General features: G+C 50.1%; 5 protein-coding genes across 5 annotated transcripts in view; 3 read left to right on the top strand and 2 right to left on the bottom strand.

The window, feature by feature from the left end:
• LOC100284633 (uncharacterized) overlaps positions 1-1,007 on the top strand; it is a 3,954-nt gene extending 2,947 nt beyond the window's left edge. The window contains exon 4 of the mRNA NM_001157528.2: positions 578-1,007. Within this exon, the coding sequence (NP_001151000.1) occupies positions 578-667 (90 nt within the window). The 3' untranslated portion in view covers positions 668-1,007. The remainder of the gene's footprint in view (positions 1-577) is intronic.
• A 435-nt stretch (positions 1,008-1,442) lies between these two features.
• Positions 1,443-2,713, bottom strand: LOC103643437 (uncharacterized). Its single transcript, XM_008666619.4, has 2 exons — positions 2,029-2,713; positions 1,443-1,898 (listed from the first exon to the last, which is right to left on the bottom strand). The coding sequence occupies exons 1-2, from the start codon at positions 2,273-2,275 to the stop codon at positions 1,708-1,710; spliced, it is 438 nt and encodes a 145-aa protein (XP_008664841.1). The 5' UTR covers positions 2,276-2,713; the 3' UTR covers positions 1,443-1,707.
• Positions 2,714-34,514: 31,801 nt separating this feature from the next.
• On the top strand, positions 34,515-37,515 carry LOC100217282 (uncharacterized). The gene is made up of 2 exons (NM_001143633.2): positions 34,515-35,825; positions 36,894-37,515. Exons 1-2 carry the CDS (start codon positions 34,584-34,586, stop codon positions 37,272-37,274), a joined length of 1,623 nt encoding a protein of 540 aa, NP_001137105.2. The 5' UTR covers positions 34,515-34,583; the 3' UTR covers positions 37,275-37,515.
• On the bottom strand, positions 37,438-40,386 carry LOC100281834 (uncharacterized). The gene is made up of 7 exons (NM_001154754.3): positions 40,136-40,386; positions 40,003-40,033; positions 39,896-39,914; positions 39,598-39,698; positions 39,115-39,213; positions 38,237-38,412; positions 37,438-37,826 (listed from the first exon to the last, which is right to left on the bottom strand). Exons 1-7 carry the CDS (start codon positions 40,289-40,291, stop codon positions 37,740-37,742), a joined length of 669 nt encoding a protein of 222 aa, NP_001148226.1. The 5' UTR covers positions 40,292-40,386; the 3' UTR covers positions 37,438-37,739.
• A 3,371-nt stretch (positions 40,387-43,757) lies between these two features.
• On the top strand, positions 43,758-45,407 carry LOC103643438 (uncharacterized). The gene is made up of 2 exons (XM_008666620.4): positions 43,758-44,536; positions 44,651-45,407. Exons 1-2 carry the CDS (start codon positions 44,219-44,221, stop codon positions 45,143-45,145), a joined length of 813 nt encoding a protein of 270 aa, XP_008664842.1. The 5' UTR covers positions 43,758-44,218; the 3' UTR covers positions 45,146-45,407.
• The last annotated feature ends 25,416 nt before the right edge of the window (positions 45,408-70,823 follow it).

The raw sequence follows: 70,823 nt of genomic DNA on the forward strand, positions 1-70,823 counted from the left end.
TGCATGGTATTACTATCTTCCCGTAGCCACATTAGGTAATTCCATCCTGTGCATTCTTGTTAAGAACCTAGTTTATGGCAGAGGTATCTGTGTCTTACAATCTTACTAAGACCGTGTCTAGCAGATTACCCATTGCATGTAGACCGCACTGTTCGCAGAGTCTGAAATAGGAGATGAGATGGAAGAAGGATTTGTAAGCTGCTGGAGATAGTCTAAGAGGACTTTTGAACAAGGAAATAAACAAAGGAAACTAAAACGGGATTGTTTTTACTTTTTTTTCTTTCCTGAAACAGTAGCGACATAAATTATTATATGACGATTGAGCTTACAAACTTACATTTTTTTTCTATATTAGATTCACATTTACTGAACCTATCCCCTGTCCTTGAGACAGAATGATACCACACATAACTCCTCGGGTGCCTCGATATATTTTGGGTTAACGAAGCAGTGCTTATGGGTGATACTGACAAGTTGCGTATTTGTTATTTTCAATGCAATTAAATCCTGAACGTGCAGTAGTAGAATGATCTGTCTAAGAAGATGAACGTTGTACGCTTCATGTGTGTGTGTGTAGGTGGCTACGAAAAAGAAAGCCATAGCAGACGATATGGGTTTGCTACTACAAGCCAAGCTGAGGCAAGCGTCACCGGGCCCAAGTTCATGAGAGCTGGATGCACACCTCGTCTCTTCTACCTATGTTGTATCAAACATCATTTAGTAATTTTGAAGTTGGAGTCACGCAGCAGCGTAGATTGTATTCTTTGGCATCTTCTGTCGCACAGCACACTCTTTGAATGGTTTAATTTTGTTCCTACTGCTAGCAGCCCGTGGAACTTTCATGAGCTTGTATGGGTGGGACCAATCATCGTTCCATACTTCCATTGTAGGTCTGGCCGATGGGGGTGGTACCATTGTACCAAGCATTGCTCTATTATAGTAGGTGCAGGCTGTTGCATTTCGTGTGAAATTAGCACGGGTTGTTTCAGGTGATTTTTGGATGGTGACGCTCTATGAGTACTACAACGTTCGGCGGTATTGTTGTCAGATGCACGAGAGCTCTTGCCTGTATGGTTCCCTGATAGCAAGCGAATTTGCAAAGCTATAACAGTGGTCGTCTGCTCCTCACCGAGGAACACAGCGCGCGGCAAGGATGGGGAGCACCAGGCGCTCGCTGGAGTGTATTATTATATACCGCGCCTCACCACCAAGCTGGATAGAGCCCGCTACCTGGGAGACTTGTAACTCTCTCCTTCCTTGGTCATACAAGTAGAGGGACATGAAGGAGATGACTCTTTGAGGTTCAGACGAAGGTAGAAGATCCAACACTAAAAGGACTCATCCAATGGTAAGTGCAGACAAAGAGATGAACTAGACACCAGCAATCTAGAACCCTCGCTAAGAACCAAACGAGAATGGAGGGCTAAGAGAGGTCTGATTAGTAGGTATCTAAGCTTATGTCCTTCTCATTTTTGTGTTGATGATGGTGAATCTATCATACTCAAAAAGGATATAAAGTATTACATATCTTGTGGCCCGAAAATATATAAACTGACCATATGCTGGTAACCAAGTTGTACCTAGTACTATCAGGTAAAAAAAGGGCCCTCGATCGATAAAAGGTGTTTCCTTTGGTCCTCATGCCGTCGCCAGAAACGTTCCTTCTTCCTGCTCTCGTCTCTCCACCCTTGCATTGCATTCCCCCCATCAGTGGATCCAGGCGGCAAGCAAACTCTGTTTGACGGCGCGGATCCTCTCTAGGCATCGCTGGGCGCGCTCGATGGCCATGAGTGCCCTGTCCTTCGTCCCTCCCGGCGGCGTGCTCGCCCGCCGTCTCCGCTTCCCCTCCTCCCGCTCCCGCACGCTGCCGCGCGGCTTTCTCTTCCGGGTCGACGACTCTGCAAAAGTTCCTCGCAAGGTGAGTGCTGAGTGGGCGGCCGGGTAGTGGCTGATGGCTGCATCATGCATTGGCTTGGCACCCGGGACGGGGACAGAAGTTGACATGGCATAGAAACGTGGAGGACGAACCTTGGGTGCACACGGGCACCGTGCGCGAAGGAGCAGCGGAATGGAACGAGGCGGCCGGAGTGGTATCAGCGGCGTCGGCGCGGGGTGAGACGAGCGGGAACGCGGCCTCGTCCAAGGCGGGGTCGGCGACGAAGCGCTCGAGCTCGGCCTTGAGCGGGCCGAAGCGGCCCGGGTGCGCCGCCTCCAGCTTCGCCAGCTCCTCCCCCGCCACCTCCGCCATCCACGCCCAGCGGCTCGCCGACGCCATTCTCCCTCGCCGAGCGCGGCCACCGGTGCGCACTGCACGCACGGCACGGCGAGGCGCAGAGGCAGCGGCAGGCAACGGGTATCCACGGGCACGGATCGACGCCACGCGCGGTGCAGGAGGAAAATCGAATGCGTGGGACGGATGTTCGATCGATGCTGTATCGATTGACGCGGGCGGCGGCGACCGGCGAGCGGTGTTTGATTTGATTTGACAGGAGCCTACCTGACTCGACCTGTCGACCAGTCGACCGACCCTACCGAGGCCGCGCTGCGCGCTCCGGCCTGCGGCTGGGCAGTGAGCAGAGCGCACGGGGGCACGGGGACGGGGCGAGTGGAAGTTGGAACGCTCGCGGGTCTTGTCGGGCGCCGCGCCCGCTCACACGGGGACCGGGATGCAGAGCGCGGTGCGCACCACTGCACCACCCCTCTTCGGGCCTTGGTTCCCGCGGCTTTTCCAGTCCTGGTCTGCGTCTTCTTTCGGGGCTTGGGCGTGGTGCGTACCTGGTGGCTTCTGCGACGGCTCCAGAGAACTCAAGGAACGAGTGTAGGGGTAGGCAGCAAACGTTAAGGGTAGGTCGTGCCATTTAGTACTGTTTGTATCCTACCCGTCGGGTTGGTCTGTGTCTTCTTTAAGCCTCCGTCTTATCTCTATTTATATGGATTGGAGGGGATTGAGTGAGTTTAAATTTATAGTAAGTCAAAATATCTACTAAAATTTTCTAATCTCATCCGATCCATGTGACGTAGGAATAACCGAACAAACCCTTATTTAATTCGGGTCGGTTTTTTGGGTCTGGATTGGATCAGCGTACCTGGTGGCTTCTGCGCCGGCTCCAGAGAACTCATGGAACGAGTAGGGGTAGGCAGCAAACGTCGGGTCGTATCTGATTTGGGTCAAGTTAAGGTTAGGTTGTAGGCTATGTAGCACCGTATCAGAAATCCGTGTTTAATGTCGGGCTAGGTTGGGTTAGTTTTTTCATGTTAGGTCGAGTTTTGGCTTTGGGTCGGTTTTTAATAGGTTGGGTCCGATTTTTTCCAGCTTGGCTCGGGTTTTTGGTAAAAAAAATGGGCCGTGTTAATTACTGCGGGTCAAAAATTATGACCCATACCCATCTGTTGTATTAGTCGGCTCGGGTTGAGCCAGATTTTTTTTCTGTAAGGTCAGATCAGATTGTTTGGGTAGAATGTTCGATCAAGAGTTAGGGTGGGGCCACATGAGAATGGTGGATTGCAATGGAATAGGTTTAGGTTGGGGCTAGGTGGAGTATCCGTGCACCCGCATCCGTAACCCAAACTAAGAAACTCGATCCGGACTCGGTACTCACCAAGGCAGACATGTCAGCCCCGACCCCGAAACCTGCGGGTAGCGGTGAAAACGGAAACTATAATTTTCGAATAATGGGAATCGTTTTCGAAGTTTTACCGAAATTCAGGTCTAAACGGAAACGGAAACTGTTACCGAAAATACGAAAACAGAATCGGTAGAAAAATTAGAATAAAAAATGGTTTAGGCCTCTTCCGACCGTTTTCAGAAATTACCGTTTTTATTCGGTATTTTACCGTCGGTAATAAATTCGGTATTTTTTTTAGAAAAAAATATTAAATCTGAACTGATCTTTATAAATTTATAATAAATTTATCTTAGCTTAGAAAAATATGAAACTAATTTTAATATTTTTCTAAAATCAAGAGCTATCTAATGGTATATAGTTTAGAATCGTTTGAAACCTTTATAAATCTTATTTATGTTTTCTTACCTATTATTGCTCTTCATAATTTGCACGAGAACTTAAGAAGGACCAAGAGGACACTAGCTATATTGACTATTGTCGGTGACCATAATTAGGGGTACCCTCAAGGCTCCTAATTCTCAGCTGGTAACCCCCATCAGCATAAAGCTGCAAAGGCCTGATGAGTGCGATTAAGTCAGAAATCAGTCCATTCGAGGGACTCGATCACGCCTCGCCCGAGCCTAGCCTCGGACAAGGGCAGCCGACCCCGGAGGATCTCCGTCTCGCCCGAGGCCCCCCTACAGCGGCGAACATATTTCCGGCTCGCCCGAGGCCCTGTCTTCGCCAAGAAGCAACCCTGACCAAATCGCCGCACCGACCAACCAAATCGCAGGAGCATTTAATGCAAAGGTGGCCTGACACCTTTATCCTGACGCGCGCCCCCCAGCCGACAGAGCCGAAGTGACCGCCGTCACTTCGCCGCTCCACTGACCGGCCTGACAGAAAGACAGCGCCGCCTGCGCCGCTCCGACTGCGGTGCCACTTGACAGAGTGAGGCTGACAGGCAGTCAGGCCCGGCCGCAGGCACCATAGGAAGCTCCGCTTCGCCCGACCGAGGGCTCGGACTCGGGCTAAGCCCCAGAAGACGGCGAACTCCGCTCCGCCCGACCCAAGGCTCGGACTCGGGCTAAGCCCCGGAAGACGGCGAACTCCGCTCCGCCCGACCCAAGGCTCGGACTCGGGCTAAGCCCCGGAAGACGGCGAACTCCGCTCCGCCCGACCTAGGGCTCGGACTCGGGCTAAGCCCCGGAAGACGACGAACTCCACTCCGCCCGACCCAGGGCTCGGACTCGGGCTAAGCCCCGGAAGCCGGCGAACTCCGCTCCGCCCGACCCAGGGCTCGGACTCAGGCTCAGCCCCAGAAGACGACGAACTCCGCTTCGCCCGACCCCAGGGCTCGGACTCGGGCTCAGCCCCAGAAGACGACGAACTCCGCTTCGCCCGACCCCAGGGCTCGGACTCGGGCTCAGCCCCAGAAGACGACGAACTCCGCTTCGCCCGACCCCAGGGCTCGGACTCGGGCTCAGCCCCAGAAGACGATGAACTCCGCTTCGCCCGACCCCAGGGCTCGGACTCCGCCCTGGCCTCAGCCCACGGTCTCCGCCTCGCTCGAACCAGGGGCTCGGACTCGACCTCGGCCACGGAAGACAGACTCGACCTCGGCTTCGGAGGAGCTTCCACATCGCCCAACCTAGGGCGCAGACCAGCCACGTCAACAGGAGGCGCCATCATCACCCTACCCCGAGCTGACTCGGGCCACGGGGAACAAGACCGGCGTCCCATCTGGCTCGCTCCGCCAGATAGGCAATGATGGCGCCCCGCATACTCTATGACGACGACGGCTCTCAGCCCCCTTACGGAAGCAAGAGGACGTCAGCAAGGACTCAACAGCTCCGACAGCTGTCCCTCCGCTAGGCTCCAGCACTCCTCCGACGGCCACGACATCACACCAACTGGGTGCCAAAACCTCTCCGGCTGCCACGACGGCATGTACTTAGGGCGCTAGCTCTCCTCCGCTAGACACGTAGCACTCTGCTATACCCCCCATTGTACACCTGGATCCTCTCCTTACGCCTATAAAAGGAAGGACCAGGGCCCTCTTAGAGAGGGTTGGCCGCGCAGGGACGAGGACGAGACAGGCGCTCGCGTGAGGCCGCTCGCTCCCTCTCCCGCGTGGACGCTTGTAACCCCCTACTGCAAGCGCACCCGACTTGGGCGCGGGACGAACACGAAGGCCGCGGGATTTCCACCTCTCTCACGCCCATCTCCGGCCACCTCACTTCCCCCCTTCGCGCTCGGCCTCGCGTCGACCCATCTGGGCTGGGGCACGCGGCGACATTCACTCGTCGGCTTAGGGACCCCCCGGTCTCGAAACGCCGACAGTTGGCGCGCCAGGTAGGGGCCTGCTGCGTGTTGACGAACAGCTTCCCGTCAAGCTCCAGATGGGCAGTCTCCAGCAACCTCTCCAACCCGTGACGGTGCTCCGTTTCGGGAGTCTTGAGTTCATGTCTCTCGACGGCAGCTACGACATGATACTCCTTCCACCGCCGTGCGACAGCGACAATGGCGGTCGACAGCCCGCCCGCCGGTGGCGGAATCGACGACATCTTCCCCGCGTGGTGGAAGAACAACATTCGAGCTCGCCCCGTCCCCTCCCCCGCCAACGGAGGAGAAGGCGGGGCAACCAAGGCCAAGCAGGAGGCAGCGCCTCGTCGGTTGTCGAGCGAGTCGACAGCGCCAGCACCTCAACGGGGGGTGCGCTGGGCATCGACCTCGCGCTTGAGACGAAGACAAGCGCTATCTCCCCGCGACACGCCAATCCCAAGCAAACGGACGACGCCAGCACGCTCACGGAAGGCTTGCTGGGTGTCACCCTCGTACCTAAGACGACGGTGCAGTCAGTCCCCGACGTGACTTCATCACCGCCCGTCGACCAAGAGGTACCGACTGATTCCCATCCCACGTCTTTCGGATTCAGCCTCGACCCGCCTAGCGGCTTCGCTTTGGCGGGCGCTCTCGTAGAGGCGAGTCCAAACCCTCTCGGGTTTCGTATGCGATCACCTTGGGACCGGCTGACGGACGTCTCGACCTACGGGCCCTCTGGGTCTGAGGAAGACGACGAGCCCAGCTTCTGTTGGGATTTCTCTGGACTTGGCAACCCCAGTGCCATGCGGGACTTCATGACCGCATGCGACTACTGCCTTTCCGACTGTTCTGACGGTAGCCGTAGCCTCGGCGACGAGGACTGCGGCCCAAGTCGCGAATGCTTCCACGTCGATCTAGGGGGTCCCTCCGAAGGCAACCATCTCGGCATGCCGGAGGACGGTGATCTCCCTAGGCCGGTGTCTCGCGTTGACATCCCACGGGAGCTAGCTGTGGTCCCCGTTCAGGCGGGGGGCCATGACCCACAGCTCGAGCAAATCTGCGGGGTGCAGGCCAGGCTCGACAAGGGAGCAGGAGCGCTTGAGCCGATCCGTCGGGACGTCGGGCAGGCATGGGCGGGCCAACCTCCGGCCGGAGAAATACGTCATCTACCCCAGGGCTTCCAGCACCGCATCGCCGACGATGTCAGGGTCAGGCCGCCGCCCGCATCCAGTGGGGTTGGCCAGAACCTGGCAGCAGCAGCAATGCTCCTCCGCGTGATGCCGGAGCCATCAACCACCGAGGGGCGGCGAATCCAGGGAGAGCTCAAGAATCTCCTGGAAGGCGCCGCGGTCCGACGGACCGAGAGCTCCGCCTCCCGAAGGCAGGGTACCCCTCGAAACCTCATGCCGCGACTTCCCGATTCATGCGGGAAGCCTCGGTCCACACCGGGCGCACGCGCAACACAGCGCCTGCGGCCCCGGGTCGCCTCGGCAACGAGCACCATCACCGCGACCGTCGGGCCCACCTCGACGAGAGGGTGCACCGAGGCTACCACCCCAGGCGTGGGGGACGCTACGACAGCGGGGAGGATCGGAGTCCCTCGCCCGAGCCACCCGGTCCGCAGGCCTTCACCCGGGCCATACGACGGGCGCCGTTCCCGACCCGGTTCCGACCCCCGACTACTATCACAAAGTACTCGGGGGAGACGAGACTGGAACTGTGGCTCGCGGACTACCGTCTGGCCTGCCAGCTGGGTGGAACGGACGATGACAACCTCATCATCCGTAACCTCCCCCTGTTTCTCTCCGACACCGCCCGCGCCTGGTTAGAGCACCTGCCTCCGGGGCAGATCTCCAACTGGGACGACCTAGTCTAGGCTTTCGCTGGCAATTTCTAGGGCACGTACGTGCGCCTTGGAAATTCCTGGGACCTCCGAAGCTGCCGACAGCAGCCGGGAGAGTCTCTCCGGGACTACATCCGGCGATTCTCGAAGCAGCGCACCGAGCTGCCCAACATCACCGACTCGGATGTCATCGGCGCGTTCCTCGCTGGCACCACCTGTCGCGACCTGGTGAGCAAGCTGGGTCGCAAGACCCCCACAAGGGCGAGCGAGCTGATGGACATCGCCACCAAGTTCGCCTCCGGCCAGGAGGCGGTCGAGGCTATCTTCCGAAAGGACAAGCAGCCCCAGGGCCGCCCATCGGAAGATGCCCTCGAGGCGTCAACTCAGCGCGGCGCCAAGAAGAAGGGCAAGAAGAAGTCGCAAGCGAAACGCGACGCCGCCGACGCGGACCTTGTCGCCGCCGCCGAGTACAAGAACCCTCGAAAACCCCCCGGAGGAGCCAACCTCTTCGACAAGATGCTCAAGGAGTCGTGCCCCTATCACCAGGGGCCCATCAAGCACACCCTTGAGGAGTGCGTCATGCTTCGGCGCCACTTCCACAGGGCCGGGCCACCCGCGGAGGGTGGCAGGGCCCGCGACGACGACAACAAGGAAGATCACCAGGCAGGAGAGTTCCCCGAGGTCCGCTACTGCTTCATGATCTACGGTGGGCAAGCGGCAAACGACTCGGCTCGGCACCGCCAGCAAGAGCGCCGGGAGGTCTGTTTGGTGAAGGTGGCGGCGCCAGTCTACCTAGACTGGTCCGACAAGCCCATCACCTTCGACCAAGCCGACCACCCCGACCATGTGCCGAGCCCGGGGAAATACCCGCTCGTCGTCGACCCCATCATCGGCGACGTCAGGCTCACCAAGGTCCTCATGGACGGAGGCAGCAGCCTCAACATCATCTACGCCGAGACCCTCGGGCTCCTGCGTGTCGATCTGTCCTCGGTCCGGGCAGGCGCTGCGCCTTTCCATGGGATCATCCCCGGGAAGCGCATACAGCCCCTCGGACAACTCGACCTTCCCGTCTGCTTCGGAACACCCTCCAACTTCCGAAGGGAGACCCTGACGTTCGAGGTGGTCGGGTTCCGAGGAACCTACCACGCGGTACTGGGGAGGCCATGCTACGTGAAGTTCATGGCCGTCTCCAACTACACCTACCTGAAGCTCAAGATGCCGGGCCCCAACGGGGTCATCACCGTCGGCCCCACGTACAAACACACATTCGAATGCGACGTGGAGTGCGTGGAGTACGCCGAGGCCCTCGCCGAGTCCGAGGCCCTCATCGCTGACCTGGAGAGCCTCTCTAAGGAGGTGCCAGACATGAAGCGTCATGCTGGCAACTTTGAGCCAGCGGAGACGGTTAAGGCCGTCCCCCTCGACCCCAGCAGCGACGCCTCCAAGCAGATCCGGATCGGCTCCGGGCTCGATCCCAAATAGGAAGCAGTGCTCGTCGACTTTCTCCGCGCGAACTCCGACGTCTTCGCGTGGAGTCCCTTGGACATGCCCGACATACCGAGGGATGTCGCCGAGCACTCGCTGGACATCCGAGCCAGAGCCCGACCCGTCAAGCAGCCTCTGCGCCGATTCGACGAGGAGAAGCGCAGAGCCATAGGCGAGGAGATCCACAAGCTAATGGCGGCAGGGTTCATCAAAGAGGTATTCCATCTCGAATGGCTTGCCAACCCTATGCTTGTGAGAAAGAAAGGGGGGAAATGGCGGATGTGTGTAGACTACACTGGTCTAAACAAGGCATGTCCGAAGGTTCCCTACCCTTTGCCTCGCATCGATCAAATCGTGGATTCCACTGCTGGGTGCGAAACCCTGTCTTTCCTCGATGCCTACTCAGGGTATCACCAAATCAGGATGAAAGAGTCCGACCAGCTCGCAACTCCTTTCATCACACCCTTTGGCATGTACTGCTATGTCACCATGCCGTTCGGCTTGAGGAATGCGGGCGCGACGTACCAGCGGTGCATGAACCATGTGTTCGGCGAACACATTGGCCGCACGGTCGAGGCCTACGTCGATGACATCGTAGTCAAGACGAGGAAAGCCTCCGACCTCCTTTCCGACCTTGAAGTGACATTCCGATGTCTCAAGGCAAAGGGCGTCAAGCTCAATCCCAAAAAGTGTGTCTTCGGGGTGCCCCGAGGCATGCTCTTGGGGTTCATCGTCTCCGAGCGGGGCATCGAAGCCAACCCGGAGAAGATTGCAGCCATCACCAGCATGGGGCCCATCAAGGACTTGAAAGGCGTACAGAGGGTCATGGGATGTCTCGCGGCTCTGAGCCGCTTCATCTCACGCCTCGGCGAAAGAGGTTTACCTCTGTACCGCCTCTTGAGGAAGGCCGAGTGCTTCAGTTGGACCCCTGAGGCCGAGGAAGCCCTCGGGAACCTGAAGGCGCTCCTCACGAAGGCGCCTATCTTGGTGCCCCCGACTGCCGGAGAAGCCCTCTTGGTCTACGTCACCGCGACCACTCAGGTGGTTAGCGTCGCGATTGTGGTCGAGAGGCAAGAAGAGGGGCATACATTGCCCGTTCAGAGGCCAGTCTACTTCGTTAGCGAGGTACTGTCCGAAACCAAGATCCACTACCCACAAGTTCAGAAGCTGCTATACGCGGTGATCCTAACGCGGCGGAAGCTGCGACACTACTTCGAGTCTCATCCGGTAACTGTGGTGTCATCCTTCCCCCCTGGGGGAGATCATCCAGTGCCGGGAGGCCTCGGGTAGGATTGCAAAGTGGGCGGTGGAAATCATGGGCGAGACAATCTCGTTCGCTCCTCGGAAGGCCATCAAGTCCCAGGTCTTGGCGGACTTCGTAGCTAAATGGGTCGACACTCAGCTCCCAACAGCTCCGATCCAGCCGGAGCTCTGGACCATGTTCTTCGATGGGTCGCTGATGAAGACAGGAGCCGGCGCAGGCCTACTCTTCATCTCGCCCCTCGGGAAGCACCTACGCTATGTGCTACGCCTCCATTTCCCGGCGTCCAACAATGTGGCCGAGTACGAGGCTCTGGTCAACGGGTTACAGATCGCCATCGAGCTAGGGGTCCGACGCCTCGACGCTCGTGGTGACTCGCAGCTCGTCATCGACCAAGTCATGAAGAACTCCCACTGCCGTGACCCGAAGATGGAGGCCTACTGCGATGAGGTTCGGCGCCTGTAAGACAAGTTCTATGGGCTCGAGCTCAACCACATCGCCCGGCGCTACAACGAGACCGCAGATGAGCTGGCTAAAATAGCCTCGGGGCAAACAACGGTTCCCCCGGACGTCTTCTCCCGAGACCTGCATCAACCCTCCGTCAAGATCGACGACACGCCCGAGCCTGAGGCACCCTCGGCCCAGCCCGAGGTACCCTCGGCACAGTCCGAGGCACCCTTGGTTCGGCCCGAGGTACCCTCGGCCCCTGAGGGCGAGACGCTGCGCGTCGGGGGGGAGCAAAGCGGGGTCACGCCTGATCAAAACTGGCAGACCCCGTACCTGCAATATCTCCACCAAGGAGAGCTACCCTCCGACCGAGCCGAAGCTCGGCGGGTGGCGCGGCGCGCCAAGTCGTTCGTCTTGCTGGGAGATGAGAAGGAGCTCTACCATCGCAGCCCCTCTGGCATCCTCCAGCGATGCATCTTCGTCGCCGAAGGTCAGGAACTCCTGCGAGAGATACACTCGGGGGCTTGCGGCCATCACGCGGTGCCTCGAGCCCTTGTCGGGAATGCTTTCCGACAAGGCTTCTACTGGCCGACGGCGGTGGCCGACGCCACTAAAATTGTCCGCACCTGCGAAGGGTGTCAGTTCTACGCAAGGCAGACCCACCTGCCCGCTCAGGCTCTACAGACGATACCCATCACCTGGCCTTTTGCTGTATGGGGTCTGGACCTCGTCGGCCCCTTGCAGAAGGCACCCGGGGGCTACACGCACCTGTTGGTCGCCATCGACAAATTCTCCAAGCGGGTCGAGGTCCGACCCCTAAACAGCATCAGGTCCGAGCAGGCGGTGGCGTTCTTCACCAACATCATCCATCGTTTCGGGGTCCCGAACTCCATCATCACCGACAACGACACCCAGTTCACCGGCAGAAAGTTCCTGGACTTCTGCGAGGATCACCACATCCGGGTGGACTGGGCCGCCGTGGCTCATCCCATGACGAATGGGCAAGTAGAGCGTGCCAACGGCATGATTCTACAAGGGCTCAAGCCTCGGATCTACAACGACCTCAACAAGTTCGGCAAGCGATGGATGAAGGAACTCCCCTCGGTGGTTTGGAGCCTGAGGACAACACCGAGCCGAGCCACGGGCTTCACGCCGTTCTTTTTAGTCTACGGGGCCGAGGCCGTCCTGCCCACAGACCTGGAATACGCCTCCCCGAGGACAAGGGCCTATGCCGACCAAAGCAACCAAGCTAGTCGAGAAGACTCGCTGGACCAGCTGGAAGAGGCTCGGGACAGGGCCTTACTGCACTCGGCGCGGTACCAGCAGTCCATGCGACGCTACCACGCCCGAGGGGTCCGGTCCCGAGACCTCCAGGTGGGCGACCTGGTGCTTCGGCTGCGACAAGACGCCCGAGGGCGGCACAAGCTCACGCCCCCTGGGAGGGGCCTGTTGGGGACTTGTTCTCAAATGCTATGAATCAAGAACAAGGCAACACAAAATGTTAAATATCAAAGACCCTTCGTCCTTTAAATCATTATTTCCCTTCGGACGTAACGAATTTAGGACGAAGGTCATGAAGGGCATACCCTCATGATCATAAAAAATGGAGAATATTCAAACAAAATATAGAAAGTGACACAATTATTATAAACATTAATATTAATTTATTTCTGTTTTCATTAATTGTTTGGACAAGAATAAATTACAAATGTACCTTCGGCTTGGAGGAAGAGAGTACAAGCGTGATGCAAAAGTGAATGCCAAGTCAACGTGAACAGTACAGGGATACTGTTCACCTATTTATAGGCACGGGTCGCAGCCCATGCAAAATTACAATAATGCCCTTTGTATTTATCAATAACCCTATAGTAATTCTTCGAGGTCTAGTTTGGCTTTTCATCTTTAAGTCGGTTTCCCCTTCCTGCCGTGATGCCGAAGCTCTCCTGCATATAGCTTCATGATCATCTTATCCTTCGTCATGATCACCGTCCCAGTCAAGCTTCATCTTGACCATGCTTCTGTATACCCGCGACCTGATTCCTGATTCCGAAGATACCTGCTCGTATACTTAGAAAACATTGTTAAATCACGTTTTTTGAGGACCTTCGGAAGCCGAAGGCCCCCAACAGTAGCCCCTCGCAATATTAATTTGCTGGAATGATAAATTTATATTGCGACATGGACGAAGGCTTTGAGCCGAAGGTCCGAAAAAACACCTTCCCTTTGCTAGAATAGCAACAGTCTTTGACAAGCGGGACCCTCCAGTTTTCGACATAATGGGCGTATAAATAGGGGCTCACGACAATTTATTTGGCACGCTCTCTTGCCATCTGTTTTGCCTGCTCAAATAGTTTTTTGCCCACAAATATTTGGTTGCTTCCCTAGTTTTAAGCTTCGGAAGCGAGAAGCAGGAATTCCGAAGGGATGTCTGAGGAGAAGAAGGTTGTTGCCGAGATGAAGCTGAGCCTTTCTGAAGAGATGCATCTGGGCTTTCTTGAGTCAATAGCAAATACGAATACGGAGAAGATTACAAGGGAGATTTTAGAAGGTTTATCTGAAGATACTGGTGATAGTGACAGTTATGATGCAGACAGTGGGGGTGAAGATTTCGAAGATCGACCATGGCGACCAAGCCATTCAGTCTTTGGAAAATCAACTATTGGGCAAAGTCACCTTGAAAACATGAGGGGGAGATATTTTCGAGATATGTCCATTGTGAGAGCAGATGCCGGAGAAAGAACTGTGCCGACTCCCGAAGATGATGAAGTCGTTATCTTCCGAAGCTTTTTAAAAGCTGGGCTACGATTCCCTATAAGCAAATTTGTGGTAGAAGTTCTAAAAATATATCAGGTTTACCTTCATCAACTTACTCCTGAAGCAATAATAAGGATGGGAATCTTCGTCTGGGCTGTGAAGAGTCAGGGCTTAGAGCCAAATGCGAAAAGCTTTTGCAATATACATGAATTGTTATACGAAACGAAGCCCTGGGGTAAAGAACAATATTGAAAGGGAATTAGGCTTACACCTAGCTCCTAAATAGTTTTGGTGGTTGAATCGCCCAACTCAAATAAATTGGACTAACTAGTTTGCTCTAGATTACATGTTCTACAGGTGCCAAAGGTTCATCTACAACTATACTAATTCGACTGTCCGGAATACCGTAGATTATTCCGGACAGGAGAAGCTTTTTGGAAAAACAGGCCAAGCGCGGACCGTCCGGGCTCTTGCGGCGGACCGTCCGCGACATCGGGATACCCCTCGGACAGAACCAATGCAAAAACACAAGTTTCCACTACAGACTGTCCGGAGGAAAAGCGAAGACCGTCCGAGCCCTCGCGCGGACCGTCCGGCCTCAGGCGCGGACCGTCCGGTCGGTAAGGAACCGAAAAACCCGAAGGTGACGGGTTCGGAGAAATGAATTTCAGCGGCCTCGCGGACCGTCCGGGCCAGGCGGGCGGACCGTCCGCGACTAGCTCTGTCTGACATCTGACGTCGCATTAAATGCAATATAGCCGTTGATATAGCCGTTACTGCTGACCGTTGCATCTTCAGCCGTTGATCTACAGGGGCGGACCGTCCGCACCAGGAAGGCGGACCGTCCGCGCTCAGCAGAAAGGCCCAACGGCTAGGAAGTGGTTGGTGGCTATAAATACAACCCCAACCACCTCCATTCACTTCATCCAAGCATTCCAACCTTCAACATTCAATACAAGAGCTAGCAATCCATTCCAAGACACATTCAAAGCCTCCATCTCTCCAAGTTTCACTATTGAGATAAGAGATCATTAGTGATTAGTGGCTTGAGAGAAAGTGATCCGTGTGTCATTTGTCGCTCTTGTTGCTTGGCTTTTTAATCGTGCTTTCTTGATTCTTTCATTGCGATCAAGCTCACTTGTAATTGAGACAAGAGACACCAATCTTGTGGTGATCCTTGTAGGAACTTTGTGTTCCAAGTGATTGAGAAAAGAAAGCTCACTCGATCCGTGGATCGTTTGAGAGAGGGAAGGGTTGAAAGAGACCCGGCCTTTGTGGCCTCCTCAACGGGGAGTAGGTTTGCGAGAACCGAACCTTGGTAAAACAAATCCGCGTGTCTCACTTACTTATTCGCTTGCGATTTGTTTTGCACCCTCTCTCGCGGACTCGTTTATACTTCTAACGCTAACCCGGCTTGTAGTTGTGATTATTTTGTAAATTTCAGTTTCGCCCTATTCACCCCCCCCCCTCTAGGCGACTATCAATTGGTATCAGAGCCTGGTGCTTCATTAGAGCCTAACCGCTCGAAGTGATGTCGGGAGATCACGCCAAGAAGGAGATGGAGACCGGCGACGACAAGCCCACTACAAGCCAAGGGAGCACTTCATCTTCATCGGAAGAGTCCCGCACCAAGAGAAGAGAGAAGAAGAAGAAATCCTCCAAGCGGAAGGAGAAAAGATCTTCCTCTTCTCACCATAAGGAGAAGAAGGAAAAATCTTCTCACAAGCCGCATCGGAGTGGGGACAAGCACAAAAGGATGAGGAAGGTGGTCTTCTACGAGACCGACACTTCAACGACCTCCACCTCCGGCTCCGACGCGGCGTCCGTCACTTCTAAACGCCAAGAGCGTAAGAAGTATAGTAAGATCCCCCTACGCTACCCTCGCGTTCCTAAACATACACCTTTCCTTTCCGTCCCATTAGGCAAACCACCAACTTTTAATGGTGAAGATTATGCTATGTGGAGTAATTTGATGCAATGTCATCTAATCTCTCTCCACAAAAGTTTATGGGATATTGTTGAGTATGGTGTACAGGTACCATCCGTAGGGGATGAGGACTACGACACGGACGAAGTGGCCCAAATCGAGCACTTCAACTCTCAAGCCAAAACCATTCTCCTTGCCTCTTTAAGCAAGGAGGAATACAACAAAGTACAAGGGTTGAAGAACGCCAAGGAGATTTGGGACCTACTCAAGACGGCGCATGAGGGTGATGAACTCACCAAGATCACCAAGCGGGAAACGATCGAGGGGGAGCTCGGTCGCTTCCGTCTTCGCCAAGGGGAGGAGCCACAAGACATGTACAACCGGCTCAAGACCTTGGTGAACCAAGTGCGCAACCTAGGGAGCACAAAATGGGATGACCACGAAGTGGTTAAGGTTATTCTGAGAGCCCTTATTTTCCTTAACCCTACTCAAGTACAATTAATTCGTGGCAATCCTAGATATACACAAATGACCCCCGAGGAAGTCATCGGGAATTTTGTTAGTTTTGAATGCATGATTAAGGGCTCCAAGAAGATCAACGAGCTTGATGAGCCTTCCACATCCGAGGCGCAACCCGTGGCCTTCAAGGCAACGGAGGAGAAGAAGGAGGAGTCTACACCAAGCAGACAACCAATTGACGCCTCCAAGCTCGACAACGAGGAGATGGCCCTAATCATCAAAAGCTTCCGGCAAATCCTCAAGCAACGGAAGGGGAAGGACTACAAATCCCGTTCCAAGAAGGTTTGCTACAAGTGTGGTAAGCCCGGTCACTTTATTGCTAAATGTCCATTATCAAGTGATAGTGACAGGGACAACGACAAGAAGGGCAAGAGGAAGGAAAGGAAGAAGTACTATAAGAAGAAGGGCGGCGATGCCCATGTTTGTCGGGAGTGGGACTCCGACGAAAGCTCAAGCGACTCCTCCGACGACGAGGACGCCGCCAACATCGCCGTCACCAAAGGCCTCCTCTTCCCCAACGTCGGCCACAAGTGCCTCATGGCCAAGGACGGCAAAAAGAAGGTAAAATCAAAGTCCTCCACTAAATATGAAACATCTAGTGATGAGGATGATAAAAATGAAGAGGATAACTTGCGTATTCTTTTTGCCAACCTTAACATGGAACAAAAAGAAAAATTAAATGAGCTAATTAGTGCTATCCACGAAAAGGATGATCTCTTGGACTCCCAAGAAGACTTCCTAATCAAGGAAAACAAGAAACATGTTAAGGTTAAAAATGCTTACGCTCTACAAGTTGAAAAATGTGAAAAACTGTCTAGTGAGCTAAGCACTTGCCGTGAGATAATTGACAACCTTAGAAATGAAAACGCTACTTTAAATGCTAAGGTTGATTCACATGTTTGTAATGTTTCAATTACCAATCTTAGAGATGATAACGTTGACTTGCTTGCTAAGATTGATGAATTGAATGCATCTCTTGCTAGCCTTAGATTAGAGAATGAAAATTTAATTGCTAAGGTTAAAGATTTTAATGTTTGCAATGCTACTATTTCCGACCTTAGAACTAAGAATGAAATGTTGCATGCTAAGGTTGTAGAACTTAAATCTTGCAAACCCTCTACATCTAATGTTGAGCATGTTTCTATTTGCACTAGATGTAGAGATATTAATGTTGATGCTATCCATGATCACCTTGACTTAATTAAAAAACAAAATGATCACATAGCTCAACTAAATGCTAAGATTAGAGAGCATGACTTAGAAGATGAAAAATTTAAATTGGCTAGAAGCATGCTTTATAATGGGAGACGCCCTGGCATCAAGGATGGCATTGGCTTCCAAAGGGGAGACAATGTCAAAATTAATGCCCCTCCTAAGAACTTGTCTAACTTTGTTAAAGGCAAGGCTCCCATGCCTCAGGATAACGAGGGTTACATTTTGTACCCTGCCGGTTATCCCGAGAGCAAAATTAGGAGAATTCACTCTAGGAAGTCTCACTCTGGCCCTAACCATGCTTTTATGTATAAGGGTGAGACATCTAGCTCTAGGCAACCAACCCGTGCCAAGTTGCCTACAAAGAAAACTCCTAATGCATCAAATGATCATGCCATTTCATTTAAAACTTTTGATGCATCTTATGTGCTTACTAGCAAATCCGGCAAAGTAGTTGCCAAATTTGTTGGGGGCAAACACAAGGGCTCCAAGACTTGTGTTTGGGTACCCAAAATTCTTGTATCTAATGCCAAAGGACCCAAAACAGTTTGGGTACCTAAAGTCAAGAACTAAATTTGTTTTGTAGGTTTATGCATCCGGGGGCTCAAGTTGGATACTCGATAGCGGGTGCACAAACCACATGACCGGGGAGAAAAGGATGTTCTCCTCATATGAGAAAAACAAAGATCCCCAACGAGCTATCACATTCGGGGATGGAAATCAAGGTTTGGTCAAAGGTTTGGGTAAAATTGCTATATCTCCTGACCATTCTATTTCCAATGTTTTTCTTGTAGATTCATTAGATTACAACTTGCTTTCTGTTTCCCAATTATGTCAAATGGGCTACAACTGTCTTTTTACTGATATAGGTGTCACTGTCTTTAGAAGAAGTGATGATTCAGTAGCATTTAAGGGTGTGTTAGAGGGTCAGCTATACTTAGTAGATTTTGAAAGAGCTGAACTCGACACATGCTTAATTGCTAAGACTAACTTGGGTTGGCTCTGGCACCGTCGACTAGCCCATGTTGGAATGAAGAATCTTCACAAACTACTGAAGGGAGAACACATTTTGGGACTAACCGATGTTCATTTTGAGAAAGACAGGATTTGTAGCGCTTGCCAAGCTGGAAAGCAAGTTGGTGTCCATCATCCACACAAGAACATCATGACGACCGACAGGCCGCTTGAGCTACTCCACATGGATCTATTCGGCCCGATTGCTTACATAAGCATCGGCGGGAGTAAGTATTGTCTTGTTATTGTGGATGATTATTCTCGCTTCACTTGGGTGTTCTTTTTACAGGAAAAATCTCAAACCCAAGAAACCTTAAAGGGATTCTTGAGACGAGCTCAAAATGAGTTCGGCTTAAGGATCAAGAAAATAAGAAGCGACAACGGGACGGAGTTCAAGAACTCTCAAATTGAAGGCTTCCTTGAGGAGGAGGGCATCAAGCATGAGTTCTCCTCTCCCTACACGCCACAACAAAATGGTGTAGTGGAGAGGAAGAATCGAACTCTATTGGACATGGCAAGAACCATGCTTGATGAGTACAAGACACCGGACCGGTTTTGGGCCGAAGCGGTCAACACCGCCTGCTACGCCATCAACCGGTTATATCTTCACCGAATCCTCAAGAAGACATCATATGAACTCCTAACCGGTAAAAAGCCCAACATTTCATATTTTAGAGTTTTTGGTAGCAAATGCTTCATTCTTATTAAAAGAGGTAGAAAATCTAAATTTGCTCCTAAAACTGTAGAAGGCTTTTTACTTGGTTATGACTCAAACACAAGGGCATATAGGGTCTTTAACAAGTCCACTGGACTAGTTGAAGTCTCTTGTGACGTTGTGTTTGATGAAACTAACGGCTCTCAAGTAGAGCAAGTTGATCTTGATGAGATAGGTGAAGAACAGGCTCCATGTATCGCGCTAAGGAACATGTCCATCGGGGATGTGTGTCCTAAGGAATCCGAAGAGCCTCCAAGTACACAAGATCAATCATCCTCCTCCATGCAAGCATCTCCACCAACTCAAAATGAGGATGAGGCTCAAAATGATGAAGAGCAAAATCAAGAAGACGAGCCACCTCAAGATGATAGCAATGATCAAGGGGGAGATACAAATGATCAAGAAAAGGAGGATGAGGAAGAACCAAGACCGCCACACCCAAGAGTCCACCAAGCAATCCAACGAGATCACCCCGTTGACACCATCCTCGGCGACATTCATAAGGGGGTAACTACTCGATCTCGGGTTGCTCATTTTTGTGAACATTACTCTTTTGTTTCCTCTATTGAGCCACACAGGGTAGAGGAAGCTCTCCAAGATTCGGATTGGGTGGTGGCAATGCAAGAGGAGCTCAACAATTTCACAAGGAACGAGGTATGGCATTTAGTTCCACGTCCTAACCAAAATGTTGTAGGAACCAAATGGGTCTTCCGCAACAAGCAAGATGAGCATGGTATGGTGACAAGGAACAAAGCTCGACTCGTGGCCAAAGGGTATTCACAAGTCGAAGGTTTGGATTTTGGTGAAACCTATGCACCCGTAGCTAGGCTTGAGTCAATTCGCATATTATTGGCCTATGCTACTTACCATGGCTTTAAGCTCTATCAAATGGACGTGAAAAGTGCCTTCCTCAACGGACCAATCAAGGAAGAGGTCTATGTTGAGCAACCTCCCGGCTTTGAAGACAGTGAGTACCCTAACCATGTCTATAGGCTCTCTAAGGCGCTTTATGGGCTCAAGCAAGCCCCAAGAGCATGGTATGAATGCCTAAGAGATTTCCTTATTGCAAATGGCTTCAAAGTCGGCAAGGCCGATCCTACTTTATTCACTAAAACTCTTGAAAAAGACTTGTTTGTATGCCAAATTTATGTTGATGATATTATATTTGGATCTACTAATGAGTCTACATGTGAAGAGTTTAGTAGGATCATGACACAGAAATTCGAGATGTCGATGATGGGGGAGTTGAAGTATTTTCTAGGATTCCAAGTCAAGCAACTCCAAGAGGGCACCTTCATTAGCCAAACGAAGTACACTCAAGACATTCTTGCTAAGTTTGGGATGAAGGATGCCAAACCCATCAAGACACCCATGGGAACTAATGGGCATCTCGACCTCGACACGGGAGGTAAGTCCGTGGATCAAAAGGTATACCGGTCGATGATTGGTTCATTGCTTTATTTATGTGCATCTCGACCGGACATTATGCTTTCCGTTTGCATGTGTGCAAGATTCCAATCCGACCCTAAGGAATCACACCTTACGGCCGTAAAACGAATCTTGAGATATTTGGCTTATACACCTAAGTTTGGGCTTTGGTACCCTCGGGGATCCACATTTGATTTACTTGGTTATTCGGATGCCGATTGGGCGGGGTGCAAAATCAATAGGAAGAGCACATCGGGGACTTGCCAGTTCTTGGGAAGATCCTTGGTGTCTTGGGCTTCAAAGAAGCAAAATTCGGTCGCTCTTTCCACCGCCGAAGCCGAGTACATTGCCGCAGGACATTGTTGCGCGCAATTGCTTTGGATGAGGCAAACCCTGCGGGACTACGGTTACAAATTAACCAAAGTCCCTTTGCTATGTGATAATGAGAGTGCAATTAAGATGGCCGACAATCCCGTCGAGCATAGCCGCACTAAGCACATAGCCATTCGGTATCATTTTCTTAGGGATCACCAACAAAAGGGGGATATCGAGATTTCTTACATTAATACTAAAGATCAATTAGCCGATATCTTTACCAAGCCTCTTGATGAACAAACTTTTACCAAACTTAGGCATGAGCTCAATATTCTTGATTCTAGAAATTTCTTTTGCTAAGCTTGCACACATAGCTCATTTGAATACCTTTGATCATATCTCTTTTATATGCTATGACTAATGTGTTTTCAAGTTTATTTCAAACCAAGTCATAGGTATATTGAAAGGGAATTGGAGTCTTCGGCGAAGACAAAGGCTTCCACTCCGTAACTCATACTTCGCCATCACTCCGAGCAACTCTCTCGTCTTTGGGGGAGAAATGAGCATCAAGGAAAAGAACTTCATCCTAGGGGGAGAGAGTAAAAGCTCAAACGCAAAAGGACTTCGTCTTTGGTATAATCTTAACTCACTTATTTATGACCAAAGGGGAAGAACTTACTTCTAGGACTCTAATGATTCCGTTTTTGGCGATTCATGCCAAAAAGGGGGAGAAATGAGCCCAAAGCAAAAGGACCGCACCACCACCACCAAATTCAAAAACTTAGTGCTTTCCAAAAGTCTTTATCATTTGGTATCCTATTGTGTTCAAAAGGGGGAGAAAGTAGTATTTCAAAAATGGTATATCAAAACCCTCTTGAACACTAAGAGGTGGATCTCTTTTAGGGGGAGTTTTGTTTAGTCAAAGGAAAAGCATTTGAAACAGGGGGAGGAAATTTCAAATCTTAAAAATGCTTTTGCAAACTCTTATTTATTTACCTTTGACTATTTGCAAAAGATCTATGAAAAGGATTTACAAAAGGTTTTGCAAAAACAAAACAAGTGGTGCAAACGTGGTCCAAAATGTTATATAAGAAAGAAACAATTCATGCATATTTTGCAAGTATTTATATTGGCTCAATTCCAAGCAACCTTCGCACTTATATTATGCAAACTAGTTCAATTATGCACTTCCATATTTGCTTTGGTTTGTGTTGGCATCAATCACCAAAAAGGGGGAGATTGAAAGGGAATTAGGCTTACACCTAGCTCCTAAATAGTTTTGGTGGTTGAATCGCCCAACTCAAATAAATTGGACTAACTAGTTTGCTCTAGATTACATGTTCTACAGGTGCCAAAGGTTCATCTACAACTATACTAATTCGACTGTCCGGAATACCGTAGATTATTCCGGACAGGAGAAGCTTTTTGGAAAAACAGGCCAAGCGCGGACCGTCCGGGCTCTTGCGGCGGACCGTCCGCGACATCGGGATACCCCTCGGACAGAACCAATGCAAAAACACAAGTTTCCACTACAGACTGTCCGGAGGAAAAGCGAAGACCGTCCGAGCCCTCGCGCGGACCGTCCGGCCTCAGGCGCGGACCGTCCGGTCGGTAAGGAACCGAAAAACCCGAAGGTGACGGGTTCGGAGAAATGAATTTTAGCGGCCTCGCGGACCGTCCGGGCCAGGCGGGCGGACCGTCCGCGACTGGCTCTGTCTGACATCTGACGTCGCATTAAATGCAATATAGCCGTTGATATAGCCGTTACTGCTGACCGTTGCATCTTCAGCCGTTGATCTACAGGGGCGGACCGTCCGCACCAGGAAGGCGGACCGTCCGCGCTCAGCAGAAAGGCCCAACGGCTAGGAAGTGGTTGGTGGCTATAAATACAACCCCAACCACCTCCATTCACTTCATCCAAGCATTCCAACCTTCAACATTCAATACAAGAGCTAGCAATCCATTCCAAGACACATTCAAAGCCTCCATCTCTCCAAGTTTCACTATTGAGATAAGAGATCATTAGTGATTAGTGGCTTGAGAGAAAGTGATCCGTGTGTCATTTGTCGCTCTTGTTGCTTGGCTTTTTAATCGTGCTTTCTTGATTCTTTCATTGCGATCAAGCTCACTTGTAATTGAGACAAGAGACACCAATCTTGTGGTGATCCTTGTAGGAACTTTGTGTTCCAAGTGATTGAGAAAAGAAAGCTCACTCGATCCGTGGATCGTTTGAGAGAGGGAAGGGTTGAAAGAGACCCGGCCTTTGTGGCCTCCTCAACGGGGAGTAGGTTTGCGAGAACCGAACCTTGGTAAAACAAATCCGCGTGTCTCACTTACTTATTCGCTTGCGATTTGTTTTGCACCCTCTCTCGCGGACTCGTTTATACTTCTAACGCTAACCCGGCTTGTAGTTGTGATTATTTTGTAAATTTCAGTTTCGCCCTATTCACCCCCCCCCCCTCTAGGCGACTATCAAATATCATAACAACTTTGGTTGCTACAACTTCGGTGCTCGCTCTGGATCAAGTTGTCCTGTGCCCACTTTTCGGAAGAGATGGCCTGGAGAATGGATGAAAGAATGGTTCTATGTAAAAAATGATTTGAAGGTTCGAGAAGATATTAAGGATATCATCATGTGCCCCATCTGGCAACGCTTCGGACTCCGGAAACCGAAGGTAGAAATGGATGAAGTAGCCGAAGAATGCCAACGAGCCTTCGGCGTAGTCTGCTCTTTTATTGGGACAAGGGATTTAATACAAGAACACATTGCCTTCAGAGTGTGGCCTCTTGCAGATAATTGGGAAATGCCGAAAGAAATTGTTAAAGAAACTGACGAAGGCGGGCTAGTCAGGCTAAAGTATTCATTCAAGTACGGAGACAAGTTCGTTGAACCAGATGATGATTGGTTAAAGAGTATTGAGACTGTAAGTGATGAATTGCTTGGTGTATATTCGAAGGCCGAAGACACTGCATTGTCAGCAGCCTTCGGAGGCCGAAAAAAGAAAAGACTCAACCGAGTGTTTGACGCAGTCGGATTTGTCTACCCCGACTATCGCTATCCAATACGGGGGCAAAAAAGAAAAGGCACAACTTCTGCGAAAGAAACAGTTGCAGCTGTTTCTAGCGAGCCAACGCCGAAGAGAAAAAGGATAAAAGTTCTCACACACCGGCCACGCTATATTGAACCAGCCACGGTGCCTGAGTTCACCGGAGAGACCTCTTCGGCCACCGAGGCTAAAGAGTTAACCCTGCTGCCAGAAATCACAGAAATGGCCGAAGTGCCAGCGACAGAAAAGATGGAAGAACCAAAGACGGAAGAAGCGAAAGCATCAGCTGAGGGAGTGAAAATATCGGAAATTTTAAGTCCTTCAGAAGAAGTTGAAACAGTAAAAATTAAAAAGGGGCCAACAATAACCCCAAAAAGAAAAAGAATGGTTAATGTGTTAGATGTTTTGGAAACAATTAAACTTCCAAGCACAACCCCAAAGAAGACTGCTGAAACTTCTGAGGCGCTTGTTGAAGTATCCGTTGCTAAAGCTCCGAAGCAACAGACTGAAGTTGAAACCGGGCCTTCAGAACCAACCAAGGTAATACCTTTGGAAACAGAAGAAGCAAAAATTGCAAAGGCAACCGAAGAAATGAAAATGTCAAAACCAACTTTGGCCGAAGAAATTGATACCGCTGCCCCCGAAGCATCTTCCAAAATATACGATTATATCGTGCGTCATGCTTCGGGGAAAAAGTTATCGGAAGAAGAAGTTTTTGAAGCTAATCACTATGCCAAAGAATTGAAATATCTGAAGGGGGCACTAGTGTTCAATGGGACGAACGAAGAAGATTTCCTATACTGCCTCCCAGACAATAAAGAATTATCCGTCTGCCGGGAGATGGCTAGAAGTATGGGGTTTCCGAAGCTCGAAGCTGGATTATGTGCTATGACGAAGGAGGATCTCGCAGATAGTCTTGCGTACAATAGCCTGAAGGTATGGGAATTGGGTGTTTGAAAATTTTATAATTCGTGAGTCATTCTTTTATTCTTATACCAACTTTTTTACATATAGGGTTTAATTCTAAGCAACGCATTGAGAGCACAAAAGAATGCCGAAGACGAGAGCTATGAAATTGCGTTCAACAACCTACGATCAGAAGTTATCAAACTAAGAAACGAAGCTCTGGAAAAGGATAAAATTCTGCTCACATTGGTAGACAAGGTAAAAAAGGACGAAGCTACCTCAAAGGCCCAGGCCGAAGCCCAAAAACGTGAAATTAAAGATCTTCAGAAACAGCTAGCTAGAGCTAAAGAAGAACGTATACTTGAAGAAACAAAACGAGAGCTTAGTGATCAATTGGCCAATCATTTAGAGATAAGTGTTAAGGAGCTTCGCGCATCCCAGAGAAAATGCTATGTTAAATCCATAGAGTGCGTCAAGAAAATATAATCCAGCTTCGCCAGCGTTGGCGCATTCTCTAGCGAAGAGAATTTTTCAAGAGGCAATCCTGTAGGTCCAATGGAATGGATCAGTCACGAAGCAGAGGCCTTCGAGGAAATCCTGAATAGCCGCAGTGACATCTGCGCTTTTTCGGGTGCTAGAGGGATTGCTGCTGTTTTGGAGAAGAAAGGTTGCGAGCATGTAAGATCCTTGGCGCAGTCCGAAGCTACCTTGTCTTCTGAAGACATTAAAGATCCCTCGCCCGAAGCAAGCATGATCGACGGGAAATTCTTCACTGATATCTAGGACAACGGCGGCCGAGAAATGGCGCAAGAAATTATTCAAAAGAGTGAAAAAGGCATCCACGATGCCAGAAAGGTAGCAGAAGCTGCGGAGAAAAGTACAGAGCCTGAAGGGCAAATAGGTATTAATTAGTGTTTTTATTATGCTGTAATTTTTAATTCCAGACTTTGTTCGCGGCTTGTAATAGTAACATAGTCGTACCTTGTCTTCCCTTAGAACCTGTTGAGGCATCTCCGGGCCCCCACCCGAAGGGGGACGATGAAATTAGAAAAATGGCCAAAGCCATTATGGACAAGGTTGTCGACCGGCTATTGAATGAAGCTGCAGAAATAGTGCTTAAGGAGGATTGAATGTTACTATAAAAACATTTAGAACGTAACATGTGTAATATATTGTAACTTTGAATGTAATATATAATCTATAGTTTAATTCTTTACGATGCATGAAATTTTGCATACATACCATTTTTTGAGCCTTCGGTGAAAAAAACACCTTCCCTTCTTTTCATGCTTCGTGAAGAAAATCCTTTCTATATCACAAGAATTTGCTTACTTCTCTGATGAAAAATGTCCAAGCTTCGTGAAATATTCTCCGAAGCTATAAAAAAGTTCTGTGTGGCATCTCCAATGAGGGTACACTTCATCTCGGTTTGTCTTGTGCCTTAGCACGATTTTCTCTTTTCCAAAATATTCTCCGAAGATCAACACTGTATCCCCTTCTTGTTCCACATGCTATATGCTGTATGATGCTTATGTTATGCAGAATGATGTGATGATGTTATGTTATGCAAAATGATATTTGTGCCGCAGATACATATCCCTGTAATAGAGCACACACACTTTTTATCTCAGCGCTGACTTTTCGCTGTAAGCCTCCCTTAGGAGCTTCTTCGCCTTTTACTTTCAGCGGAATCAGCGTTTATTTTTCGCTGTAAGCCTCCCTTAAGAGCTTCTTCGCCTTTTACTTTCGGCGGAATCAACGCTTATTTTTCGCTGTAGTTTTAGAAAACTTACTCTGCGTTCCCTTAGGAGCGACTTTTTACTGTTTCGAGGAATTTGTACTATGCCCGTTAGGACAAATGTTTGATAATACAAAGGTTCTTCATGCCACCATAAATTTGTATGCTTCGGCAAATCAAGCCTATGGGAAAGACATATTTTTATTATGGTAATAGACGAAAATGTTACAAGAAATCGAAAAACGATAAAAGACACTGCATAATTGTTCCTTACTAACAGAAAGGTAATACTGAATGTAAGAATGCGAAAGAACTGCTGTTGAAGTAGGATATTCATCAATAAATGTGCTTCGACTCTGGCACAGTGCTGTTGACTGTGCGAGCTTCGGACTCCTCTCTGAAATCCCTCTGAAGGTGAGTGTGCTGACTCCCTTCTGGCTGTTGTCCTCGCTGCGTCGGCGGCGGTGGTGGAGGATGCTGCCAAGATGCTTGGGGTTGGCTTGCCGAAGCGACAGAAGCTGCGGGGTGGTTGCCTACATATTTTGGAATATAAGGCGAATGATACGAAGCAGTATGCATGACCTGCTTCGGCTAACTTTATTGCGCAGCTGCTTCTGCTATCTACTTCTGTTTCTGGATGGTAACATGACACATCCTGGTGGTATGGCCCTTATCTTCACCACAGAATAGGCAATAAATTTTTCTTGGCTGATCTCCAAACCTTCCCCCGAAGCCCCTAGCGCCTCTGCCTCTTGGCGCTGGCGGCCGGAAAGAACTTTGCTGCTGGCCCGAAGCTTGTGAAGAGTATTGTGGCCTTTGCTGCTGACTCCCTCGATCATCAGTTTGAGCAGAGTTATGAATTGACCTAACGTGCCTCGGGTGAAATCTTCCTCCGAAACCCCTGGTCAATTCAGAGAACCTGAATGCTTCCTCCCTTCTTTGGCGGAAGTCATTGTCAGCTCGAATGTATTCGTCCATCTTTTGGAGCAGCTTCTCCAAAGTTTGTGGTGGCTTCCTGGCAAAGTACTGCGCTGAAGGTCCCGGCCGAAGCCCCTTAATCATGGCCTCAATGACAATTTCATTGGGCACTGTTGGCGCTTGTGCCCTCAGACGTAGAAACCTTCGGACGTACGCCTGGAGGTATTCTTCATGGTCCTGGGTACACTGAAATAAAGCTTGAGCAGTGACTGGTTTCGTCTGAAACCCTTGGAAGCTAGTTATCAGCATATCCTTCAACTTCTGCCAAGAAGTGATTGTCCCTGGCCGAAGAGAAGAGTACCAGGTCTGAGCAACGCTCTTGACGGCCATGACAAAAGATTTTGCCATGACTGCCGTATTGCCACCATACGAAGATATGGTTGCTTCATAACTCATCAGGAATTGCTTCGAGTCTGTATGACCGTCATACATGGGGAGCTGGGGTGGCTTGTAAGACTGGGGCCATGATGTAGCCTGCAGTTCTGTTGAGAGAGGAGAAGCATCATCAAAAGCAAAGTTTCCATGATGGAAATCTTCATACCAGTCATCCTCATTGTGGAAACCTTCCTGATGAAGCTCTCTGCGTGGAGGCCTTCGGCTCTGATCATCTTGAACAAGATGACGAACCTCTTCAGAAGCTTCGTCTATCTGTCTTTGAAGATCAGCTAGACGAGCCATCTTCTCCTTCTTGCGCTACATCTGTTGCTGAAGGATCTCCAGGTTTTGGATCTCCTGATCCAGGTCATCCTCCGGAGGTGTTGGACTAACAGCCTTCCTCTTCTGGTTTCGGGCCTCTCTAAGAGAAAGGACGTCCTGATTGGGATCCAGCGGCTGTAAAGTACCAGCCCCTGTCGCTGAAGCTTTTTTCGGCGGCATGACGAAGGTTATGCTTGCCGAAAGTGTTCAAGGCTCAAAAAATGGAAGTGAGTTCACCGGAGGTGGGCGCCAATGTTGGGGACTTGTTCTCAAATGCTATGAATCAAGAACAAGGCAACACAAAATGTTAAATATCAAAGACCCTTCGTCCTTTAAATCATTATTTCCCTTCGGACGTAACGAATTTAGGACGAAGGTCGTGAAGGGCATACCCTCATGATCATAAAAATGGAGAATATTCAAACAAAATATAGAAAGTGACACAATTATTATAAACATTAATATTAATTTATTTCTGTTTTCATTACTTGTTTGGACAAGAATAAATTACAAATGTACCTTCGGCTTGGAGGAAGAGAGTACAAGTGTGATGCAAAAGTGAATGCCAAGTCAGCGTGAACAGTACAGGGATACTGTTCACCTATTTATAGGCACGGGTCGCAGCCCATGCAAAATTACAATAATGCCCTTTGTATTTATCAATAACCCTATAGTAATTCTTCGAGGTCTAGTTTGGCTTTTCATCTTTAAGTCGGTTTCCCCTTCCTGCCGTGATGCCGAAGCTCTCCTGCATATAGCTTCGTGATCATCTTATCCTTCGTCATGATCACCGTCCGAGTCAAGCTTCGTCTTGACCATGCTTCTGTATACCCGCGACCTGATTCCTGATTCCGAAGATACCTGCTCGTATACTTAGAAAACATTGTTAAATCACGTTTTTTGAGGACCTTCGGAAGCCGAAGGCCCCCAACAGGGCCGTTCGTCATCGCCAAAGTTCTGAAGCCCGGAACGTACAAGCTGGCCAACAGTCAAGGCAAGGTCTACAGCAACGCTTGGAACATCCAACAGCTACGTCGCTTCTACCCTTAAGATGTTTTCAAGTTGTTCATATACCTCGCTCCCACGCAAAGTTTAGTCATCAAGGAAGGGTCAGCCTTGCCTCGGCAAAGCCCGACCCTCCCTCGGGGGCTAAAAGGGGGGGAACCCCCTCTGCGTCGATTTTTTTCCTCGAAAAAAGATCCTTTCTGCCAGGATGTCTTTCGTGCTTTTTGACTACTTCGAAAGTGGATCCTGAAAACGACGGAGTACACGTAAGCAGCCAAGGCTGACCGAGCCGAGGGACTCCTACGCCTCCGGGATACGGATACCTCACTCATCACCTTCTGCGATAAGTAACTCACGTTCAGATAAGTGATTCCGCGGACCGAACAAGTCTTCACGCTCGGAAGCTCTTCTGCCGGAGCGATTCTTCGAGCCTTCTCGACTGCGTCGGTGACAGAACCCCATGGACGGGTAAGAGTGCGCGTAAGCGGCAAGGCCGACCGAGCCGAGGGACTCCTACGCCTCCGGGATACGGATACCTCACTCGTCACCTTCCGTGAGAAGCAACTCTCACTCGCACAAACAATTCTGTTACTGACAAAAAAGTCCGGGTACTCGAAACAAGAGGAAAAGAGACGCAGCTTTACAACACGGCGAGGGTGTGTTTTGGCCTCGGCGGCCGCAGGAAACACACGCTACAAGACAATCCGATCCTGCAGGCTCGGACCTTGACGCTTGAAGGGAGCAGTAGCACCCTCGGCGTCGACAACACCTTTGGCGAGATCCGACCTAGCCTCGGACGGCGACGCGGTCCGAAGATCTCCACTCTGAAGGCGGGTAGGGCAAGCCTAGGATGACAACCGGTTTGAAATCCCACGGTTGAGAATTTACAAATCCGTACACATCGGTTTAATAATAAAAAATGCATCGGTACTCATTACCCCGTGACGGGTATAATTTTCTACCCGTACCCGCTATGCACGGGTGCTACAAACCCATAGGTATACCATAGACACATAATTACACATATATATTTCATCTATATATATATACATATATTTGTACATATATAAATATATATTTCTAAACATGTATAATATATCTAAACCCCCATTGTATATAATATATACACGCGTGTCGGTATGAGAATACCAAACCCGCATCCGTGCCCACAGATACAAACTCATACCTAAACCCGCACCCTATAGAGTTTTTACCTACGGGCACGAGGGTAAAATGTGCCCGTTGACATCCCTATTATGGTCAAGACAGTAGGACACCGATGCGCGAGCAGGTGAGAAGAGACCAACGGGCACTCAGCTAAGCAACCAACCAGCCTTCCTCCCCCGGTCGTCCTCCCTCACTCTTAGTTCCCGACTGACGTGCCATCGGTTGGATGGCGTGCCCCATCCATTGCGAGCGACCGCGAGAGACGATTCAGATTGATCGGTCAGTGTAATGTAGGCAAGCGATATCTGATCAGTGAAATGAAGGTGAAAGCCAAGTCTAGCCTACAGTGTTCTCCCACAACGATTAAATCGTCGCCGGTAATAAGAACGACCAAGCACTGAGACACGCTGACACACTAAGTCATCGACATTTGAAGGACCGGTGAGACGACCAGAGTGGGGTGAGTGGGAGACATAAAAATTTCTCCACTCGAGAGCATTGTGGCTTGATCAAATCTTCAACCCAAAAACACTATGGACTCCAAAAGCACCAACACACTGTGCAAATCAATCCAGTGTTGATTGACTACACCAAGATGCTAGAGAGAAACCAACTCAACTGAATGCAGAAAACCAGAAGCAAAAACACAAAACAACTCAAGCGGCAACGCCGCTCTGATGGCCGGCAGTGTCGGACCGCTGCAGTGTCGCACCTAGGGGTGACAATGGGCTCTAAATTTTACATTATAAAGTTCAAGGATCGGATTAGGATCAGTCTCTATTTCTATTCATTTGGATCGTGATCCATTACCACCCCTAGTCGTAGCTTAAAACCTGCACAGAATCCTCTCAAATTTCACAGGCAGTATGCATAGAAGGAAAGAAGGTGTTTTGTGAAGTTTGATCCTGAGCAAATCACAGAAACAAAAATTGATTCAAAATCTTCATTTGATTGAGGTTTTGTTGTAGTTTTCTCAAATGAACTCGAAACGAAGTGAACTTGGATCACAACCAAAAACTGCTCGAACCTAAAGCTTGAAGTGGTCTAGAGAGTGATCTTCAACCTAAGGTAATCTCCAACACAAACCACTACCCAAGAAATTGATGATTCTCGCCATCCAACGAGAGAAGAGAAGCGAAGAAATGGGAGACAAAATCAAATAAAAAACTACAACAACCAAAAAACCGAGCACATGATTTGACTATCGTTGAACACCCTTCCTCTCAAAATCATGGGTTCACAGATGTGAAGCTACAAACTGTCTACGGATCTCCAAGCTAAGGTCTACAAAAACTAGAGAGTGGAAAACTAGGGTTTTGTAATCAAGTGCTTAATGAGATAGCAAAAAAGATGCCGCACACAACAACCCTCCCACCTATTTATTAGAGGTTATCTCACAAGTCTATCTTAGAGATATATAAAGCTCATCCACTTAATTGGGAGCAAAATGGACCAACTCCTACAATATGTATCTGACGGTCATGTGCTCCACACGAAGTTGCTTCGCCTCGACGCACCCTTCGTGACTCCATGTGCCACCTTCGATTCCCGTAGGAACCGCATCACCGAATTTGCAACCAAACTCGGTGAAACCCGCCATCCATAGCGTTGGGTGGTTTTGAGGCTCAACCACTAAACCGCCATGAGTAGCGTACATATGCGTTTCCCACGTCCTGGACACATGTCCCGCTAGTACTCGACCATGTCAGCGACACGATCCGCTCTGCCACATCCTTGCGCTGGTGCGTGTCCCAGGTGTCAGCCACCACGGCTAGTCACCCGACTTCTCCGGTCCCTTAGTCAAGTCACAACGCTCGTCCTTTGTCGCTTCCGGTCCATCGGTATGAATCCACATGACCTTTACCTTCGTCGTCGAGTATTGTCCCTGTGCTCCACACTTGCACACCACAAGCCGGTATATATGGTTGCACAACACAAGCTCTCGTACTCTGGTTAGTTCAACACTCACACCAAAGCACTATCCATGTTGACAATTACTTATCATCAATCTGAAATATAAGGGACAAGTTAAACTTAAACTTGTGTTCGCAACATCCATCACAGTAGCATGCAGATTAAATAAAATCATATCTCCGAATCAGCAGTCAAGAACACTGCTACGTCATTAAGACGATGGGTGTTGGGCTACGGATTATTTTAAAAACCTGCCCGTGGTTCAGTGGTTGTAACTCTTATTTTAAAGTGAGGACGACCAAACTTTAGGAAAAGCTGGTTAGTTCAATAACCATATAAAAAATATCATCTCGTCATAGTCATGCAATTACCATGCACAAATGATCACTTTTCCGCTTGGCCAAATGCATCAATTTTACAGCTATAGAGTATAGACACTGCACGCTCGTATGTATTCGAATGCATCAATTTTACTGCTATAGACGCTTGCCCGGATCCAACACGCACCCACCCACCATGCTGTTTGGCTGCCTCCATCTCCATACTGACTTCATGTAAATAGTGTTTTGAGACCTGATTTTAATTAGTTTTCTTGTTATATCTCTTGATTAATGCATCCAATTTAAGAAATCGATTTCACTTTTGTGTTCCTGATAATTGTATGAACAAAACTAGATCTCACTTGCTTTTTATTTATTTTTTCGACTTCTTTCTCACCTAGCCAACCAATAAAAATTTGTATTGGCTTGGCACAACAGAGAAACGAAACCCATCAAATATGCCCAATTCATTGAATAATGTTCCAACTCATTTTGACTCAAAATCTCATACTACAGACTCAGATGGGCCACATGAACCAATTAGACCCATAACCTATTTATATGCTAGAGTTCTGCACTTGCATTAGGCTTTACATGTAGACGTCGCATAAAACTTGTTCATCCTTAATGCAAACATACACATATCTTATATGTTGTCCATCACAAAGTTCTTTTAGAAAGTTTAACAAATTCAGAGGAAATTTATGTTAACCCGTTTGATCTAGTATAAAAATACATGTGTTTTGAGCGGGAGTTACACTAATAGGAGAGAGTGCCTACGGAGCAGACACTCAATCGACATATATTAGAACAACTCTAAGAGACTCTCTATATTTTTAAATTGATATAAATATAGATTTTTTTTGAAAAATACTCTCCAACAACTTATTTAAATGTTTATTCAATTATAGTCATCTTCTATTCTGATTTTCTTGCTAGCCAAGGTAGAAAATGTGAATGACTCTCCATAGTGCAGACAAAAAAATGGGACTGTCAGTTATCGGGTCTGTCAATTGTAGGATAGGATAACGCATGCACAGTCACATATTAATTGGTGACACTCGGTTGGGAGGAAAAGACCTTATATTAATATAAGAGATTAAAACATAGTTCCGGTCGAGAAAATCGCCGAATTCTAGACCCCATTCCATCACTAGCGGGCCGTTACCGCACTCTGCAATGGCCCAGTCGGAGAGTGGAGTGTAGGACGTAACTTAGGAGTGGACGGGGCACAACGAGAGGATTATTTTAAGCAAGCCCAAAAATTCACTTCCAGAGGATAGAACCTGGATGGGGTGCTACTCGGAAACCTTAACCATTACGCTAGGATGACACTCAAACATCATCTAATGGACTTGTTTGATATAACTTTTTTTTCTAAAAATTCTGGATTCGTAGATAAACTAGCTATTACGAGAATCTAAATATCGCATGACTTATATATAGATGAAGATGAAAGAGTTTATAGGGTTTATAATATAGAAAGCGACAAAAATTCCTCACATCACGATGACTCGACAGATTCCGTGCTCATATTGATTTAAACGATTTTTATAGAAGCGACTCTCACAACAAACAGACTGAGAAGAGAAGCACTGATAGAATCGGATTCTGACGAACAGAATCCAATTTTTAAGCTGAAACAACACCCACATTAAGTTTTCCGTCCCGTGGTTATAGCGTGGACGATGCGTGCGTGACGAAATGAGTTTACGGACGTTACAGTAGCTAGCTAGTTTCCTTCTCAAGACTTTCGGCTCACCAAATCAAAACGGCCCCGTGTGTATGTTGTTGCCATCAAGCTAACAACCGCAACGGCATCGCAGACGCACGCCTATATATAACCCTCTCCAAAAACTCACACACACAGCGCGCGCGCACGACACGAACTAAGGCCAAGCCGCCGCGCCGCCGCCACCTTTCTTTGCCCAGCCTACGCCAACACCATCCGTGAGCGCCACCATGGACACCGCCGTCTCGCAAAACGCCACGGTTGCCGCGGCGGCCGGTGCCGGAAGCGGCGGCGGGCTGGCGGGCCTGCTCCCGGAGGTGCAGACGCTGGAGGTGCTGGTGGCCGTGTCCATCTTCGTGGCCATCCACTCGCTACGGCAGCGGCGCACGCAGGGCTTGCCGACGTGGCCAGTGGTGGGCATGCTCCCGTCGCTGCTCCTCGGCATCCGCGGCGACATGTACGAGTGGATCACGGGCGTGCTGAAGGCGCGCGGCGGCACGTTCACGTTCCGGGGGCCGTGGTTCACCAACCTCCAGTGCGTGGTGACGGCCGACCCGCGCAACCTGGAGCACCTCCTCAAGACCCGGTTCGGCAGCTTCCCCAAGGGCCCCTACTTCCGCGACACGGTGCGGGACCTCCTGGGCGACGGCATCTTCGGCGCCGACGACGAGGCGTGGAGGCGGCAGCGCAGGGCGGCCAGCCTCGAGTTCCACTCGGCCGAGTTCCGCGCGCTCACGGCCAGCTCGCTCGTGGAGCTGGTGCACGGCCGCCTGCTGCCCGTGCTGGCCGGCGCGGAGGCCGCCGGCGCCGCCGTCGACCTCCAGGACGTGCTCCTCCGCCTCACCTTCGACAACGTGTGCATGATCGCGTTCGGCGTGGACCCGGGCTGCCTCCGCCCGGGCCTCCCCGAGATCCCGTTCGCCCGCGCGTTCGAGGACGCCACCGAGGCCACCACCCTCCGCTTCGTCACGCCCACCGCGGCGTGGCGCGCCATGCGCGCGCTCGGCGTCGGGCACGAGCGCGTGCTCCGGCGCTCCCTGGCCGCCGTCGACGAGTTCGCGTACGACGTGATCCGCAGGCGCAGGGAGGAGCTCGGCGGCGACGACGCCGGGGCCGGGCGCAGGTCGTCGGACCTGCTGACCGTGTTCACCAGGATGCGCGACGAGGACGGGCGGCCGTACACGGACAAGTTCCTCCGCGACATCTGCGTCAACTTCATCCTGGCCGGGCGCGACACCTCGTCCGTGGCGCTCGCGTGGTTCTTCTGGCTGCTCCGCAGGAACCCCGGCGCGGAGGCCAGGATCCTGGAGGAGATCGAGGGGATCCTCGCGGCGCGGAAGGAGGCCGGGGAGGTGGTCGTGGAGGAGGAGGTCGTGTTCAGGCCCGAGGAGGTGAAGCGGATGGAGTACCTCCACGCCGCGCTCTCCGAGGCGCTCCGCCTCTACCCGTCCGTCCCCGTCGACCACAAGGAGGTATGTACGTACGTACGTCGTCTGAAACCATGCATGCCGCCGTACCGTACACACTGAAACAATGCATATATAGTATAGCCGCCTCTATAAAAGCATTCTGTTTATAGATTGAAAAAAAAAACAAGTGCGAGTATTGGCGTGGTTGTTGTCGTTCGTCCTTGTATACAGTGCCAAGTCCCAAGTGTGTGAGCAGATGGCTGTGTCTGCGTGTGGGGGTACGGCTTGAAAGTTGCAATCTGCATGAACTGCAAAAGTAGAGGCTGCCGGCACCAATTTTCATCTCTAGTTCAGCTGCTGCACCCATCTTTCTTGAAGGTGATTTGGAGGGAAAATAACTGAAGACTCGTAAAGGTGATTTACTGATTGCCAACAAGAAATCAAAGAATAGCCACTCCCACTGCCTTGTAAGTAGTACTAGGTTGCTGATTGGTGCACCATAGATTACCTCAACATCACGCAGTTGGTCTAACTGCAACAAATTAGTGTAGTACTTTTTGTTGAAAGAATCAGGAGGGGGGTTTTCAAACTTCCTCCGTCCCAAAATTACGAGTCATTCTAGTTTTTTAGTCAAATCACTTTAAGTATAACTAATATTTTTTATAGCATTTATAATACCAGATAAATACCGTTATATTTTTCTTTAATTACGTTCTCATAGTAACTTATATCTGACGTCATAAATCTTTATAACTATCTCTATAACTTTAGTCAGATTTGAGATGCTTTGAGTCTCAATAAGGCTAGAACGACTTATAATTTGGAACAGAAGGGGTGCTGTTTAGCAATAAGATAGTGGCTAAGGAAATAATTTTGTCATATAATTATTCTCGGTCCATCTGTTTTAATACGCACGGATAAGTCCTTGCACAGATGGGACCTTGAGACCACATCTGTTTTAACAACAATCACTGAAATTCGTCCTGGCCATGATCTTGTCTTGAGCACCGATAACTAAATCAAGAAGCTTAATTATGCACTGTGCAGATAGGACTTTCAATTTGAGACAATAGTAGATCATTATTGGTAACAGTAACTGATTCCAGCCAGTACTGACGCAACGCACGGCAGGTCGTGGAGGACGAGGTGTTTCCGGACGGGACGGTGCTGAAGAAGGGCACCAAGGTGGTCTACGCCATGTACTCCATGGGGCGGATGGAGAGCATCTGGGGCGACGACTGCCGGGAGTACAGGCCGGAGCGGTGGCTCCGGGACGGCCGCTTCATGAGCGAGTCCGCCTACAAGTTCACCGCCTTCAACGGCGGCCCGCGCCTGTGCCTCGGCAAGGACTTCGCCTACTACCAGATGAAGTTCGCCGCCGCCTCCATCCTCCGCCGCTACCGCGTCGACGTCGTCGAGGGCCACCCCGTCGCGCCCAAGATGGCGCTCACCATGTACATGAAGTACGGCCTCAAGGTCACGCTGACCAAGAGAGACAAGACCAAGCTCTGAACTGTTGGTGCCGAGCTGAGCTTGCCAATAAGACTCTGAGACTGAAGAGAGATATACAGTATGAAAGAAGCAGGGCTCTTCATTTGTTTCATTTACATCTAGTATAGAACTTCTATATATATGTATAGATACATATGTATATGTGTTGGCAAAACGCTTGACCTTCAGGTGATGTAACCGGTAATATTGTAGCAGTATTATTTCAATACAACAGCAGCAAGATGCCATGGCATCTGTTTGGAAAAAAAAATCCAGCTTCATCCACGGAATTGGTAGTGGGTTGATAGCTTATCACAGGACCGTATGATTTGTCCAGCCAATCTAATAGGCTGGACAAACCATTGTTTATTTGCCTGGCTTCATCGGCAAAAAAGTAGGCCAGGTAGACAACATCATCATGGGTTGTTGAGAAATGGTTCGCCAACTGCACACTTTGACACAGGCTCAAAATCTGGTTGTTCAACCTCAAGCCCTGCCACTCCACTCTTCGTAGAATTCAGCCACAAATTCCTCCATGAACCTATGCCTTTTCTCAGCTCTCCTTTTCCCGGCCTATGCTCAGAGAAAACTAGGTCTCAGTATATATCAAGCAACTAGGTCTCAGTATATATCAAGCAGATAAAGGAATATAAAAAAGTGAGGGTAGGCTGGGGGTAAACCTCGCTAGATACTATGACACATGCATAAAGGATCAAAATAGGGAGGAAATAACTTAAGACTGTCAATCATGATATTAATCCACGCTAACGGGAGTAGGACCAAGCAAATCTAGTTCCACAAATTATGTGCATAAATGAAGCAAACTAGTTTCTCCCCAAAAGAAAAATGAACTAAACTTGACCTAAATCACTCCATAACTCTTACTAGGTTCATTAGGTGTAGGGACAACGCTTTCTTCCTGAATTTATACAAGATGGATGTTCAGCAATCAGAAGACTCCTATATAAAAAACGAACCATTACCTCTGTCTTCATCATGTCCTTCAGTTTAAAAAGCTTCTCATGAAAATGATTGATTGATGTCTGCTTCTCTTCCTTGGACATGTACTTTTCCTTCGACAAGCTATCACGTGGCAGAATTCTAGGATCATGTAATGCGCTGTTCTTGCTACCACCATATGTAAAACATCTTGCAATACCTACAAGTATCACATGAGAAGACTAAACACAGAGTTCTTTTTTTGAACTGCAGAGGTAACTAAAAATATGTGCATATTTGGTTTTCTTTCCCCATATACTGCATATATGTAGAAAAAAAGTATAAGCACTTATTGGGTCAAGTCAAGAAGAAAACTAGTAGAGAAGCAGAGGTTTCATCTTATATTTTCCCTGCTTTAGCTCATCTAGCCATATTCAAGTTTAAGGGTTGCATAAGTTAATATACTCTTGCAGCTACATGCTATCAGGTATTCAGGTTCAAGGTTTGAATGGCTGGTGGTACACTATTATCACAGAATATCAGATAGATGAAGAGCTACATCAAGTAAATGCTGTTAGAAGACAACTGCCGAGACAAATGAAATATGTGTAACTGCGCCAAGAGATGTTGATGGAGTGCCTCTCTAAGTAGGAGTCAGGAAGCTATACTATTGGTTTGCATTGCTGGTAAAGATACACATAGTGATATTTTCTCATAACAGTCTACCTGGTAAAAACTAATAGTGAAGGAAACATTCAATGGATTTCTTCCAGCAGAATTCAGAAAAAACAGACAAATACAGGAAGAAATGGACCTGGAAAAGGTTGAGTATAACTATAGTTTGCATAGTTGTATCACATCATAATTGTTAAAAGAAATTTGGATCATACAGAATTTAAAACTCCGCTTAAGAAGTGCTTACCAATTGCCCCAATTGCATCCAAGCGATCTGCATCTTGTACAATTGCAAATTCAAGAGTGGGCTCAACAATAGATTTATTTGAAACTTCATTTTTGAACCCTGCAGTTTATTAAAGGGGTTAGAAGGACATTTTGCAATCATAATTGCAAGAATGATTCACTAGGAATAAACAATTATACAATAAGCATACTTATGGATGTTCCTTTTTCCTGTGAATTACTTGGGTTATTCAGATGAAGTAATAACAAAACAGGTATCTTAGCAAACGGCATAACGAATTTCAATTCTTTGCAGCAGTAAAGTGAAGGAACAAGTGGATGAAGATCAATAATCAGGGATTAAGTAAAATGGGCACATGCATATCAAAGAGGAATAAACAACATAAATGCAATGTTTAAACTAGAGTGTGCCCCCAATGAGGTATGTCTTCGAACAGAAATGAAGATGCATAAACATGGATAACTGAATAAGTGAATAGCTCACCCATCCCCTTAATAATTGCCACTATTTCATCCTTTTGGCCTTCATCCAATCCTACCTCTTGAAGAAACATCTCAACGACGCTTATATCCTCCACATTGTTCCTACCCAACATCCACTTAAGTAATCAGTTCATTACATATGAAAGAATCAAACTCGCTCCTCAACACAGTTAACAGTCTATAACTAATGCAGTCTCTACAGCACAAAGGGTTCCACTAACTCTAATTCAATTTCCTTCCACTTCCACCCTTCGGAAATACAAGGAATGAACTTAACAAAACACTAGAAGCTCCCTTACTTGGTATACTTGTAATCTCCTGCACAAAAAATAGTGATACTCAAATGGATTGGAGAGGTAAAGCAAATGAAATCGATAAAGGATAATATGGAGGCGTAGGAAGTTACCAACGTCGTGCAGGAGAGCGGCCAGTTCCACCTGGAGCAACAAACGGCATACGCATCAGGAAACCGGGAAATTTTCCGCGCCGGACTGCACGATAAGGTGAAACGAAGGAGAGGCGAGTCAGTGGGTAGTTACGGTGAGGAGGCGGTCGGGAGCGGAGAGGCCCTCTTCGGCTGCGAGCGAGAGCGCAAGGTCTCGGACGCGGAGCGCGTGCGCGGCGTCGTGGGAGGCATCGCGCCCGCCCATCTCCCTCTCCACCAGCTCCTCCGCTCGCCGCACCGCCGCCGCCATTTCGACCTCCGGAGTTTTTCTTTCACGCCTCGACCTTCAGAAATTGAGTACCAGAGTCTCGCACGAGGGCAAAGCTAACACGGAAGTGGAGTTCTAGGCTGGCTCCAACCTCCAACAGCAGTTTTACGCCGACTCCAACAGCATCTCTACATGGTGAGGGTTATTTAGACCAGATTCTTTTATTTAGGACTAGTTTGATAACTACGTTTTTCTAAGAAATTTTAAAACATTAACTAACTTTTTTATTGAAAAAATAAAAATCTCGTGGGAAAATAAAGTTCTCAGAATAGCCCTTAAAGCGTATTCTAAACACCGTCTCTTCTTAGATCTATCCATAAATGGATTAAACAAAATAAAATACACACATATGTAAGATATTATAAAGTATAATAAATATATATATATATAGAAATCTGAAGAAAAATATATCTATGATAGGACATTTTTCGGTTGCATAGAGATTAAAGGAGATTAAGAGAGATTAAATTCCTTTATATTTAATTTTAACTAGTAAAATACTTAATTCACTCTCACCCCTCTATTCCATTTCTAACCAAACAAGCCCTAGAGGTTTTTAGGAGGACGAGATATAAAGAAAATTGTTAAAGTGAAATTTCACCCGAAAATTGTTAAAGAGCTTAGAAAATTTATAACTTATCTGTTTTAACTTCGAATTTAGTGGTTCTTGAACCTACGATCTCGTAACAACGTGTAGAATATTAATATGTAATTTGATTCTATGTTTGGTCTAATATTTTTGTATTCATTATTTGCTTATTTGTATGTATTGCTACGAGTAGAAGCGATGTTACGAGGAATCTGAAGCCCAACTTTGATAAAGCGCCCGAGCAATTGGATTTGCAAATAAAAGGTAAGTTATGTTCTTGATCATATTCTTTGGCCTATAAATATTAACTTTATATTATCACCCTGCTTGCACTATTAGGTTAAATTGATGGGACCTAATAGGTTACCTAGTCTTGTTTACCCTGCATCTTGTATACAAATGAATTATTTGGTAGTTTTGCTATTGCTCTACCTACGTTTTGAATTAATGCTACATATGATATTATGATCATGTTTTATTGTCAATGGGTTATTTATTGTTCATGATAAGATCGTTTTGTTGAATTGAAACATGGAGAACCACTCAGGAAAACAATGCTACAACAAGGATGGAATGGGACACCCTTGGCTAATTAATTAGTAAAGCTAGTCAGAGATTACCTTACCCGAAAGGGGCAAGCGGTAAGTGAATCATTGCAAAGTATAGGGAGGTTCTCGGATCGGTCATATGTTGAGATGATTTTTCAGACGAGGAATTCATATACTTCCTTTTGTCTGAAACCGTAGCGGGTCTTCTCAAGCTATTGGAACTTTGTAAAGGTCACACAGTGTGCCCTCGCCAACTCACCTCGGAAGTGTTTAAAAGTCCGATCAACCTGAGATAAAAAAAGGAAACATGTCTTGTAGTAAAGATGTGCAACCTTTACAGAGTGTAAAACTGGTATATCAATCATTCTCACGGTCATAAGCGACTCGGACACTCACATGATTAAATGATGGAACTAAATTTAACTTGTCATGCACTGCATTATGGGAATTATTATTTGTGATTTTTAATTGGGATGATATTTACATATACTTAGTAACTGCTAATAAAATTTTGACAAAAAAATTAAAAGCTATGCTTAGCTTCAATCACATTACTTGGTAAGCCTTACACTACACTTTTTCTCCACACTTGCTGACCGATGACCGTATAAGACCTCACCCTTACTATAATCATACTAGGTTAAGAACAGGTACCGCTGGAGGATCATGAAGATGAGTTCGAAGAGGTCTAGACCGTCTTGTCCCAGTCAACTATGGTTGTGGAGGATCATTGTCGTTATATGGTGTAATTTATTTAGTTATTTTGTACATAAATTTTATTAAGCAATAAAAATGTGACATTGTTTTCTGTACACTAAGGGCTAGTTTGGAAACCCCAATTTCCCACGAGATTCTCATTTTTCCAAGGAAAATTAGTTTATTTTCCCTTGGAAAAATAGGAATCCCTTAGGAAAATGTAGTTCCCAAACTAGCCCTAAGTCGTCATATGTGTGAAACTTGATCCTGACACATATGTGAGATGCATCTAGATTTGTCCTTAAATCCGGGTGTGACATGTGTGCATGAATCAAATTCTAGAACGAACTTGAAGTCCTGAATGCCTGACACTGATGGCCCGAACCAGTGAAGCTCTGAAGGTGAAGACTGAACCTACTACTGCGTGTTATGTGTGCTATTGTGCTAGTATTGGTAGATTTGATTATTTATTTGCTATCAATATGCAGTCCCCTTGCTAGTTTAGTAGGTTATTTGATAAAATTACATTTTATGTTTATAGGGAAATAGACAAATTTCTTATCAAGGACCAAAGGAAAGATGTTTCTAATTCTAATACAATTGGGATAAATAATCTTGGATACCTTGCTACAAAGATGGTTGAAACAGATAGCCACATATATTTCAGATTAGTGTATTGTCTTGTTGAGATTGCATTGATCTTGCTAGTGGCAACTACAACTTGCAACCGTTGAAGCATTTTGAAGGCTTAAGAACTCGGAAGATAGATTTACCTCGCAACATCAACTCATGAACGATATGTATTGATTATTGTATTTCTAGAATTCATATCGACTTATTTTGAGCTACATATTTCTTTAATATTTAACTTATATCGTGCTTCTAGTGTCATATTAAACATTAATTTCATTCTTTTTTGTTTGGTTTAAATTTTTATAGCCTTAGCTTATCAACCCCTTTGTTGGATCAATTCTGGATCCGCCACTAGTTCTGGATGAAATGGGATTTGAGTTTTACACCCTAATCCCTCGATGCCTTTTGGTTTTGAGATTAGAGTTAGGGTTTACCTGATCTGAATCTCCATGTTCTTCCCCTTTCTGTTAAATTGGGGTTTTGGGTTTCGATCCCTGAATCCGTTTCTGTTCAATTTGGGACTTAAGGTTAGGGCTACCACCCTACTCTCCTTATGTTTTTCCTTCTTCTAATCCCTCTCTAGGTTCTTAATTCTAGGTTGAGGTAGGTTAGGATGAAGCTCCAAGCCTTCCCTTCTTGACCCAAGACTCTGCTTAGACTCTTAGCCACTAGATTAAGTGAACTAGGGTTCTTAGGGTGGCTTCGATGTCGTGGCTGCTAAATGCTAGGTGAATCGGGACTTGAGGGAATGTGGCGACTACGGTTTTAGTTGCGCGCAAAGCACTGGCGTCCGTGTTGGGTCGATGCCTTGTGATTCGGGAGGCCACAACCACATGTTCGATTTGCGCTTCCCATCAAGGCGCGTGGAAACCATGTGAGGGAAGTTTCTATGCTTATCCAACTCTAACAAAGCCATCTCCGTTCTTTAGACTATCTCCAGCAGCTTATTCAGACCCATACCTATACCCATATCCAAACTCTACTCTGTAAACATTACAGTTTACAGTGTAAAACATTGTTTATTGATAAACTTTGGGTGAACTCCTTGAGTCGGACTTAGTATCTTTTCTAGGGCACCATCTGTTTTTTTTTTCATGTTATGCGAGTCTCATCCAGAATGTCAGAATCGTCCAAACGTACTGCACAAGCCATATAATAAGCTGTGACTTCGTAGGCATTGCCGTACTTGACCGTATAATTCCCGCTCGTTGCTTCGGCGCCAATCACCCAGATTCCCTCAGCTAATCCGATGGTTAACGCATAAACCATGTCTGATCGAGGAGGCCATTAACTAATCATTCTTTCTTGTTCGAAGGCCGCCTTACTAATATCGGCGAAGCGGAGTCCAGCAGGATTTGATTATACCCTATTATTATAGGTTGCTGGGCTGGGCTGCTGCCTGCTGGCCACCAGTTCGTGCACGCGGCCGCGTGCATTTGGTGCATGGCTCCGGCACACGAGGACGGGCGACGGCGTGGCCGGTGGAGCGGCCTCAGCTGGGGCACCCTGTTCTGCTTCGGGAGCCAGAAGGCGTTGGCGGCGGGGACGACGGCACCGTGGGAGAGGTCGCGGTGGAGGAAGAGGCGCACCGTCCCGGTGGACGGCGACCTGGTGGTGGGGACAGCGGCTGATTCGGAGGTGATAATTCGCGGCAGCGGCAGCGGCACCGGCACCGACGAGGAGGAGTCTCGGCAGCGGAAGGGGCTTCTTCGCCTTCCGGGATGCTGCTTCTTGGACCCGGCGCGCGTGCCTGGCCGCAAGGTGAGAACTGAGAAGTAAAGAGTCGATCGGTATAGCGAATGTCTGGACCGTGTGCCATACGGCTCGTGTTTTGTGTTTTGTACACACTCATGTTGGTGTTGCTACTCATCACAGCGTAGCACCATGGACAGCAGAGGCGGCGGCCGCAACAAACAACGGAACCTAGATCGCACGGAGTCGCCGCCGCCGCGGCGGCGGTCACAGAGCGGTAACAACTCACCGTCCGAAGCGTCGCAGTCGCAGATCCAAGCCGCCGGTGGCAGCAACAGCACCGGCAGCCGCTCCCGCGGAGCCGAGCGACCCCGGAGTGTTCCGGTCCAGACGACGCAAACGCCCACCGAGCCGAGCAAAACGGGGTCCGGCGGCGTGGGCGCGTTCGAATTCGGCCCTGTGGTGGGGCTGTCCGTGGTGGTCGCGGTGTCCATGGCGGGACTGCTGGGCGGGTGGCTCTGGGCCGTGGCCTGCGTGTGCGCCTGGCTGGCCGCCCTGTCTAGGCTTCGGCGGAGGAGGGAGGCGGCGGCGGTCGACGAGGACTCGGCAGATCACGAGAAACCCGCCGTGCTCCGGGGAATGCTCGAGCGGGGTCGGAGGAAGGCCGCGGCGACATAAACTGTGCGCTGTGTACTATCTTGAATTTTTTTTTCACGAAATTGTTGTCACGCCCGCCAGCCACGCGAAGCGAAGAAAGACATGTTCTCTGTACATAAACATGGAAGCAAAAGTGCATGACTGACGGCGAAATCTGTATCAACGGTGGTGGTAACGCACCACACAAAATATGTTGGTTATTTCTCGCAACATGTAAATATAACTAGTCATATGCATTGCTATTGTTTATATATAACATAGAATAAATTTTGTTTTAATAAAATATATATTTTCTATTGATTAAGTGAGTGTAAATATAGAGCCAACAATCAAGGTTCAAACACTCACTTATACATAATTCTACCTTATTTTTTACATAATTTTTTTTATTATAGTAGTAGAGAAGAGATTATAGACATGTGGGTTGATTCTAAACAAATGTAGTTTTTTTTAAAAAATATTAACGTGGGCATTGAATCTAGTGCTTTAATATAATAGAGATAGAGACTTGCATATAGCTTTTACTAACGCTTTAATCTCACGGATGACATGATGAAAGGGGTTGCTGGTGGCAGCTCAAGTGAAGGGGGAGAGGAGGGGGCGGCGGCAGGGGCCAGAGGAGGGGGTGACAGAGTCACAGACAAGGGAGGGGAAGAGATGAGATACGATTCAAATAATATCATTGGATTTAAGCAAATAATGGAGAATGTATTATCCAACGATTTAAAATATTGGTTTTGATAGTGTGTTAATTTTGGGTGCAATTTGTTTGGTGAATCTAGTGGAGGTTACGAACGTGGGGTGATTTGGTTGGTTGGATTTTGGAAAGTTTAAACTGGTACGATGGATTATATAGCGGTATAGATATAACTAACGAATTCGGTGTATGTTCATATGGTTTTTATTTATAAGTATAATAAGTATAAAACACTGAGATATATATGTTTAGTTAGCTAGATATGTGTAGATATAATATGAAACCATGGAAACTTAGCAGAGAAGAGACGATTGTTTGTTAACTTTCTCAAATCTCTGAGATTACATTTCTTTTAGCTGGGTGTTGAGGAGTCTCATTTGGAACACATGAATTTTGCATAACTGAATCGCATCGGGAGGAATATTATTTTTACCATTTTTTTCTTCTAGCTAGCTTTGTCATAAATTAAACTTTTAACTGTTCCCATCAATGTCCAAAATTATACATGTATAACATAGAACTCTTTTCTTTGAAGATATATAAAGCTACAAATTTAAAAAGATTTGACTTAATGCGGTACCGATCTAAGATAATTGAAATATACTCGTCTGTTTAGATTTCTTACGATGAAACCTACGTACCCATATTCAAGAGTCTTCCATTTAATGTTGTCGGTGACCGTAATTAGGGGTACCCTAAGACTTCTAATCTCAGCCGGTAACCCCTATCAGCACAAAGCTGCAAAGGCCTGATGGGTGAGATTCAGGTCAAGACTCCGTCCACTCAAGGGACGCGATCTCGCCTCGCCCGAGCCCCGCCTCGCCCGAGCCCAGCCTCAAGCAGGAACAGTAGACCAAGGCAGATTCACGCCTCGCCCGAGGGTCTCCTCAAGCAACGAACGCACCTTCGACTCGCCTGAGGCCCAGCTCGGACAGGCTTCGCGGAGAAGCAACCTTGGCCAGATCGTCTCGCCAGCCGACCGGATCGCAGGAGCATTTAATGCAAGGATCGCCTGACACCTTATCCTGACGCGTGCTCTCCAGTCGACAAGGCCGAAGTGACCGCAGTCACTTCGCCCCTCCACTGACTGCCCTGACAGGAAAGCAGCGCCGCCTGCGCCGCTCCGACTGCTGTGCCACCCGCCAGGGTGAGGCTGACAGCAACCAAGTCCAGCCTCAGGCGCCATAGGAATCTCCGCCTCGCCCGACCCCAGGGCTCGGACTCAACCTCGACTCCGGAAGACGGTCTCTGCCTCGCCCGACCCCAGGGCTCGGACTCAACCTCGACTTCGGAAGACGGTCTCCGCCTCGCCCGACCCCAGGGCTCGGGCTCCACCTCGACCTCGGACGACGGTCTTCGCCTCGCCCGACCCCAGGGCTCGGACTCGACCTCGACCTCGGACAACGGTCTCCGCCTCGCCCGACCCCCGGGTTCAGACTCAGCCTCGACCTCGGAGGAGCCACCGCCTCGCCCGACCTCGGGCTCGGACCGACCACGTCGCAGGGGGTACATCATTACCCTACCCCTAGCTAGCTCAGGCTACGGAGAACAAGACCGACGTCCCATCTGGCTCGCCCCGGTAAAACAAGTAATGATGGCACCCCACGTGCTCTATGACGACAGCGGTTCTCAGCCCCCTACGGAAGCAAGGATACGTCAGCAAGGATCCGACAGCCCCGACAGCTGTGCTTCTACAGGGTTCAAGCGCTCCTCCGACGGCCACGACGTCACATGAACAGGGTTCCAACACCTCTCCGACTGCCACGACGGCATGTACATAGGGCTCTGGCTCCCCTCTGCTAGACACGTTAGCACACTGCTACACCCCCCGTTGTACACCTGGACCCTCTCCTTATGTCTATAAAAGGAAGGTCGAGGGCTCTCGTACGGAAAGGGTGGCCGCGCGGGAGAACGGGCTGACGCGTAGTCTCACGCCCCCCCTCTCTCTCTCTCCCTCGTGAACGCTTGTAACCCCCTACTGCAAGCACATCCGCCCTGGACGCAGGACAACACGAGGCCGCGGTTTCCCCTTACTGTTTTCCCCCCTTGCGTTCCGTCTCGCGCCGACCCATCTGGGTTGGGACACGCAGCGACAATTTACTCGTCGGTCCAGGGACCCCCCGGGGTCGAAACGCCGACAGTTGGCGCGCCAGGTAGGGGCCTGCTGCGTGTTGACGAACAGCTTCCCGCCAAGCTCCAGATGGGGAGTCTCCAGCTACCTCTCCAACCCGGGACGAAGCTCCGTTTCGGGAGTCTCGAGTTCATGTCCCTCGACGGTAGCTACGACATGATACTCCTTCCTCCGCCGCGCGACAACGACAATGGCAGCCGTCAGCCCGCTCGCCGGCGGCGGAATCGACGACGTCTTCCCCGCGTGGCGGAAAAACAGCATCCGAGTGTGTCCCGTCATGTTCCTCGTCGACGGGGAAGGAGGCGGGGCAATCATGGCCAAGTAGGAGGCGACGCCTCATCGGCTGTCGAGCGAGTCGACGACACCGGCGCCCCAGCGGGGGACACGTCGGGCGTTGACCTCGCGTCTGAGACGAAGACGAGCGTCGTTTCCCCGCAACACGCCAACCCCAAGCAGACGGACGACGCCAGCACCATCGCGAAGGACTTGCTGAGCGTTAGCCTCGTACCTGAGATAACGGTGCAGTCCGTCCCCGACGCGACTTCGTCACCATCCGTCGATCAAGAGGTACCGTCCGTTTCCCATCCTGTGCCTTTTAGATTCAGCTTCGACCCACCAAGCGACCTCGCTTCGGTGGACGCTTTCATAAAGGCATATCCAAACCTTCCGGGGTACCATATGTGGTCAACCTGGGACCGATTGACGACCGTCTTGACCTACGAGCCTCCGGGTTCTGAGGAAGATGACGAGCCCGACTCTGGTTGGGATTTCTCCGGGCTCGATAACCCTAGTGCCATGCGGGACTTCATGACCGCATGCGACTACTGCCTCTCTGATTGCTCCGATGATAGCCGCAGCCTCGGCGACGAGGACTGCGGCCCAAGTCGCGAATGTTTCCACGTCGATCTAGGGGGTCTCGACGAAGGCAACCACCTTGGTATGCCGGAGAACGGCGATCCCCCTAGGCCTGCGCCTCGCGTTGACATCCTTCAGGAGCTAGCTGTGGTCCCAGTCCCTGCAGGGGGTCAGGACGCACAGCTCGAGCAAATCCGCGAGATGCAGGCCAGGCTCGACGAGGAAGCAGGACAACTTGTGCAGCACTGGCCGAACATCGGGCAGGAGCGGGCAGGCCGAGCACCGACCGGAGAAGCGCGTCATCTGGCCCAGGACGTCCAGCACCGCATCACCGACAATGCCAGGGCAAGGCTGCCCCCGGCTTCCAGTGGGGTCGGCCAGAACCTGGCTGCAGCAGCAATACTACTCCGAGCGATGCTGGAACCATCCACCACCGAGGGGCGGCGTATCCAGGGAGAACTCAAGAATCTCCTGGAGGATGCCGCGGTCCGACGGGCCGAAAGCTCTGCCTCCCGGTGGCAGGGGTACCCCCGGAGCATCACGCCGCGACTTCCCGATTCATGCGGGAAGCCTCGGTCCACACCGGGCGCACGCGGGACACAGCGCTTGCGGCCCCGGGCCGCCTCGGCAACGAGCACCATTGCCGCGACCGGTGAGCCCACCTCGACGAGAAGGTGCGCCGAGGCTACCACCCCAGGCGTGGGGGACGCTACGACAGCGAGGAGGATCGGAGCCCTTCGCCCGAACCACCCGGTCCGCAAGCTTTCAGCCAGGCCATACGACGGGCACCGTTCCCGACCCGGTTCCGGGCCCCAACTACCATCACCAAGTACTCGGGGGAGACGAGGCCAGAACTGTGGCTCGCGGACTACCGGCTGGCCTGCCAGCTGGGTGGAACGGACAATGACAACCTCATCATCCGCAACCTCCCCCTGTTCCTCTCCGACGCCGCCCGAGCCTGGCTGGAGCATCTGCCTCCTGCGCAGATCTCCAACTGGGACGACCTGGTCAAAGCCTTCGCCGGCAACTTCTAGGGCACATACGTGCGCTCTGGGAACTCCTGGGATCTCCGAAGCTGCCGCTAGCAGCCGGGAGAATCCCTGCGGGACTACATCCGGCGATTCTCGAAGCAGCGCACCGAGCTGCCCAACATCACAGACTCAGATGTCATCGGCGTGTTCCTCACCGGCACCACTTGCCACGACCTGGTGAGCAAGCTGGGTCGCAAGACTCCCACCAGGGCGAGCGAGCTGATGGACATCGCCACCAAGTTCGCCTCTGGCCAGGAGGCGGTCGAGGCCATCTTCTGGAAGGACAAACAGCCTCAGGGGCGCCAGCCGGATGACGTCCCCGAGGCATCCGCTCAACGCGGCGCGAAGAAGAAGGGCAAGAAGAAGTCGCAAGCGAAACGCGACGCCGCCGACGCAGACCTTGTCGCCGCCGCCAAACAAAAGAACCCTCGGAAGCCTCCTGGAGGCGCCAACTTGTTCGACAAGATGCTCAAGGAGTCATGCCCCTATCATCAGGGTCCCGTCAAGCACACCCTTGAGGAGTGTGTCATGCTTCGGCGCTACTTCCACAAGGCCGGGCCACCGGCGGAAGGTGGTAGGGCCCCCAACAACGACAAGAAGGAAGCCCACAAGGCAGAGGAGTTCCCCGAGGTCCATGACTGCTTCATGATCTACGGTGGGCGGGTGGCAAACGCCTCGGCTCGGCACCGCAAGCAAGAGCGCCGGGAGGTCTGCTCGGTGAAGGTGGCGGCGCCAGTCTACCTAGACTGGTCCAACAAGCCCATCACCTTCGACCAAGGCGACCACCCCGACCGCGTGCCGAGCCCGGGGAAGTACCCGCTCGTTGTTGATCCCGTCATCGGCAACGTCAGGCTTACCAAGGTCTTCATGGACGGGGCTGCAGCCTCAACCTCATCTACGCCGACACCCTCGGGCTTTTGCAGATTGATCTGTCCTCGATCCGGGCCGGTGCGGCACCCTTTCACGGGATCATTCCCGGGAAGCGCGTCCAGCCCCTTGGACAACTCGATCTGTCCGTCTGCTTCGGGACTCCCTCCAACTTCCGAAAGGAAACCCTCACGTTCGAGGTGGTCGGGTTCCGAGGAACCTACCACGCAGTGCTAGGGAGACCATGCTACTCCAAGTTCATGGCCGTCCCCAACTACACCTACCTCAAGCTCAAGATGCCGGGCCCCAACGGGGTCATCACCATCGGCCCCACGTACCGACACGCGTACGAATGCGACGTGGAGTGCATGGAGTACGTTGAGGCCCTCGTCGAATCTGATGCCCTCATCGCCGACATGGAGAGCCTCCCCAAGGAGGCGCCAGATGCGAAGCGCCACACCGGCAACTTCGAACCAGCAGAGGCGGTTAAGTCCGTCCCTCTTGATCCCAGCAACGACACCTCCAAGCAGATCCGGATCGGCTCCGAGCTCGACCCCAAATAGGAAGCAGTGCTCGTCGACTTTCTCCATGCAAACGCCGAGGTTTTTGCGTGGAGTCCCTCGGACATGCCTGGCATACCGAGGGAAGTCGCCGAGCACTCGCTGGATATCCGAGCTGGAGCCCGACCCGTGAAGCAGCCTCTGCGCTGATTCGACAAAGAAAAGCGCAGAGCCATAGGCGAGGAGATCCACAAGCTGATGGCTGCAGGGTTCATCAAAGAGGTATTCCATCCTGAATGGCTAGCCAACCCTGTGCTTGTGAGAAAGAAAGGTGGGAAATGGCGGATGTGTGTAGACTACACTGGTCTAAACAAAGCATGTCCAAAGGTTCCCTACCCTCTGCCTCGCATCGATCAAATCGTGGATTCCACTGCTGGGTGCGAAACACTGTCGTTCCTCGATGCCTACTCAGGGTATCACCAAATCAGAATGAAAGAGTCCGACCAGTTCGCGACTTCTTTCATCACACCTTTTGGCATGTACTGCTACATTACTATGCCATTTGGTTTGAGGAATGCGGGTGCGACATAGCAAAGGTGCATGAACCACGTGTTCGGACAACACATTGGCCGAACGGTCGAGGCTTACGTCGATGACATCGTAGTCAAGACGAGGAAAGCCTCCGACCTCCTCTCCGACCTTGAAACGACATTCAAGTGTCTCAAAGCGAAAGGCGTAAAACTCAATCTCGAGAAGTGTGTCTTCGGAGTCCCCCGAGGCATGCTACTGGGGTTCATCGTCTCCAAGCGGGGCATCGAGGCCAACCCGGAGAAAATCGCGGCCATCACCAACATGGGGCCCATCAAGGACTTGAAAGGAGTACAGCGGGTCATGGGATGCCTTGCGGCTCTGAGCCGCTTCATCTCGCGCCTCGGCGAAAGAGGCCTGCCCCTGTATCGCCTCTTAAGGAAGACCGAGCGCTTCACTTGGACCCCCGAGGCCGAGCAAGCCCTCGGGAACTTGAAGGCGCTCCTTACAAGTGCGCCCATCCTGGTGCCCCCGCTGCCAAAGAAGCCCTCTTGATCTACGTCGCCGCTACCACTCAGGTGGTCAGCGCTGCGATCGTGGTCGAGAGACGAGAAGAAGGGCATGCATTGCCCGTCCAGAGGCCGGTCTACTTCATCAGTGAGGTACTGTCTGAGACCAAAATCTGCTACCCGCAAATTCAGAAGCTACTGTACGCGGTAATTCTGACACGGCGAAAGTTGCGACACTACTTCGAGTCTCATCCGGTGACTGTGGTGTCATCCTTCCCCCTGGGGGAGATCATCCAGTGCCGAGAGGCCTCGGGTAGGATAGCAAAGTGGGCGGTGGAGATCATGGGCGAGACAATCTCGTTCGCCCCTCGGAAGGCCATCAAGTCCCAAGTCTTGGCGGACTTTGTGGCTGAATGGGTCGACACCCAGCTTCCAACAGCTCCGATCCAACTGGAACTCTGGACCATGTTTTTCGACGGGTCACTGATGAAAACAGGAGCGGGCGCGGGCCTGCTCTTCATCTCACCCCTCGGGAAGCACCTCCGCTACGTGCTGCGCTTCCATTTCCCGGCGTCCAACAACGTGGCAGAGTATGAGGCTCTGGTTAACGGGTTGCGCATCGCCATCGAGCTAGGGGTCCGACGCCTCGACGCTCGTGTCGACTCGCAGCTTGTCATCGACCAAGTCATGAAGAACTCCCACTGCCGCGACCCGAAAATGGAAGCCTACTGCGACGAGGTTTGGCGCCTGGAGGACAAGTTCTACGGGCTCGAGCTCAACCATGTCGCTCGACGATACAACGAGACTGCAGACGAGCTGGCTAAGATAGCCTCGGGGCGGACAACGGTTCCTTCGGACGTCTTCTCCTGAGACCAACATCAACCCTCCGTCAAGACCGATGACACTCCCGAGCCCGAGAAGGCCTCAGCTCTGCCCGAGGCGCCCTCGGCTTAGCCCGAGGCAGCCTCGTCCCCGCCCGAGGCACCCTCAGCCCCCGAGGGTGAGGCACTGCACGTCGAGGAAGAGCGGAATGGGGCCATGCCTAATCGAAACTGGTAGACCCCATACCTGCAATATCTCCACCGAGGAGAGCTACCCCTCGACAGAGCCGAAGCTCGGTGACTGGCGCAGCGCGCCAAGTCGTTCGTCTTGCTGGGTGACGGAAAGGAGCTCTACCACCGCAGCCCCTCAGGCATCCTCCAGCGGTGCATATCCATCGCCGAAGGTCAGGAGTTATTGCAAGAAATACACTCGGGGGCTTGCGGTCACCACGCAGCAACTCAAGCCCTCGTGGGAAACGCCTTCCGACAGGGTTTCTACTGGCCGACCACGGTGGCCGACACCACTAGGATTGTACGCACCTGCCAAGGGTGTCAGTTCTACGCAAGGCAGACGCACCTGCCCGCTCAGGCCTTGCAAACAATACCCATCACCTGACCATTTGCTGTGTGGGGTCTGGACCTCGTCGGTCCCTTGCAGAAGGCACCCGGGGGCTTCACGCACCTGCTGGTCGCCATCGACAAATTCTCCAAGTGGATCGAGGTCCGACCCCTAAACAACATCAGGTCCGAACAGGCGGTGGCGTTCTTCACCAACATCATCCATCGCTTCGGGGTCCCGAACTCCATCATCACCGACAACGGCACCCAGTTCACCGACAGAAAGTTCCTGGACTTCTGCGAGGACCACCACATCCGGGTAGACTGGGCCGCCGTAGCTCACCCCATGACGAATGGGTAGGTAGAGCGTGCCAACGGCATGATTCTGCAAGGACTCAAGCCGAGGATCTACAACAACCTCAACAAGTTCGACATGCCGTGGATGAAGGAACTCCCCTCGGTGGTCTGGAGTCTGAGGACGACGCCAAGCCGAGCCATGGGCTTCACACCGTTTTTTCTAGTCTATGGGGCCGAGGCTATCTTGCCCACAGACTTAGAATACGGCTCCCCAAGGACGAGGGCATACGACGCCCGAAGCAACCAGACAAACCGAGAAGACTCACTGGACCAGCTGGAAGAGGCTCGAGACATGGCCTTACTACACTCGGCGCGGTATCAGCAGTCCCTACGACGCTACCACGCCCGAGGGGTTCGGTCCCGAGACCTCTAGGTGGGCGACTTGGTGCTTCGGCTACGACAAGACGCCCGAGGGCGCCACAAGCTCACGCCTCCCTAGGAAGGGCCGTTCATCATCGCCAAGATTCTGAAGCCCAGAACCTACAAGCTGGCCAACAGTCATGGCGAGGTCTACAGCAACGCTTGGAACATCAGACAGCTACGTTGCTTCTACCCTTAAGATGTTTTCAAGTCATTCATGTACCTCATTCACATACACAAATAAAGTCTAACCATCAAGGAAGGGTCAGCCTTGCCTTGGCAAAGCCCGACCCTCCCTCGGGGGCTAGAAGGGGGGAACCCCCTCTACGTCAAAATTTTCCTCAGAAAAAAGTCGTCAAAATTTTCCTCGAAAAAAGTCTTCCGCCAAAACGACTTTCGTGTCTCCCGGCTATATCAGTAACAGAACCCCGAGAAACGAATAAGAGTGCATGTAAGCAGCAAAGCCGACCGAGCCGAGGGACTCCTACGCCTCCGGGATACAGATACCTCACTCGTCACCTACCGCGAAAAATAACTCTTACTTGGGTAAGCGATCCTGCTACTGACGAACAAGTCCGGGATACGGATACCTCACTCGTCACCTACCGCGAAACAGGAAAAAAAGGCACAGCTTTATATCACGACGACAAAGTGTTCAGGCCTCGGCGGCCGTGAAAGACAGACACGTGTTCAAAACAAACTGCTCCGGCAGAATCAAGCATCGCCCGGGGGAGGAGCGGCACCCTCGGCTTCATCTCCGGCCTTGGATGGCGACGCAGGCGGAAGGATCTCCACTTCGAAGGTGGACGCCAGCATCGCGCTTGGGCCCACAGCGGCCGTGTCAAGCCTCTGAACTTCAGCCAGGGCAGCTTCATCTTCGTCGGGAAGGCAGTACCCCTCGCTGACCCGTTCCAGATCCACATCATAGTGGGAAGCGAGCACGGCGAAGGCCCGCCTAACACCGTGATGCAGCGCCTCGCGGAGTCTGCCGCGCGCGTGGTCACCTAAGGCCTGCAGGCGACTCTGGGGGGAGCTTCCCGAGGGGACGTCGTCAAGACCAAAGATCTGGCAGAAGGCCGAGATAGCCTCGGACATGGCCACGCAGTCGACCTCCTTCTGCTCAGCCGCCTGGGCAAGTGCCTTGGCGGACTCATTGAGGGCAGACTCGAGCTCTGCAAACAGCCAAAGCAGAAGTCTTCAAACACAAAGGTGAAGAATGAAGCTGAATCAAAGCCTCAAAGCAGTCAAGACATACCTTCAGCCTGGGCACGCTGCTCCGAGGCTGCGGCGTGGGCGGACTGGGCGGACCCAACGGCCAGGGCCAGGTCCTGCGCAAGGACTCCGGCCCGAGCAGACACCTCGGCTAGCTGGCCTCCAAGGGCCTCAGCCCGGCTTTCAGCCTTGGCGGCCCGGCTCCAAGCTTGGTCCCGCTCGCCGATGACTTGTCGAAGCTCCACCTGCCGTCGCTGCGCCTCTGCGCGTGCCGTCGCTACCTCCGCCCCCAGCTCATCACAGAGCAACCGAAGGTCCGCCGCCTCGGCGCTCCATTGGGAGAGGCGCTCGGTAGTCTCGGCAAGCGTGGTCCTCAGAAATCGCAGCGAACCCCAGACGTCGGCCTCGCGGTGGATGAACGACGACTTGGCGGTGCTCAGATCCATCAGATCCTGAGGAAGGAAAGCGGGGCGTCACAAAGAATGCCTGGATCATGTGAAAGGTATGCCTGAAATCCTTACCTGGAGGTTCCTAGGAACGTCCCTGCAAAGGACCTCCAGGGTCGACCGAAGCGACCCCACTGTTGCCTCAGCACGCTCACGAAGCTCGTCCCAAGACTGCTCCTCTCGCTCATCGTCAAGGACGAAGAGGGGTTTCGAAGCACCGCGGGTCTAGAACCGGAGCGACTGACGCCGCTCACTGGGACTGCGCCACGCAAGGACAAGGTCGCCGATCCCCTGGACGGGCCGCGATCCTGCGCCCCCTCCTCCAAGGCATCAGCACCCCCTGCAGTCGGCGCATCGGGTACCTCCTCGGCTAAGGGGGCAGGTTTCCGATCGCCGGCCTCGAGTAGTGGCGCCTCGGCCATCTCAGCATCGGCGGCGACGGGTGGCTCCATGGCCAGAGCGGCAACAGCCTCGACAGAAGCCGACGCCAGCACCGGCAACATGCCTGGTGGGCTCGAGGCCGCGACCGCGCTAGCTGTCTCCCTCGACACGACGGCCGCCCCTAAGGAGGGGTTAGCCTCGGGAGCTCGCCCCACGGCAACTTGTGTCGCCTGAGCCCCCTGCTTGGGGGCACCTTGTGTAGAGGCCAGCCGGCCGGCGAGGCCCGGTGCGGCACCGGCTGCAGAAGCTGGCGCCGTCTTAAGGGCCTTCCGGGGAGCCAAACCGGTCGAACCGAGCCTCTGTTTGCTGGGAAGAAAGGGAAGAGCAGGATTAGGACACACGAAGAAGGCACCGGGACAGAAGTATCCTCAGATACTTACCCACTCTGGGCCACGACCAATCGTGCCTGCGGGGAGGCCCCTCGAGCCTCGCTCCCCGCGGGCACCACCAAGGTTTGCCCTGCTACCGGCTTCGGCACCATCCCTGCCTCGAGCGCCCGGGGCGCCGAAGGGACGGTCCGCCCAGGCGCGGACACGGTGACCCGAGGATCAGCCTCCTCTACTGCCGGCACGGGCAATGGCTCTTGGGGAACAGGCGGTACGGCCTGACTCCCCGGGGCCACCTCAGCTACCTTGGCCAAGGGGTCAAGTACCCCCTCGGCCTGCCCCTGTTCTTCGGGTCGGGACCCTGATGTCCCGGCCCCAGATACCGACAGCGCCGGCCCACTCGGGGGCTGGCTCGACGACCCCTGGCCTAGCCTCAGACCCGGGCTGAGGCCAAGGCGGGCGACCATGTCATCGTCTTCTTCATCATCGTCGTCGTCGTCATCGTCAGGCGTCTCCGGCGACGGCTCCCTCGGGAGCCCGTCCCTCTCCTGCTGACGACGACGCTTCTCCAAGGCATCCCGAGCCCGCGTCCGCTCGCGGGCCCGAGCCTTCTTCGCGTCCTTCTTCTCCTTCTTCTTCTTCGCAGCAACCCTCCACGTGGCTCGGTCCATCGTGTCCTCTGGGACCAGTGGCCAGGAAGGCTTGTGAGACCCCAGCTCCTGAAGACGGACGAAAAGTCTTGACTGTGAGAACCAAGGGCAATCAGACATAAGAAAGAAGAAGGAGCGGACACTCACCAGGGACATGCACCCGCGCTCGGGACGCATCGGGAGCTGGATAAGGGCGCCGGCGTCTAGCCTCCCTACCGTGCCGGCTACCCGCCTGTGGAGGTCATCGGCGGGGAGGGGGACTGAGAGCACCTAGAGGGGGGGGGGGGTGAATAGGTGATCCTGTAAAACTTGAAAACTTAAGCCACAAAAACTTGGTTAAGCGTTAGCATAGTAAATGCCAAGTGGCTAGAGAGGAGTCTCAAAAACACAATAACCACAAGAAATCAATCACAGAGATGGCACGGTGGTTATCCCGTGGTTCGGCCAAGACCAACGCTTGCCTACTCCACGTTGTGGCGTCCCAACGGACGAGGGTTGCAATCAACCCCTCTCAAGCGGTCCAAAGACCCACTTGAATACCACGGTGTTTTGCTTGCTTTTCTCAATCCCGTTTGCGAGGAATCTCCACAACTTGGAGCCTCTCGCCCTTACACTTGAAATTCACAAAGAAGCACGGAGCAAGGGAGGGATTAGCAATGCACACAAGTCGCAACAAGAGCTCGCAACACAACCCAATGAGTTCACAACTCCACTAGAGCTCTATATGCTATCACAATGAAACAAATGCGCGGAATCGAGGTCTTGGTGCTTAGGAATGTTGTAGGAATGCTTGGTGTATTCCTCCATGCGCCTAGGGGTCCCTTTTATAGCCCCAAGGCAGCTAGGAGCCGTTGAGAGCATTCTAGGAAGGCTGATCTTGCCTTCTGTCGACTAGCGCACCGGACAGTCCGGTGCACACCGGACACTGTCCGGTGGCCGATTTCTTTCCAAAAATGGCGTAGTCGACCGTTGGCAGCCTGGGAGCCATTGGCGCACTGGACATGTCCGGTGCACACCGGACAGTCCGGTGCCCCCTTCTAGCCGTTGGCTCGGCCACGTGTCCCGCGCAGATCGCGCGGCCGACCGTTGGCCCTGTCGACCGTTGGCTCACCGGACAGTCCGGTGAATTATAGCTGTACGTCGTCGATGAATTCCCGAGAGCGACGAGTTCGCCTGTGAACGGCCCACCGGACAGTCCGGTGCACCACCGGACAGTCCGGTGAATTATAGCCGTACACCGCCGTCGAAGTCCCGAGAGCAGCCTGTTCGCTAGAGCCAGCCTGGCGCACCGGACAGTCCGGTGCTCCAGACTGAGCAGAGTCTTGGCTGCTCGAGCCAAGGCATTTTCAATTGGATTTTTCCTGTTTCCAACACTTAGACACAATACATTAGTCCATAAAACAATGTACTAAGTCTGAGAAACATACCTTTATCCTTGATTTGTACTTTGTCCACCTTTTTACACTAGGGCACTTGTGTTGGACACTAAATCACCAAAATACTTAGAAATGGCCCAAGGGCACATTTCCCTTTCAATCTCCCCCTTTTTGGTGATTTATGCCAACACAACATAAAGCAAGTAGAACAAGTACAAAATCAATTCAAATAAGAACTCAAATTGTTTTGATTCAAATTTGACATATATGGATCACTCTTTGCCACCACTTGGTTTGTTTTTGCAAATCAAACTCAAATTTCTATCTCTAAGTCAAACACACATGTTAAGACATAAAGAGAGTCATTCCAAGAGAAATTGATTCAAGATTTCAAAAACTCCCCTTTTTCCCATAATCAATACTTCTCCCCACAAGAAGCCAACTTTTGACAAGAGAGACAATAAAAGAGTTTTGACAAACCAAAAGCTCTATTCTACTATTTTCAAAATCTCTCAAGTGGTAGCTGATCCATTTATCGCTTTGGCCTTTATTTTCTCCCCCTTTGGCATCAAGCACCAAAACGGGATCAATCTTGGCCCTTTAACCCCATTGCCTCACCAAAATCTTCAAATAAGAGTACAAAGGCAATAAGAGGACGTGAGATGAACTTGGAATTAGTTACCCTCTCATCGGAGTGCAGTGGAAGTCTTTCATGGTCCAAGTCCACCTTTTCCCTTTCAAAACTCCTTTGAGACTAAATCAAGCAAACTCAAGCAAACGGTTAGTCTCAAAGGGTCAAGTTGTAGCACAACTCCCCCTAAATATGTGCATCACTTGCACAAGGACTTGTGAGGTCCGGGGAGTGATTGTACAACTTGAGCACCATAGTAAGCAACAAAATGCATAAGGAACATGATCAAAGCATAAACACATGTATGCTACAATTCAATCCAAGTTCCGCGAATCTAAGACATTTAGCTCACTATGCAGCCTGCAAAAGGTCTTCTCATCTAGAGGCTTGGTAAAGATATCGGCTAGCTGGTTCTCGGTGCTAACATGAAACACTTCGATATCTCCCTTTTGCTGGTGGTCTCTCAAAAAGTGATGCCGGATGTCAATGTGCTTTGTGCGGCTGTGCTCAACAGGATTTTCCGCTATTCGGATAGCACTCTCATTATCACATAGGAGTGGGACTTTGCTCAGATTGTAGCCAAAGTCCCTGAGGGTTTGCCTCATCCAAAGTAGTTGCGCGCAACACTGTCCTGTGGCAACATACTCGGCCTCAGCGGTGGATAGGGCAACGGAAGTTTGTTTCTTAGAATTCCATGACACCAGGGACCTTCCTAAGAATTGGCACGTCCCCGATGTACTCTTCCTATCGACCTTACATCCAGCATAGTCGGAATCTGAGTACCCAATCAAGTCAAAGTTAGACCCCTTTGGATACCAGATCCCGAAGCAAGGCGTAGCGACTAAATATCGAAGAATTCACTTCACAGCCACTAAGTGACACTCCTTAGGATCGGATGGAAATCTAGCACACATGCATACGCTAAGCATAATATCCGGTCTACTAGCACATAAATAAAGCAAAGAACCTATCATGGACCGGTATGCTTTTTGATCAACGGACTTACCTCCTTTGTTGAGGTCGGTGTGTCCGTCAGTTCCCATCGGCGTCTTTGCGGGCTTGGCGTCCTTCATCCCAAACCGCTTTAGCAAGTCTTGCGTATACTTCGTTTGGGAGATGAAAGTGCCGTCCTTGAGTTGCTTCACTTGGAACCCAAGGAAGTAGTTCAACTCGCCCATCATCGACATCTCGAATTTCTGCGTCATCACCCTGCTAAACTCTTCACAAGACTTTTGATTAGTAGAACCAAATATTATGTCATCGACATAAATTTGGCACACAAAAAGATCACCATCGCAAGTCTTAGTAAAAAGAGTTGGATCGGCTTTCCCAACCTTGAAAGCATTAGCAATTAAAAAGTCTCTAAGGCATTCATACCATGCTCTTGGGGCTTGCTTAAGTCCATAGAGCGCCTTAGAGAGCTTACACACGTGGTCGGGGTACCGTTCATCCTCGAAGCCAGGGGGTTGCTCCACGTACACCTCCTCCTTGATCGGCCCGTTGAGGAAAGCGCTCTTCACATCCATTTGGTACAACCTGAAAGAATGGTGAGCGGCATATGCTAGCAAGATACGAATTGATTCTAGCCTAGCCACAGGAGCAAAAGTCTCCTCAAAGTCCAAACCTGCGACTTGGGCATAACCTTTTGCACAAGTCGAGCCTTGTTCCTCGTCACCACCCCGTGCTCGTCCTGTTTGTTGCGGAACACCCACTTGGTTCCCACAACATTTTGCTTGGGACGAGGCACCAGTGTCCAAACTTCATTGCGCTTGAAGTTGTTGAGTTCCTCCTGCATGGCCAACACCCAGTCCGGATCTAGCAAGGCCTCTTCTACCCTGAAAGGCTCAATAGAAGAGACAAAAGAGTAATGCTCACAAAAATTAACTAATCTTGAACGAGTAGTTACTCCCTTGCTAATATCACCCAATATTTGGTCGATGGGATGATCCCTTTGAATCGTCGCTCGAACTTGGGTTGGAGGTGCCTGAGGTGCTTCTTCCTCTTCAACTTGAACATCCTGTGCTCCCCCTTGATCATGCGCCTCCACTTGAGGTACCTGTTCGTCATCTTGGGTTGGGGGATGCACCATAGTTGAGGAAGACGGTTGATCTTGCTCCAATTGTTCCTGAGGCCGTACATCTCCAATCGCCATGGTGCGTATCGCGGCCGTTGGAACGTCTTCTTCATCTACATCATCAAGATCAACAACTTGCTCTCTTGGAGAGCCATTAGTCTCATCAAATACAACATCGCTAGAGACTTCAACCAAACCCGATGATTTGTTGAAGACCCTATACGCCTTTGTATTTGAATCATAACCTAATAAAAACCCTTCTACAGCTTTGGGAGCAAATTTAGAGGTTCTACCTTTCTTCACAAGAATATAACACTTGCTCCCAAATACACGAAAATAAGACACATTGGGTTTGTTACCAGTTAGCAGCTCATATGAAGTCTTCTTGAGGAGGCGGTGAAGATAGACCCTGTTGATGGCGTGGCAAGCCGTGTTCACGGCTTCCGACCAAAAGCGCTCGGGGGTCTTGAACTCTCCAAGCATAGTCCTCGCCATATCTATGAGCGTCCTGTTCTTCCTCTCTACCACACCATTTTGCTGAGGTGTGTAGGGAGCAGAGAACTCGTGTTTGATCCCCTCCTCCTCAAGGAACTCCTCCACTTGAAGATTCTTGAATTCAGACCCATTATCGCTCCTTATCTTCTTCACCTTGAGCTCAAACTCATTTTGAGCTCTCCTTATGAAGCGCTTGAGGGTCCCTTGGGTTTCAGACTTATCCTGCAAAAAGAACACCCAAGTGAAGCGGGAAAAGTCATCAATAATAACTAGACCATACTTACTTCCTCCTATGCTCAGATAGGTGACGGGTCCGAAGAGGTCCATATGCATCAGCTCCAGAGGTCTTGAAGTGGTCATCACATTCTTGCTGTGATGTGCTCCTCCCACTTGTTTACCTGCTTGACAAGCTGCACAAGGTCTATCTTTTTCGAATTGCACGTTAGTCAAACCTATCACGTGTTCTCCCTTTAGAAGCTTGTGAAGGTTCTTCATCCCCACATGTGCTAAGCGGCGATGCCACAGCCAGCCCATGCTAGTCTTAGCAATTAAGCATGCATCTAGACCGGCCTCCTCTTTTGCAAAATCAACTAAATAAAGTTTGTCGTCTAGTACACCCTTAAAAGCTAGTGAACCACACATCTTCTAAAGACAGACACATCTACATTTGTAAATAAACAATTATATCCTATATTACATAATTGACTGACAGATAGTAAATTATATCCAAGAGACTCAACTAAAAACACATTAGATATAGAGTGCTCATTTGATATTGCAATCTTGCCTAAACCTTTCACCTTGCCTTGGTTCCCATCACCGAATATGATTGAATCTTGGGAATCCTTATTCTTGACGTAGGAGGTGAACATCTTCTTCTCCCCCGTCATATGGTTCGTGCATCTGCTGTCGATAATCCAGCTTGAACCCCCAGATGCATAAACCTGCAAGGCAAATTTAGGCTTGGGTCTTAGGTACCCAACTCTTGTTGGGTCCTACAAGGTTAGTCACAATTGTCTTAGGGACCCAAATGCAAGTTTTATCACCCTTGCATTTTGCCCCTAATTTTCTAGCAACTATCTTCCTATCCTTTTTTACAAATAGCAAAGGAAGCATTTAAAGCATGATAAATTGTAGAGGGACCATTCATAACTTTTCTAGGAACATGAACAATATTCTTTCTAGGCACATGATGATTATTTTTCCTAGGCATATCTCTATCATGCATATAGGAAGAACTTGGAGCAAACATAGCATAAGAATCATAGGCATGTGAATCAAAAGCATTACAACTTCTATGAGACTGTCTTCTATCATTGTACATAAAAGCATGGTTCTTTTTAGTACTACTTGCCATAGGGGCCTTCCCTTTCTCCTTGGCGGAGATGGGAGCCTTATGGCTTGTTAAGTTTTTGGCTTCCCTCTTGAAGCCAAGTCCATCCTTAATTGAGGGGTGTCTACCAATCGTGTAGGCATCCCTAGCAAATTTTAGTTTATCAAAATCACTTTTGCTAGCCTTAAGTTGGGCATTAAGACTAGCCATTTCATCATTTAACTTTGCAATAGAAGCTATGTGTTCACTACAAGCATCAATATCAAAATCTTTACATCTATTGCAATTAACAACATTTTCTACACAAGTTGTTGATTTACTAGCTATTTCTAACTTAGCATTCAAATCATCATTAATGCTCCTTAAGCTAGAAATTGTCTCATGGCAAGAAGATAATTCACAAGAAAGCATTTCATTTCTCTTAACTTCTAAGGCATGAGATTTTTGTGCTTCTATAAATTTGTCATGTTCTTCATACAACAAGTCCTCTTGTTTTTCTAAAAGCCTATTCTTATCATTCAAGGCATCAATCAATTCATTAATTTTATCTACCTTGGTTCTATCTAGGCCCTTAAATAAACATGAATAATCTATTTCACCCTCATCACTAGATTCGTCCTCACTTGAAGAAGCATAAGTAGAGTTTCGAGTACATACCTTCTTCTCCCTTGCCATAAGGCATGTGTGACGCTCGTTGGGGAAGAGGGATGACTTGTTGAAGGCGGTGGCGGCGAGTCCTTCATTGTCGGAGTCGGACGAGGAGCAATCCGAATCCCACTCATTGCCAAGATGTGCCTCGCCCTTTGCCTTCTTATAGTTCTTCTTCTTCTCCCTCTTGTTCCCTTGATCCTGATCACTATCATTGTCGGGACAGTTAGCAATAAAATGACCAATCTTACCGCATTTGAAGCATGAGCGCTTCCCCTTGGCTTTGGTCTTGCTTGGCTGTCCCTTGCGACCCTTAAGCGCCGTCTTGAAGCGCTTGATGATGAGGGCCATTTCTTCATCGTTTAGCCATGCCGCCTCAACTTGCGCTACCTTGCTAGGTAACGCCTCCTTGCTCCTTGTTGCCTTGAGAGCAATGGGTTGAGGCTCATGGATTGGACCGTTCAACGCGTCGTCCACGTACCTCGCCTCCTTGATCATCATTCGCCCGCTTACGAATTTTCCAAGGACTTCTTCGGGCGACATTTTGGTGTACCTGGGATTCTCACGAATATTATTCACTAAATGAGGATCAAGAACGGTAAAGGACCTTAGCATCAGTCGGACGACGTCATGGTCCGTCCATCGCGTGCTTCCGTAGCTCCTTATTTTGTTGATAAGGGTCTTGAGCCGGTTGTATGTTTGGGTTGGCTCCTCGCCCCTTATCATCGCGAATCGTCCAAGCTCGCCCTCCACCAACTCCATCTTAGTGAGCAAGGTGACGTCGTTCCCCTCATGAGAAATCTTGAGGGTGTCCCAGATCTGCTTGGCATTGTCCAAGCCGCTCACTTTATGGTACTCGTCCCTGCACAAGGAGGCTAACAACACAGTAGTGGCTTGTGCATTTCTATGAATTTGTTCATTAATAAAAATAGGGCTATCTGAGCTATCGAACTTCATTCCACTTTCCACAATCTCCCATATGCTCGGATGGAGAGAGAACAGGTGACTACGCATTTTGTGGCTCCAAAATCCGTAGTCCTCTCCATCAAAGTGAGGAGGTTTGCCAAGTGGAATGGAGAGCAAATGAGTATTTGTACTTTGCGGAATACGAGAGTAGTCAAAAGAAAAGTTCGAATTGACCGGTTTCCTTCTCTCGTAGTCGTTGTGGTCGTCATCCTTTTGGGAAGAAGTAGACTCATCGCTGTCGTCGTAGTAGACGATCTCCTTGATGCGCCTCGTCTTCTTCTTCTTCCCATCTTTCCATCTATGGCCCGAGCCCGAGTCGGTAGGCTTGTCATCCTTCGGCTCGTTGACGAAAGACTCCTTCTCTTTGTCGTTGATCACGATTCCCTTTCCCTTAGGATCCATCTCTTCGGGCGATTAGTCCCTTTGTGAAGAGAACGGTTCTGATACTAATTGAGAGCACCTAGAGGGGGGGGGGGTGAATAGGTGATCCTGTAAAACTTGAAAACTTAAGCCACAAAAACTTGGTTAAGCGTTAGCACAGTAAATGCCAAGTGGCTAGAGAGGAGTCTCAAAAACACAATAACCACAAGAAATCAATCACAGAGATGGCACGGTGGTTATCCCGTGGTTCGGCCAAGACCAACGCTTGCCTACTCCACGTTGTGGCGTCCCAACGGACGAGGGTTGCAATCAACCCCTCTCAAGCGGTCCAAAGACCCACTTGAATACCACGGTGTTTTGCTTGCTTTTCTCAATCCCGTTTGCGAGGAATCTCCACAACTTGGAGCCTCTCGCCCTTACACTTGAAATTCACAAAGAAGCACGGAGCAAGGGAGGGATTAGCAACGCACACAAGTCGCAACAAGAGCTCGCAACACAACCCAATGAGTTCACAACTCCACTAGAGCTCTATATGCTATCACAATGAAACAAATGCGCGGAATCGAGGTCTTGGTGCTTAGGAATGTTGTAGGAATGCTTGGTGTATTCCTCCATGCGCCTAGGGGTCCCTTTTATAGCCCCAAGGCAGCTAGGAGCCGTTGAGAGCATTCTAGGAAGGCTGATCTTGCCTTCTGTCGACTGGCGCACCGGACACTGTCCGGTGCCCGATTTCTTTCCAAAAATGGCGTAGTCGACCGTTGGCAGCCTGGGAGCCGTTGGCGCACTGGACAGTCCGGTGCCCCCTTCTAGCCGTTGGCTCGGCCACGTGTCCCGCGCAGATCGTGCGGCCGACCGTTGGCCCTGTCGACCGTTGGCTCACCGGACAGTCCGGTGCACACCGGACAGTCCCGTGAATTATAGCCGTACGTCGCCGATGAATTCCCGAGAGCGACGAGTTCGCATGTGAACGGCCCACCGGACAGTCCGGTGCACCACCGGACAGTCCGGTGAATTATAGCCGTACACCGCCGTCGAAGTCCCGAGAGCAGCCTGTTCGCTAGAGCCAGCCTGGCGCACCGGACACTGTCCGGTGCACCACCGGACAGTCCGGTGCTCCAGACTGAGCAGAGTCTTGGCTGCTCGAGCCAAGTCATTTTCAATTGGATTTTTCCTGTTTCCAACACTTAGACACAATACATTAGTCCATAAAACAATGTACTAAGTCTGAGAAACATACCTTTATCCTTGATTTGTACTTTGTCCACCTTTTTACACTAGGGCACTTGTGTTGGACACTAAATCACCAAAATACTTAGAAATGGCCCAAGGGCACATTTCCCTTTCAGGGACCGAGGACATCTGCGAACCCTCCAAGTCGACCCCCGGCGTCATCTCCGAAAGCAGCAGCCGCCGCTCCGTCAAGGGGAGCACCCTCCGGCGATGGATGGCGGCAACCACCCCCGCGGCGGTGAGCCCTCCATCTCGCAGCTTCTCCAAGGCCTCCAGAAGGGGCTGGAGATTCTTCTGCCTCTCGCGCGAGGCCCCATAGCGCCAATTGCTGCCGGCGGCGGTCACCACTCGTTGAGAAAACAACGGGAGCCTCCCATCGTCATTCCGGAGGTAAAACCACCGGCGCTGCCACCCCTTGTTCGAAGACACAAGGATGGCGGGGATGTACTGCTGCACACGCGCCTGCCTCAACTGGAGGATGCAGCCGCCGGCCCACACCGCCATGCAGACTCTCTTCTCCCCCGTCGCCGAGGCAAAAGGCTCCGTGGAGAAGAGATGGGTCCACAGATCCCAGTGGGGGTCAATCCCCAAAAATCCTTCGCAAACCGCCGCGAAGATGGCCGCTTGCTCGATGGAGTTGGGGCTAAGGTTGTGCAACTCCACCCCATAGTGATGCAGGAGCGCCCGCATAAAATGGCTTGCTGGCACACCAAACCCCCGCTCATGGAAGGAGACGAAACTCAGCACATACCCCGGCGGCGGGTTCGGGTCGGCCCCGCTCGGAGGGACCATCCACTCCGGCCGCATGACATCAGAGAGGGGGTGGTGCAAGCCATCGGCAACAAGGGCCTCCAGGTCATCCACCGTGACAATGGAGAAAGGCCATGGGTCACGCGGCGGAACGATGGTTACCCGGTCGGCCATCGCCAAGCGAAGGAGGTGGCGACGGAGCGGACAAGGTGCGCGGTTTTCTTTCTCTGGCTATTCCCTCAGATTGCGGAAACCTAAGCGGAGGCGAGCAGCAGAGCAAAAAGCCACCATTGGTCCCTCTTCCGGATATATAAAGGCCCGGGCAAGACCCGTTCAACATTTCGCCCGAACCCGCCGCTGAAAGTCGCCCAGAGGAGGGGTGATTAGGGCGAAACTGAAATTTACAAAGTTAATCACAACTACAAGCCGGGTTAGCGTTAGAAATATAAACGAGTCCGAGAGAGGGCGTAAATACAAATCACGAGTGAGTGAAGAAGTGAGACGCAAGGATTTGTTTTACCGAGGTTCGGTTCTCGCAAACCTACTCCCCGTTGAGGAGGCCACAAAGGCCGGGTCTATTTCAACCCTTTCCCTCTCTCAAACGGTCCCTCAGACCGAGTGAGCTTCTCTTCTCAAATCAACCGGGAACAAAACTTCCCCGCAAGGACCACCACACAATTGGTGTCTCTTGCCTCGGTTACAAATGAGTTTTGATCACAAGAACAAATGAGAAAGAAAGAAGCAATCCAAGCGCAAGAGCTCAAAAGAACACAACAAATCTCTCTCACTAATCACTAAAGCCTTGTGTGGAATTGGGAGAGGATTTGTTCACTTTGGTGTGTCTTGTATTGAATGCCTAGCTCTTGTAAGGTGTAGAAGTGTGAAAACTTGGATGACTTGAATGAGGGGTGGTTAGGGGTATTTATAGCCCCAACCACCAAACTAGCCGTTGGTGAAGCCTGCTATCGCATGGCACACCGGACAGTCCGGTGTACACCGGACACTGTCTGGTGCGCCAGCCACGTCACCCGGCCGTTAGGGTTTGACCGTTGGAGCTCTGACTGGTGGGGTCGCCTGGCTGTCCGGTGGTGCACCGGACAAGTACTGTAGACTGTCCGGTGTGCCACCCGCGTGTGCTCTGCTCCTCTACGCGCGCTGGCGCGCATTTAATGCTGTAGCAGGTGACCGTTGGCGCAGACATAGCCGTTGCTCCGCTGTCACACCGGACAGTCCGGTGTACACCGGACATGTCCGGTGAATTATAGCGGAGCGGATTCCCGAAGCTGGCGAGTTCTGAGTCGCTTCTCCTTGGAGCACCAGACACTGTCCGGTGTACACCGGACAGTCCGGTGAATTATAGTGGAGCGCCTCTGAGTTTTCCCAAAGGTGATGAGTTCAGCTTGGAGTCCCCTGGTGCACCGGACACTGTCCGGTGCGCCAGACCAGGGTGCCTTCGGTTATCCCCTGCTCTCTTTGTTGAACCCTTTTCTTGGTCTTTTTCATTGGCTATTTGTGAACCTTTGGCACCTGTAGAACTTATAAACTAGAGCAAACTAGTTAGTCCAATTATTTGTGTTGGGCAATTCAACCACCAAAATCAATTTAGGAAATAGGTGTAAGCCTAATTCCCTTTCAATCCCCCCCTTTTTGGTGATTGATGCCAACACAAACCAAAGCAAGTATAGAAGTGCATAATTGAACTAGTTTGCATAATTGTAAGTGCAAAGGTTACTTAGAATTGAGCCAAATAAAAATTATCATAGGATATGCATGGATTGTTTCTTTATAATTCTACCATTTTGGACCACGCATGCACCACATGTTTTGTTTTTGCAAATTCTTTTTTAAACCCTTTTCAAAGTTCTTTTGCAAATAGTCAAAGGTAAATGAGTAAGATTTTGAGAAGCATTTTCAAGATTTGAAATTTTCTCCCCCTGTTTCAAATGCTTTTCCTTTGACTAAACAAAAACTCCCCCTCAAATAAATTCTCCTCTTAGTGTTCAAGAGGGTTTTAAGATACTAATTTTTGAAGGTGCTACTTTCTCCCCCTTTAGAACACAAAGAGATACCAATTTGAAATTTACCAATTGAAAATCATTAGTTTTAAAATTAGGGTGGTGGTGCGGTCCTTTTGCTTTGGGCCAATACTTTCTCCCCCTTTGGCATGAATCGCCAAAAACGGATACTTAGAATGAAATATAGGCCCTTTTAACTACTTTCTCCCCTTTGGCAAATAAAACATATGAGTGAAGATTATACCAAAGATGGAGAGATGCTTGGGGCGACGGCGAAGGATGAGTGAATTGATGGAGTGGAGTGGAAGCCTTGTCTTCGCCGAAGACTCCAATTCCCTTTCAATACACCTATGACTTGGTTTGAAATTCACTTGAAAAACACATTAGTCATGGCATATGTAAAAGAGACATGATCAAAGGTATATTTATGAGCTATGTGTGCAAGAGATCAAAAGAAATTCCTAGAATCAAGAATATTTAACTCATGCCTAAGTTTGGTAAAAGTTTGTTTATCTAGTGGCTTGGTAAAGATATCGGATAATTGATCTTTAGTGTTAATGTATGCAATCTCGATATCCCCCTTTTGTTGGTGATCCCTAAGAAAATGATACCGAATGGCTATGTGCTTAGTGCGGCTATGCTCAACGGGATTATCCGCCATGCGGATTGCACTCTCATTATCACATAGAAGAGGAACTTTGGTTAATTTGTAACCATAGTACCGCAGGGTTTGCCTCATCCAAAGCAATTGCGCGCAACAATGGCCTACGGCAATATACTCTGCTTCGGCGGTTGAAAGAGCAACTAAATTTTGCTTCTTTGAAGCCCAAGACACCAAGGATCTTCCTAAGAACTGGCAAGTCCCTGATGTGCTCTTTCGATTAATTTTACACCCCGCCCAATCGGCATCCGAATAACCAATTAAATCAAATGTGGATCCCCGAGGGTACCAAAGCCCAAACTTAGGAGTATAAGCCAAATATCTCAAGATTCGTTTTACGGCCGTAAGGTGAGATTCCTTAGGGTCGGCTTGGAATCTTGCACACATGCATACGGAAAGCATAATGTCCGGTCGAGATGCACATAAATAGAGTAATGAACCTATCATCGACCGATATACCTTTTGATCGACGGATTTACCTTCCGTGTCGAGGTCGAGATGCCCATTGGTTCCCATGGGTGTCTTGATGGGCTTAGCATCCTTCATTCCAAACTTGTTTAGGATGTCTTGAGTATACTTCGTTTGACAAATGAAGGTGCCCTCTTGGAGTTGCTTTACTTGAAATCCTAAGAAATACTTCAACTCCCCCATCATTGACATCTCGAATTTTTGTGTCATGATCCTACTAAATTCCTCACATGTAGATTCATTAGTAGACCCAAATATAATATCATCAACATAAATTTGGCATACAAACAAATCATTGTCAAGAGTTTTAGTGAATAGAGTAGGATCGGTCTTGCCGACTTTGAAGCCATTTGCAATAAGGAAATCTCTTAGGCATTCATAC

Source organism: Zea mays, chromosome 1, assembly GCF_902167145.1.
Source record: "Zea mays cultivar B73 chromosome 1, Zm-B73-REFERENCE-NAM-5.0, whole genome shotgun sequence".
In the NCBI taxonomy this organism is placed as follows: domain Eukaryota; kingdom Viridiplantae; phylum Streptophyta; class Magnoliopsida; order Poales; family Poaceae; genus Zea; species Zea mays.

Coding starts and splice junctions, on each gene's coding strand:
- LOC103643437 (XM_008666619.4), bottom strand. CDS start 2,275: ATGGCGTCGGCGAGCCGCTGGGCGTGGATGGCGGAGGTGGCGGGGGAG. Junction 1,899..2,028: donor GGTGCCCGTGTGCACCCAAG/GTTCGTCCTCCA, acceptor GAACTTTTGCAG/AGTCGTCGACCCGGAAGAGA.
- LOC100217282 (NM_001143633.2), top strand. CDS start 34,584: ATGGACACCGCCGTCTCGCAAAACGCCACGGTTGCCGCGGCGGCCGGT. Junction 35,826..36,893: donor TCCCCGTCGACCACAAGGAG/GTATGTACGTAC, acceptor AACGCACGGCAG/GTCGTGGAGGACGAGGTGTT.
- LOC100281834 (NM_001154754.3), bottom strand. CDS start 40,291: ATGGCGGCGGCGGTGCGGCGAGCGGAGGAGCTGGTGGAGAGGGAGATG. Junction 39,214..39,597: donor GGCAATTATTAAGGGGATGG/GTGAGCTATTCA, acceptor AATAAACTGCAG/GGTTCAAAAATGAAGTTTCA. Junction 38,413..39,114: donor GGATGCAATTGGGGCAATTG/GTAAGCACTTCT, acceptor TGATACTTGTAG/GTATTGCAAGATGTTTTACA.
- LOC103643438 (XM_008666620.4), top strand. CDS start 44,219: ATGGCTCCGGCACACGAGGACGGGCGACGGCGTGGCCGGTGGAGCGGC. Junction 44,537..44,650: donor CGCGCGTGCCTGGCCGCAAG/GTGAGAACTGAG, acceptor TACTCATCACAG/CGTAGCACCATGGACAGCAG.